General features: G+C 41.9%; 1 protein-coding gene across 1 annotated transcript; it reads left to right on the plus strand.

Moving 5' to 3' along the window:
- The first annotated feature begins 21076 nt into the window (after positions 1-21076).
- Positions 21077-53199, plus strand: MINDY4B (MINDY family member 4B). The gene is made up of 12 exons (XM_037136125.2): positions 21077-21189; positions 21424-21451; positions 23076-23246; positions 30230-30349; positions 31068-31159; positions 33312-33477; positions 34048-34113; positions 38167-38237; positions 39447-39519; positions 40277-40438; positions 51063-51243; positions 53033-53199. Exons 1-12 carry the CDS (start codon positions 21077-21079, stop codon positions 53173-53175), a joined length of 1386 nt encoding a protein of 461 aa, XP_036992020.2. The 3' UTR covers positions 53176-53199.
- The last annotated feature ends 18890 nt before the right edge of the window (positions 53200-72089 follow it).

The raw sequence follows: 72089 nt of genomic DNA on the forward strand, positions 1-72089 counted from the left end.
AATAAGCTGCCATTGCCTGGTGCTCTCTTGGTTGCAAGCCTCATGGGGATCCTTAGAGTTTAGGAGATAAAAGTAAAGATGCACACCTGAGAGGAAAGAAAGGCATGGGGGTGCTCCAGAGAGAACCCAAGCTGGCGTCCTTTAATTAAGGGTTTTGTTTTCTCTTCTTTGGTGGGGATCTTAGGGAAGGTTTTAGGGGAGGGTTTCAGCAAATATTCATCAGCTTTCCAGGTGTGTTCTTTATAATGTTTTTTTCCTTAAAATGAGCTTATATGAGAGTTTGGGATCATTCCTGATCAGCTTCACTGCTTTACTTTTATCTTGGATCTACCTGGCTCTAGTCAGGTTTTTGTTATTTGTTCATCCATCCTTGGGTTTGGCGGACACAAATGGCATTAATTTGGTTTCTGTCCTCTATCTCCCCTAGCAGTGTGATTTAGGCTATGTACCCTCTGGTTAGAGAGAAAAGGTATAAAACATCTGCTCTCAAGTGTCCTTTGTTAGAAAGATAAGGTCTTGTGATTCACTAGCTGACTCCAAATTACTCAAATTGTTTGGTCTTGTTTAAGTAATTTGGCTCGGTTTCTCCATTCTACTTGCCAAGGAATTTTCATAGTTTCGTACTATCCTGCCTCACTATCAAAATACCCATGGTGTATTTCACAGAATTAGAACAAACATTCCAAGAAATTTATATTAAACTACAAAGAGCCTGAATAGCCACAGCAATCTTGAGAAAGAAGAATGAAGTTGGAGGAATCATGCTACCTGATATCAAAATATACTACAGGACCATAATAATCAAAACAGCATGGTACTTGCATAAAAACAGACACACAGATCAATGAAACAAAATAGACAGCCCAAAAATAAACCCACTCTAGAGGTAAGAACATACAATGGGGTAAAGACAGTTTATTTAATATATGGTGTTGGGTAAATTGGACAGATGCAAAAATTGAAACTAGACCACCTCCCTATACCATACACAAGAATAAACTCAAAATGGTTTAAAAGCTTAAGGTAACACTTGAAACCAGAAAAATCCTAGGAGAAAATATATGCAGTAAAATCAGGGATTTTTCTCTTAGTAATATTTTTTCTGACATATCTCCTTGGGCAAGGGAAACAAACAAAAAATAAACTAATGCTACAACTTCAAACTAAAATGTTTTTGCACAGCAAAGGAAAGCATCAACAAAATGAAAAGACAACCCACTGAATGGGAGAACATGCTCTCCAATGATGCATTTGATAAGGGGTTAATACCCAAAATTATCAAGAACTTAAAAAACTCAACACCAAAAAAACAAACAATCCTTGAATTTGATCTTATCTGAGAAGCACTTTATCTGCCCTTCCATTCTAAATGAAAGCTTTTCTCAGATAAGATCAAATTCAAGGAGTTCATCATCATTAAGCCCTTATTATATGAAATGTTAAAGGGACTTACCTAAGAAAAAGAAGATAAAAAAGATGAACAGTGAAAGGACAGCAAACTCACAGTTATTAAGAACCACACCTAAAATAAAAGCAAACTAAGGAGACAGCTATATCAGGAGCAGAACCATAGAAATGAAGATCACATGGAGGGTTAGCAACAGAGGAGTAGGAGAAGGAGAAGGGGGGAGAAGGTACAGAAAATAAGTAGCATAGACGGTAGATAGAAAATAGGGGGAGGGCAAGAATAGTAGGGAAAATATAGAATCTAAAAAACTTGAGACACGTGGTCATAAACTAAAGGGGGGAATGATGGGGGAGGGGGTATGCAGAGTGGAGGAGAATGAAGGGGGGAATAAAACAACTGTAATGGCATAATTAATAAAATATATTTTTTAAAAAGGAAAAAAAATCCAATTAAAAATGGGGAAAAGACCAGAATAGACACTTCTCAAAAGAGGACATACAGATGGTCAATAGACATATGAAAAGATACTCAATATCTCTAATTATTAGAGAGATGCAAATTAAAACCATGAAATATTACCTCACCCCTGTCAGAATGGCTATCATCAATAAATCAACAAACAACAAGTGCTGGCAAGGATGTGGAGAAAAGGGAACTCTTATGTACTGTTGGCGGGAATGCAGATTAATGCAACCACTGTGGAAAATAGTATGGAGGTTCCTAAAAAATTAAAAATGAACTGCCTTATGACCCATCAATCTCACTTCTGGGAATATATCATAAGAAAACTGAAACATTAATTTGAAAGAATATATGCACCCCTATGTTCATTGCAGTGCTATTTACAATCGCTGAGATCTGAAATAGCCCCAGTGCCCATCAGTAGATAAAAAAGCAGTGGTACCTTTATACAATGGAATATTAGCAGTAAAAAAAAAAAGAAAATCTTACCTTTTGCAACATCATGGATGGACTTGGAGAGCATTATGCTAAGTGAATAAGCCAGTCAGAGAAGAACAAGTACCATATGATTTCACTTGCATGTGGAACCTAATAAACAAAATAAACTAACAAACAAAATAAAAACAGACTCAAAAACACAGAGAACAGACTGACAGCTGTCAGAGGGGAGAAGGGTTCATGGGGTAGGTGAAAAAGTTGAAGGGATTAAACAAAAAACACAAACTCATAGACACAGACAACAGTATGACGATTACATGAGGGGAAGCAGGGTGGAGGGGTGGGACGAGCTAGACGAGGGTAAAGGAGGGATAAATGGTGCTGGAAATAGATTTGACTTGGGGTGGTGAACATGTTGCAGGAGATAGTGTAGGAAGAATCCTGAGCCTGTGCTGCTGTTGCTGGCCAGATATTAGTGTCCTTATTGTCAAGTAACACCTTTTAACACTTATGTAGCAACTAGGAATGGGTGGCCAGAAGGGACAAAAAGGCAGGGCCCTCACCATCGCAATCTAACATTGCAAAGAACTTAATACGGGAGGGTAAAAGCAAAGGAAGACAAGTCTCACCCATGACCTAGTAATCCTGAGCCTGGTCTGATAAGTCTGCCAGGCACCCCGAACAAGTGAAATTATGGTAGTATAGGAGGGGGAAGCCTTGAAAGTCTGTGTGTATCCTCTCCACTAGCTGGGAAAAGGAAAACCTTGAGACTGTGTATTCATCTCAAAGCCTAGAAGGGAGAAAGGGAGGGGGACTACAATGCCCAAAATAAAAAGCCCATAAGCAGCTTTGGTTAACTACTTGCCTCCTGTCACGTACAAAATGAGCAAACAGTGTCTGAAGCAAATAGGGATTTGGACTAACAGACCCTCATCCATAGCTATGTTTAGGCAGTCATGCCTCCACAGAAGACTGGTGCCACCTTTACCCACCAATCAAAATATAAATTCTTCACCTCAGCCCCACCAACTGTGTAAGTCCTCAGAACGAAGGACTGTTTCTTTTGGCCTCTTCTCTTTGCTCACGGCTCTCTTGCCATAGGGAGGGGATGGGAGGGGCCACTCACCACTAGGCCCCTGGCCACCTCTTTTTGGCTACCCAGCCTCTAGCCACCCTTGCTTTTGCTCTCCCATTCACTAATAAAATTTGCTTGCAAGCGAATAGGCTCACTTACTGACCTGTAATTCTTCACTGCATTGGCAAGAAGAACCAGGGTTTCTCCAGTAACAAACACACAATACAATATACAGATGATATGTTATATATAGAACTCTATACCTGAAACCTATATAATTTTATTAACCAATGTTACCCCAGTAAAATTCATTTTAAAAAAAAGATATACTTGTAAAGCTATCCAAGAAAGTAACAATATAATGAAATTGCAGTGTAAGTTTTTCTGGAAACCAAAATAATAATAATAATAATAATAATAATAATAATAATAAAGTATATGTCATCAACTAAAATCGTTAAATGCTTAGAATTTAAACACACGTATTCCTCTTCAAGAAAGTTTTTTTCACATAAGGATACTTTTTTCCTGATATTTTTATAAATCCAGCTACGGTAACTTTAATTATATACTTCTGGCTCTTGTGTGAGATTTTTTTATAGATCAAATTTCTTGAAAATACAAAATTTTAAATCACTACTTATAAACATTAAATATTTTAAACTTTTTATTATGAAAACATTCAAATATATACATGATCAGAGAAAATAATGAACCCCCTACATACCACATCTTTAACTACCAATTTCTAACCTGTTTTATCTATATGGTCTCATCTACTCCCAATTCTCCCCAAGTGGATTATTTTGAGGCATATCCAAGACATCATATCACTACTTCATCATAAATATTTTATATATATCTCAGGATAGGAACTCTTTTAAAAACATTATTATAATATCATTATCACACCTAAAAATTAATAATTATTATCAGACATACGGTGTTTAAATCTCCTCAATTATCTCAATTTTTTTGCAGGACACAAATAATTATATACCTTGCAATCAGTTGCTATGTCTCCTTTAATGCACAGGTTACCTGAACTTTTACAAGAAAGACCAGTGAGATTCTGGCTTACTTAAGCCACTGTTACTTGGAGTCTCTGTGAAATCCTAACACCTCAGCTCTCCACTAGACCTGCAGGGGGCTCAGGTCAGAATCACTGCAGGCCCCTGTTTTCAGGGCCAACCCAGAGCAAAGACAGGGCCAGAGTCCAGTGCCCACTCCTGTCCTGGGCCAGGACATTTTTAATCCTCTCAGGCCCCCTAACAACCAGGACAGCAATCAGGACTCATCGGAAGTACCAGATTTCCACCCCGAGTAGCCCAGGCCTGGTTCCCTTACAACCTGGAATTTCTTTCCCAGGTTGAGAAGGAGCTGTGCTGAGAATTAAGGAATTTGTAAAATGGTGTTTCAGAGACTTAAGAGATCACCTAGGACAGTGGTCAGCCTACTTTTTCTGTAAAGGGCAGGACCATAATTATTTCGGGCTTGGCAGGCCATATGGCCTCTGTTGCAACTATTCAGTTCTGCTGTTGAGTGTGAAAGCAATCATAGACAGAATGTAAACAAAAGAGTGTAACAGCATTTCAGTAAAACTTTATTTATGAAAACAAACTTGAATGTCATAATTTTAATGAAATATAATATATAGTAATATATATTACTACATAGTATATCTTATAATTATATATTGTTATTCTATGAAGTAGTATACTATTTTTATTATAAAATATTATTATTCTAATTTTTTTCAACCATTAAAAATGTAAAAACCATCCTTAGCTTGTTGATCATACATAAACAGATGGCAGAGCAGATTCGCTGGCCTGTGGGCTAAAATTTGCCAATCCTGATCTAGCCCAACCTCATTTTTTTTACATTTTTCACTTCATTTTTAAAAATATACTTTATTGATTATGCCATTACAGTTGTCCCATTTTCCCCCTTCATTCCCCTCCACCCTGCACACCCTCTCCTACCCACATTCTCCCCCTTTAGTTCATGTCCATGAGTCAGAAGTTCTTTAGCTTCTACTGTTCCCATACTATTTTTTACCTTCCCCCTATTTGCTACCTACCATCTATGATACTTATTCTCTGTACCTTTTCTCCCTCTCTCCTCCTCCCACTCCCCTATTGCTAACCCTCCATGTGATCTCCATTTTTGTGGTTCTGTTCCTGTTCTAGATATTTCCTTAGCTTGCTTTCGTTTTTGTTTTAGGTGTGGTTCTTAATAACTGTGAGTTTGCTGTCATTTTACCGTACATGTTTTTTATCTTCTTTTTCTTAGATAAGTCCCTTTAACATTTCGTATAATAAGGGCTTGGTGATGATGATCTCCTTGAACTTGACCTTATCTGAGAAGCACTTTATCTGCCCTTTCATTCTAAATGATAGCTTTGCTGTATAAAGCAATCTTGGATGTAGGTGCTTGCCTTTTATGACTTGGAATACTTCTTTCCAGCCCCTTTTTGCCTATGAGGTCTCTTTTGAGAAATCAGCTGACAGTCTGATGGGAACTCCTTAGCAGGTGACTGTCCCCTTATTTCTTGCTGCTTCTAGGATTCTCTCCTTTATTTTAGTCTTGGGTGACTTAATGATGATGTGCCTTGGTGTGTTCCTCCTTGGGTCCACCTTCTTTGGGACTCTCTGAGCTTCCTGGACTTCCTGGAAGTCTATTTCCTTTGCCAGATTGGGGAAGTTCTCCTTTATGATTTGTTCAAATAAGTTTTCCACTTGTTGTTCTTCCTCTTCCCCTCTGGTACCCCTATAATTCGGATGTTGGAATGTTTAAAGATGTGCTGGAGGTTCCTAAGCCTCTTCTCATTTTTCTGAATTCTTGTTTCTTCATTCTTTTCTGGTTGATTGTTTCTTTCTTCCTTCTGGTCCAGTCCATTGATTTGAGTCCCAGTTTTCTTCCCATCACTACTGGTTCTCTGTGCATTTTCATTCATTTTACTTAGTGTAGCCTTCATTTTTTCATGTAATTTGTGATCAAAATCAAGCAATTCTGTAAGCATCCTGATCACCAGTGCTTTGAATTGTGCATCTCATAGGTTGCCTATCTCCTGGTTGCTTAGCTATATTGCCTCTGGGGCTTTGATCTGTTCTTCTGTTTGAGCCATGGGGGGGGGGTAATCTGGTTGCAACTGTTATGTAGTGAGGGGCAGAGCCTTAGGTGTTCATCAGGGTGGGGCAACCCAGTCTCTGGGTTGTGATGCTGTATGTGGGGGCAGGGTCCGAGAGGGAACAATGGTGCTTGCTCTGCTCTCTCTTGGATTTCAGTCCCTTCTGCCACTTCCCACAAGCAAATTGGACCCTTTCGGTACTGGTTCCAGGGTGGGTGGGCTTGTGTATGTTCTAGGACCCTGTGGGTCTCCCCAACAAACTCTCCTGTGAGTCTGGGAGTCTCTCCCAGCACCTCAACCCCCCCAAGTGTTTTCAATTGGTGCTTTTAGGTTTTATTTCCCAGTACTGGGGCCTTGGGTTATATGGTCTGTTTCAATCCCCAATTTCACCTGGTTTATCTGCATGTGAATGTGAGAACACCTGTTCAGCCAGCCACCTTTCACACAGCGCCTCACTTCACAATCGCCACCTGGCTGGGTCTGCTCATTGCCACCCCACACCCGGGGTCTGCCAGCCGCTGCCTGCGCGCCCAGGATCTGCCTGCTGCTGCCTTGCGTGTCTTGTGCCACCACTTTTTTTGCAGCAACCCCTCTCCACCCGGCCACTCTACTCTGCCTCTCCTACCAGTCTGGAGGAATGTGTGCAGAGGAGTTAAAATAACTCCTTGGTTTTCAGACTTCCAGACAGTTCAATTTTCTATCATTTCTGGTTGTTATTTTGTTTCTAAATTGTTGTTCTTATTTTGGTTGTGCGAGGAGGCACAGTATGTCTACCTACGCCTCCATCTTGGCCAGAAGTATCCCAAACTCATTTCTTTTACTGAGAATTAAACTGAGGACCAGAGAGGTGAATTAATTCACCCAAAGTCACACAGCAAATTGATGAGAGAGGCCAAATGAGAGCCTGAGTCTTTGTCCCTTAAAATGCACAGAAGAGCCACTAGGCAAAAACATTATACTCCAGAACCACTTGAAAGGCCAAAGACAGAAAACCAGAACTTATCCCGAATGCCATATGGATACATAATGACAACAGAGCCTGACTGCAGTGCCCGTTTCCTAGTAACCACAGCCTCTCTGATGAAAGATTGCTCCAACTCGTTATTTATAACTTATTTCCCAATAGGGAGGGTGAACGATTGGTTTATATTTAGTTACAAGAGCCAGGGAAATCCTGATCTACCATCTTAGGATAGAGGTACACCTTATAGCCGCAGCTGCCAGGAGATGGGAGAGAGCGAGGCGAGCTGCAATGTTCCATGTTGTCCCTGTCACCAACAACAAAGGTCACATATAGCAATTACTGACTGTGTGACATAAATAGCAGATGGTATGAGGGGAGACGGGAGGGAAGGAAGCGTTCCTATTTATGCTCCACAGAGGCAGTCTTTATGAAAACCTTTCTGCACCTTGTTCATTACTGGGAGCATCTGTTAATTTCGCCTGCCTTTTGACTTTGTTAGCATTACTTTGCTTCTGGTTCCTAGAATTATGTTCCTGGGAATGAATTATTCTGTCTCTGAAGGGCTTTCGTGGTTTCGTTGAAAATTGGTGATCCGAAGTCCAAGGAGAGAGCACAAAATATTATACAAAACCACAAACAGCCTATAAATAGAAGAAGGTTCCTGGGCCTGAGCTAGAGATTTCATGTAGAGTTAGGCAGAGTTGACAAATTAGGCCACAACCAGAAAGGGCAAACACTAAAGGGATTATCTGAAGGGTGATGTCCAACTCCCCCTCCTTTTTTTTAAACCACCAGACTTCAGAGAGGGTAAGTGATTTCCATAAGATCACACAGCAGATTTGATAAGCCCATTATTTGCTGCCCCATGACCTTTCAGTTGCCTGGACAGCCTCAAAAACAAGGCAGACCTGGCCGGTGTAGCTCAGTGCATTGAATACTGACCTGCGAACCAAACAGTCATGGTTCAATTTCTGGTCAGGGCACATGCCTGGGTTGCAGGCCAGTTCCCAGCAGGGGACACATGAGAGGCAACCATACATTGATATTTCTCTCCCTCTCTCCTTCCCTTCCCCTCTAAAGATAAATAAATAAAATATTTTAAAAAACACAGGAAAAAAAGGCAGAAAATATCTCAAAGTAAGCGAAGGGGAAGCACCAACATGATGAATCAATGCCGAGCTTTCACTTCCCTCCACCCACAAATGCAACAGACAACTATGTGTCATTGCACAATCACAGGACAGTGGTTGAAAAGTGACATTTGTTGAAAGAATAAGGGAGACAAGCTCTAAAGCAATAACCACTTCATTCATGTGGTGCTTTTCAATTAACGGAGACCTCGCATCCCCCTGAGTTTTGTAATAACTCTAAGAGGGCAACCAGGCAGGAGCTGTTACCCCTGCTTTGAAGAGAAACAGCTAAAAGTCATACACACTGCTGCTATGTGCCAATGATCTAAATGCTTCTGAGGTATTAATTAATGAATTCTCCTAATGACCTAATAAGGTGGTTACAATTAATATCCTCATTCTACAAGAGTAGAAACTGAGGCACAGAGCCCTGAAATGATTAGCCCAAGAACACTGCCAGTACATTGATATGGTGGATACACACTGGGGTCCAGCACAAGTCATGCTTCCGTGTAACTCTCTCCCCTTGCATGCTGGAGGGGAATGTACTAGACTTGCTTCTTATTGGCAGAATATGGGATCAAAAAGGGCATTAGCTAATGATAAAGGAGTTAATTCTCCAAGAAAACGTAATTTTTACTGTGTATGCACCTAATAACAGAGTCTCATATCTTATAAGGCAAAAACTGATAGAACTGCAAGGAAAAATAGATGAATCTACTCACATAGATGGAGACTTCAACACCCTTCTCTCAGAAATGGCCAGATCCAGCAGGCAGGAAATCAGTAAGAACATAGCTGAACTTAACAAAACCATCAACAAACAGGACATAATTGACCCCTATAGACTGTTTCATCCAACAACCGCAGAATACACATTTTTCTCAAGCTCACATGGAATACTCATTAAGCTAGACCCCATCTGGGGCTATAACACACATCTAACATACTATAAAGAGGTTGTAGCCCACACTTTGGGCCAAAAAACAAATCTACCTGTTGACCGGTTGACCCCTTAGAATTGTTACAAACTTAACAAATTTAAAAGAATAGCAATGATACAATGTCTCCTTTTAGCTCCAATGAAATTAAGCTGGAAATCAATAAAAGGAAGACGACTGGAAAAATCTCAAAATATGTGGAGATTAAAAAAACATGCTTCTAAAGAACACATGGATCAAAGCAAAAATCTCAAGATAAATTTCAAAATACTTTGAACTAAATGAAAATGAAACTCAACTTACCATAGTTGGTGGAGTGCAACAAAAGCAGTGCTTGGAGGGAATTTTACAGCATTGAATGCATAATTAATAAATTAGTACTAGTAAAGAAGAAAGATCTGTAATTAATAATCCATGTGTCCACCTTAGGGAACCAGGGAACTAAAAAACAAGAGCAAATTAAACCCAAAGTAAGGTTAAAAAATAGATAAATAATAAAAAATTAAAGGAGTAATTAATGAAATTAAGAATATGCAATAGAGAAAAATTAATAAAGCCAAAAGGTAGTTCTTTGAAAAGACTGATAAATCAATCAGGGTATAGCCAGGCTAACCAAGAAAGGAAAAGAGAGGGGGTATGAGTGACTAACATCAGAAATGAAAGAGGGGACATCACTACAGATCCCATGGGCATTAAAAGGGTAATAAAGGAATACTAGGTATAACTCCATGCTTATAAATTTGATAACCTAAATGAAATTGGCCTTGATAGACACAATCTGCCACCACACACGAGAAGACCATCTGAATATCCCCAACAGAAGAATAAGGCAAAGGTGATGGGATGTCACGCCCAGGAGTATGTTACCTTACAGGGCAAAGATGAAGAGTTTCGCAGTTGTAATTAAGACCCCTAATCAGGTTGACTTTTAGTTAATCAAAAGAGAGATTATCCCAGGCGAGGCTGACCTAACCAAGTGAGTTGTTTATAAGAGATCTTGGGTGAAGCATTAGAGACTACCTTTTTCCTGCTGTTATTGAAGAAACAAGTTTTACAATCACAAGAAAATGAACTCGGCACAACCATATGAGCTTAGCAGAGGAGCAGGGGACCCTGAGCCTATATAAGAACTCAAGGCCTGGCCAACACCTTGACTGCAGCCTCGAGAGACCCTAAGCAGAGGACTAGCTAAACCATGCCAAGACTCCTGACTCATGGAAACTGTGAAACAATAAATAAGTATTGTTTTAAGCTGCTAAACCTGTGCTAATTTGTTATGCAGCAGTAAATAACTAATATAGTAGAAGAGGGAAGATTCCTAACCAAACAATCTGACTGTAGAACACATGCTTTAAATACTGGTTCTCTGGTTCTTTCCAATCCCCAAATGAGAGGGTTTCCCCACCCCCCACACCAAACAAGTTTCTAATTCTCCAACACCAACTATATGCCCTACAATTAAATTAAATTCTTAACTACCTGGAGTTAGACTCCACAGGTATAAGGGCTCAGCCCCATAAGACCACTCTAACTTCGGCAGCAACTATCAAGTTGTGTGTACTTCTGATCACCAGCTATAAATTAGCGGTTCCCACAACCCCCTCCTTGAATTCAGTAACTTGCTAGAATGGCTTATAGGACTCAGTAACAATTTATGATAAAGTATACAAATGAACAACCAGGTGCACAGGGATATAGGGAGCATGAGGTCCAGAAGGGTCCTGAGCACATGAGCCCATGGCCCCAGTGGAGTTGGGGTGTGCCATCCCCCGGCACATGAATGTGTTCACCAACTTGGAAGCTTCCCAGATCCATTGTTCAGGGGTTTCTTGTAGGTTTCATTACACAGGCATGATTGATCAAATCACTGGCCAGCAGTGATTAACTCAATTGCTAGCCAGTCTCCTCTTCCTAGAGGTTGAGGTCTGGGGCTAAAAATTTCAGGCTTCTCGTCAAGGCTTGGTCCTTCTGGTCACCAGCCTTTGTTCTGGTGATCGGGCCATCAAGGGGCCCAGCCACGCCTCATTACAAAAGACAGTCTTATCACCCTTGTTACTCAGGAAATTCTAAAAGTTCAAGAGTTCTATACAGTGCACTGGGGACAATGAGCAAATATGTATTTTTCCCTTATACCACACTGGTCTTTAAGCCCTTCAGATGATGGCTAGGACTCACACTAGTGACTAAGTGACCAAAGGCTACATGGCCAATGACTATGGGATTGAATCAGGACTAGTGCCACAGTCCTCTTAATTTGGGACTTTTGGATTCTAACTCTAACCCTGGTCCAGGTTGCTATCCCTAACATACATAATAAAGGCAGGAAAAAAATAAAACTTTTAAAGGAAAATTTTTAATGTATATGAGGCAGGAAAACTTTGGTTATGGGTTAGGAATTTTTACATAAGTCATGTTCATTATGATTCTGTGGGTTAAGTCAAAGGAGATATGACGAGTAAAGTTCAGAGAGGCTAAATAACTTCTCCAAGGTTACATAGTCACAGCAGGCCCTGGGATTTGACCCTGGGCCTAACACCATCTTTCTCCTCCACGCCAAACAACAAAAGGAGAATGTATCAGCCATCTTCCACTTTCCAGTGGACTGGCAGAATTCTTTTAGGAGGGAATATAATCAGGAAATTTTCATCTCCACAGAAAGCAGAACTAAAGAAAATGAATGATAATTAAAACATAAAGGATTTAGCTTAATCCCAAGGAAGAGCTTTCCAGGGGTAAGGTTAATTAAATACTAACGAGATTTTGTTTAAAAAAAAAATCAAAGGCTCTAAAATTCTGCTTCTGGATTCCTGTTTATAAAGCATCCTACGAAAAAAAAAAAGCAGGAAAAAAAAGGTTGAGGATAATTTTGCAATCTAGTCAAGATGCTTGCAACCAAAAGGTTTTCCATTTCAGTTTAAGACTAAATTGAGTAAATAATTTCAAAGATAAGCCATAGCCACTGAGAAACTACAATAACTGTTCATAACATTAAATTTTACATACTAATTTCCAAGTTTGGAATTAATAGTAGTATTTCTCATGAAATCAGTGATACTACTTTTCAAAATTATCAACAAAGAGAGCAAAGGGATTCAGGTACAGATTCGTTCACTCTCATAGTTCATTTCCTTTCTATGGGAGCGATCCCCACCATCCTCCCACCCCACTACTGCTTAGCTGAAAAATTCTCCTCCTCTCCCCTGCCCCTGCTTTATACTTCTTTTTGCTGTTGCCACCTGGGACCCCATATTCACCCCAAACCTTCGATGTGCCAGGAGAAGTCCTGGGACAGAAGTTTTAGGTGACTTCATATGCCATAGGAGAGGCAAGGGCATTAAAAATATTTTGAAGGAAAATTCCAGATTCTACATATTTCTGTACCCTCCTTTGCCCTGTTCCTCCAGATCCAGCCCAGGATTCCCAACACCATCTTTTCTTTCCACTCCACATCTTGCAGCCAGAACTCTTAGTCTAAGTCTTCCGACAGAATGATTTGAGAGAATCATGTGCTAACTCATGGTGTATTCCGCAGACCAGCCCTTCCTTCTATAGAACACTGACCGATGTCTAACTAAAAGGAGAGAGAAAGGTAGGGAAGTAAAAACAGCATTTTTCTTTAGAGAAAAAAGTGGAACTATGAATTCTAATTCAGGAATAAAAGGAGTAAGAGGGGGTGGGCAATGGATGCTCAAGAACAATGATGAAATTTGACGGTATGCAGCAAAAGTCTTTAAAGTGATATTATTTTAAGTGATATTAAAGTCATATTATTTTATTCAGGCATTCCACTTCTGGGGATTAAACAATAGAAAGGTAACTAAGGTTTAAATAAGTGACATACCATTTTCATAGACTAGCAGGAGTTTCAATATGGTAAAAGGATGAAGTTATCCCCATTTTATAGATGAATAAACTGAGGTGTAAAGGGGCTAAATAACTTATCCAAAGCCATAAAGCTAGTATGAGGTGAAACTGTGATTCAGAACTAAGGGGTTTGGACCCAGAAGCCATGCTCTCTGCCACTCTGCTCTCGTCCTGTCCCCTGTGCCCCCTGAGCCACTCTTGCCCAGCATTTCCCCTGTGCGTGTCCGGGTCCCTCCACCGGAAGGGCATGATCACACAGTGTTCACCTTGGCATCTCCAAGTGTCTCTCACACAAGAAATACTCAAAATATGTTTACTGAACCCAAAAACTAGTTTTTAAACCAAGGGAAGGTTTAGCAGTAAGCTGCCTGATCACTGAGATTTACCTACCTCCACAGAATTCTCTTTAAATTAGCACACAGATATAGCCCAAAATACAAACTGTTTATCTTACCTACTCCCCTTTCTTGGTTTTGGGTTGTTAAAGGTATTTGGGCTGTCTGGGTGTTTAAATGGCAGGCCCAGAATTTATTTTTATTTTGTTTTGGTTTTAAAAATTAATCTTCATCTAAGGATATGTTTAGTAATTTTTAGAGAGATTTGAAAAACATCAGTTGCTTGCCTGCCATACATACCCCAGCTGGGCATCAAACCTAAAACCTAGACATGTGCCCAGATCAGGGATCAAACCTTTCTGGTGTTTGGGACAGCGCTCCAACCAACTTAGCCACCCGGCCAGAGCCAAAATTTATTTTTTAATATGACTTTCTAAACTATATCATTTGAGAACAAGAATCAAATAATGGCTTACTTTTTTCATGCTAGCGGTGCCCAATAAATATTAAATACTGCTACAATACTACCATTAAAACTATACATTTATAAAGAGGAAAACAAAAAAGCTGTTTTTATTTAAAGAGGGAAAAATATGATTAAAGGAGAGAACTTAGAAGGACTTTTTTATTTTTATTTTTTAAATTATGTTTTATTGATTATGGTATTGAAGTTGTCCTGCTTTTGTGCCCCCAGCCTCCTCTACCCAGCACCACCCACTCCCTCAGGCAGTTCTCCCCACCATTGCTCACGTCCATGGGTCATGTGTATAAGTTCTTTGGCTACTCCATTTCCTATGCTGTACTTTACATCCCCATGGCTATTCTGTGACTACCTATTTCTACTTCTTATCCCCTCACCTCTTCACCCATTCCCCCAACCCCTCTCATCTGACAACCATCAAAACACTCTCCATATCCATGATTCCATCTCTGTTTTTGTTTGCTTAGTTTGTTTTTTAGATTCAATTGTTGATTGATTTTTTTGCCATTTTATTGTTCATAGTTTTGATCTTCTTTTTCTTAAATAAGTCCCTATAACATTTCATATAATACTGATTTGAATTCATATAGTACTCCTTTAAATTTTTCTTGTCTGGGAAGCTCTTGATCTGCACTTTAATTCTAAATGATAGCTTTGTTGGGTAGAGCAATCTTGGCCGTAGGTCCCTGCTTTTCACAACTTTGAATATTTCTTGTCCATCTCTTCTAGCCTGAAAAGTTTCTTTTGAGAAATCAGCTGACAGTCTTATGGGAACTCCCTTGTAGGTAAGTGACTTCTTTTCTCTTGCTGCTTTTAGATTCTCTCTTTATCTTTAAACTCTAGCATTTAATTATGATGTATCTTGGAGGGGACCTCTTTGCATTCATCTCATTTGGGACTCTCTGTGCTTGCTGGACTTGCATATATATTTCCTTCACCAACTTAGGGAAGTTTTCTTTCATATTTTTTCAAATGGATTTCTAAGTTGCTCCTCTTTTTCTTCTCTTTCTGGCACTTCTATGATTTGAATATTGGACTTCTTGAAGTTGTCCCAGAGGCTGAGTATACTGTCCTCATTGTTTTGTGTTCTTTTGTCTTCTTGTTGCTCTGTTTGGTTGTTTTATTGCTTCCTTATGTTCCATATTATTGATTTGATTCTTGGCTTCATCTATTCTACTTTGTTTCCCTGTAAATTATTGTATATTTCAATTAGTGTATCCTTCATTTCTGACTGGATACTTTTTATGCTGCTGAGGACCTCACTAAGTTCCTTAATCACCTTTATAACCAATGTTTTAAAATCTGCATCTGACAGATTGCTTATCTCCATTTTGTTAAGATCTTTTTCTAGAGGTTTGATCTGTTCTTTCAGCTGCACCACATTTCCTTGTCTCCTCATTTTGGCAGCCTCCTTGTGTTTGTTTCTATGTATTAGTTATAGCTGCTTTACCTGGCTGGTGTAGCTCAGTGGATTGAGCACAGGCCGGCGAACCAGAGGATCGCGGTTCGATTCCCAGTCGGCATATTCCTGGGTTGCAGACCGGTTCCCTGCAGGCCAGTCCCCAGCAGGGGATGCATGAAATGCAACCATACATTGATGTTTCTCTCCCTCTCTCCTTCTCCTCTAAAGATAAATAAATAAATAAAATCTTAAAAAAAAAAAAAAGCTGCTTTGACTTCCTGTCTTGGTCACGTGGTCTAATGGGTGTCCCTGTAGGGTCCAGTGGCGCAACCTCCCCTATCATCCAAGCTCAGTACTCAAGGTGCACCCTTTCGTGTGGGCTGAGTACACCTTTCTCTTATAGTTGAGCCTTGGTTGCTATTGGCAGATCAATGGGAGGGATTTACCCAGGCCTGCCAACTGCAAGTATTGGCTGTGACCACTTACCATAAACCTCCACCTTCTGTGGAGGATCAGCTGTGCAGGGACAGGGTGGAAGTGCTCTTATGTGGTCTATAGCTGTCCACTGGATGCACTGTGTCTCCCAAGTGGCACAGGCCAAGGTTAGCCCCAACCCGTGTTTTGCCTGGGGCCACCCCACCTGAGCTATAAAGCAATCTGAGATGGCTGCTACTTGTGCTGAGCTTGGAGATTTCCAGGGGATGCCAAGCTGTGAATCCAGGCTGGCTGCTACTAGTGCTGAGCCTGAGGCTCACTGAGGCCAACTATTGCTTATTTCAGAGAATGTAGGAAGTTGTAAAGCATTAGCCAAGACCAGCCATTCATATGGAAAAACAGCTTGGATGGGTCCATAAGTTGGGCAGGGTGGAATCTCTAGAAATCTTAAGGTGGGTTAAACAGTGTTAGCCAGGTTGATGGACTTTCAGATATGGCATCAGCTTGCTGGCTCTGTGGGGGAGAGTTTAGAAAAGGGACAATGGGCTCTGCTCTCCTAGATGCCAGACACTTTAGTTTCTTCCAGTATGCCACTGGTGCTTTTCAAGCTGCTACCCCAGTGCTGAAGCTCAGAGGGAGTGATTCTGAGTAAGGTCCGTCCATGTGTGGGTTCTTATTTTTTTAAGATTTTATATATTTGTCTTTAGAGTGAGGGAAAGGGAGGGAGAAAGAGAAGGAAAGAAACATCAATGTGCGAGAGATACATCAATCAGTTGTCTCTTCCACTCCCCCGAACTTGGGACCTAGCTAACAACCCAGGCATGTCCCCTGACTGTGAACCAGTGACCTTTTGGTTCACAGGCAATTACTCAACCCATTGAGCCACACCAGCCAGGGCCATGTGTGTTCTTTATGAGAAACTGCTTGGGGTTCCAGAAGTTTCTTCCACTGACTTAATCCCCACTGGTCTTTGCAGCCAGAATTTGTGGGGACTTATCTTCCTGGCACTGGAATCCTGGGCTGTAGGGCCTGGTGTGGGGCTGGGACTCATCACTCCCAAGATATCTCTCCTGAATTTTAATCCACCACACGTGCATGAGGGACCAGCTTGTTCCACATCTGCACCCTTCTACCAGTCTGGATGGATGTGGTTCCTTTAATTCCTTAGTTGTCAGATTTCCATTCAACTTGATTTCTGACAGTTCTGAGTGATGGTTGTTCTATATTTTAGTTGTAATTTTAATGTGGTTGTGTGAAGAGGCAAGCCATGTCTGCCTATGCCTCCATCTTGAACAGAAGTCTAGAAAGAATTTTTTAATGCCCTTTGTGTTTACAATAAAAATACTAAATCTAGTCCTGGCCAGTGTGGCTCAGTTAGTTGAGGGTTCAATTCCTGATCATGACCACTCTAGTCATAATAACTCCAAAGAGCCTCTTTGCTTTGACCTGTTAACATTCTCAGGATTTTACAAAACTCATAATCAGAAATGTTTATAGAGAAAATGACCTCCTGCTGAAGAGTTTTAATTTCAGCATTCAACAAAAACAATAGATATGAACACTGACTGTAAGCAGCTTGTTTTTGATAACACCATTGTATTACTCAGGGTTCTCCATAGAAACAGATCCAATAAAATAGGGGAGAGAGACACAGAGAGAGAATTTATTTTAAGAAATCAGCTCACATGATGGTGGGGCCGGCAATTCTGAAATGTACAGGACAGGCTGGCTGGCAGGCTGGAGACCCAGGGAAGCGTGGGGGTTGCAATTTAAGTCTGAAGGCTGTTTGGATGCAGACTTCCTTCTTCCTTCAGAGACCCCAGTCTTTTCTCTTAAGACCTTCAACTAATTGGATGAAGCTTCCCCACACTATGCATTTAAATGAAATAATCCTTTCATTCAAATTTACTATTTAAATGTTAAAACATGTAAAAAATACATTCACAGCAACAGCTAGACTAGTGTTTGACAAAAAACTGAGTACCATAGCCTAGCAAGTTAACACATAAAATTAACTATCACAACAACCAATATTCTTTTTTTAAGATTGTATTTTTATTTATTTTGAGAGAGGTTAGAAAAGAAGGAGAATGAGAGGAAGGGAAACATCAATGAGCAGCAGAAACATCATTTGGTTGCCTCTCACACACCCCCAACTGAGGACATGGCCCACCATCCAGGCATGTGCCCTGACCAGGAATTGAATGGGAGGTCTTTTATCGTTTAAGCATATTTTATGGATTATGCTATTACAGTTGTCCCATTTTTTCTCCACTTTATTCCCCTCCTCCCTGCATTGCCCCCTCATCCTCCAGCATTCCCATCCCCACAGTCCATGTCCATGGATTGTACATAAAAGTTATTTGGCTTCTCCATTTCCTACACTATTCTTAACCTCCCCCTGTCTATTTTGTACCTATCTATTCTATTTCTTATTCCATGTACCTTTTCCCCCATTCTTCCACTCCTCCTCTCAGCCTATAACCCTCAATGTGATCTCCATTTCTGTGATTCTGTTCCTATTCTAGTTGTTTGCTTAGTTTTGTGGTGGGGGGGGGGGTTAGGTTCATTTGTTGATAGTTGTGAATTTGTTTCCATTTTACTGTTCATAGTTTTTTATCTTCTATTTCTTAGATAACTCCTTTTAACATTTCGTATAAGAGCTTGATGGTAATGAACTCCTTTAATTTTCCCTTATCTTGGAAGCACTTTATCTGCCCTTCCATTCTAAATGATAACTTGGCTAGATAGCATGATCTTGGATGCAGGTCCTTGCCTTTCATGATTTTGAATACTTCTTTCCAAATTCTTTTTGCCTGTAAGGTCTCTTTTGAGAAATCAGCTGATAGCCTTATGGGAACTCCTTTGTAGTTAACTGTCTCCTTTTCTCTTCCTGTTTTGAAGATTCTCTACTTATATTTGAACTTGGGTAATTTAATGATGATGTGCCTTGGTGTGTGTTCTTTGGATCTAACTTCTTTGGGACTCTGAGCTTCCTGGACTTCCTAGAAGTCTATTTCCTTTGCCAGATTGAGGAAGTTCTCCTTTATTATTTGTTCAAATAAGTTTTCAATTTCTTGCTCTTCTCTTCTTCTGGCACTCCCATGATTCAGATGTTGAAGCACTTAAAGTTGTCCCAGAAGTTCCTAAGCCTCTCCTCTTTTTTTTTTTTTTTTTTTTTTTTTTTGCATTCTTGTTTCTTCATTCTGTTCAAATTAGATGCTTATTTATTCCTTTTGTTCCAAATCATTGATTTGAGTCCTGGCTGCCTTCCCTTCACTGTTGGTTCCCTATATATTTTCCTTTATTTCACTTTGTATAGCTTTCATTTCTTCCTTCATTTTGTGACTAAGCTCAATCAATTCTGTGAGCATCCTGATTAACAGTATTTTGAACTCTGCATCAGACAGGTTGTCTATCTCCACATTGCTTGTTCTCTTTCTGGAGTTTTGATCTATTCTTTTATTTGGGCCATATTTCTTTGTCTCAGTGCACCTGTTATATGTAAGGGGCAGAGGCTTAGGTATTTGCTAAAGTAGGCAACCTTTTTTTTCATGTCCATGGTTCATGCATATAATTTTTTTGGCTACTCCATTTCTTATACTGTTCTTTTTAAAAAACTTTATTTACACATTTTATTTTTTGTTTATTTTTTATTATTGTTCAAGCACAATTGTCTCCACTTTCCCTCCACCACCCTCCCCTACCTCACCCCCCCATCTCCCACCCTATCTCCCACCCTAAATTCTACCCACCTTTGGCTTTGTTTATAGGTCCTTTATACTTTTTTCTTGATGACTCTTTCCTTTCTTTTCCCCATCATTCCCCTTCCTCCCTCCCCCTGCCCCCTGGTTACTGTCAGTTTGTTCCTTATTTCATTGTCTCTGGTTATATTTTGCTTGCTTGTTGGTTATATTTTGCTTGCTTGTTTGTTGTGTTCATTATGTTCCACTAATAGGTGAGATCATATGTATTTGTCTTTCACCACCTGGCTTATTTTTCTTAACATCCCCCTGCCTACTCTGTACCTACCAGTTTGTACTTCTAAATCCTGCACTTTTCCCCCTATTTTTCTTCCTTCTCCCAACTGGTAACCATCTAAATGAGTTCCATATCTATGATTCTGTTTCTGTTCTCCTTGTTTGCTTAGTTGGTTTTTAGATTGAATTGTTGATAGTTGTGAATGTATTGCAATTTTAAAGTTCATAGTTTTGACCTTCTTCTTTTTCTTATATTAGTCCCTTTAACGATTCATATAATAATGGCTTGGTAATGATAAACTTTTTTAACTTAACCTTGTCTGGGAAGCACTTTATCTGCCCTTCCATTCTAAATGATAGCTTTGCTGGATAGAGTAATCTAGGTTGTAGGTCCTTGCTTTTTACCACTTTGAATACTTCTTGCCAGTACCTTCTAGCCTGCAAAGTTTCTTTTCAGAGATCAGCTGACAGTCTTGTGGGAACTCCTTTGTAGTTAACTATCTGCTTTTCTCTTACTGCTTTAAGATTCTCTCTTCATCTTTAACCTTTGACATTTTAATTAGGATATGTTGATAGAGTTTTGTTTTATTTTTTTATATCAACTGGATGGCTTTTATCCCCTTTGGCTACATATTTTTTGTTAACAAACACTTCCTAGACACACCACAGCATTAGGCGCTATCACCTTCTACCAGCATGTGTCTCTTATCAATTAAACTATCCCAGTTGCTGTATACAGATAATTGCAAACCTTTTGTTTATAAATCTGTGCCTTGTATTAAACATTCATGGCATCTATACAGCGAACAAAAATACACAAAGTATTCCATCTCTAATGAAAGTTTAATCATGATCTGATAGCAGGGGCTTACAGAGGGCAGTGACCATGTGGCATGATCTCCTTGATGGCCAAAAGTAGGGGTAGCACTCTTACCTGGCCATCTGTGCCAGCCACTGCTTCTTTGCTGCCAGACCTCTCTCTCATCTTGACAACTTCCTTCTTCCAATTATTTACATCATATAATTAAATGGCTATGGAGATCTCAGACCAGAAACAACTTCCCCAAGAGCTGGATTTGGAGGAGATAACTAAGAAAATTTCATTTCTTGACAAATGGAGGGAAATCTTTAGTTACAACAGGTAAGATGTTCATATTTTCTTATTTTTCTAGAACCAGAGGGATTTTAAGTGTTTAAATAATCAGCTTTTTTGCTTGCTACATGAGAAGCCTCCATTATAGATTTACATTAAAAACACTGCAGTTCTAATGATTTTCAGAAAAAGACTTCCCCAGCAAGGTTAGCGTTGAGGTTTGTGAATATGATGGTTGAATAGAGTGAGTAATTTTCTTGATGTTTTCTTTTTCATTTTTAGATTGGGAACCAATAATACAACTTCTCAGGTAATTACTTTTCTCAAAGACAATGTGTTTCCCTCTAGTCGTTTCTTCAAACAACCATGTTAACAGCAAAATCTGTACTTATTCTATGACACATAATGTCATTCAGGCACCTGGCATTTAAGCTGTGAAAACACAAAACTAGAAAGCCTCTTGAAGATCTTTTATTGTGCTTCCTTTTTTCTTAAAAATACGTTCCTAGTTTTCATCATTAAGAGCACCATATAGTTATTACTTTAGAAAAAGGTAATAGTAGAATCTAGAGTCCCTACACTTGTGAAATAATGCTATGTTCTGACAACAAAGTGCTTCAGTGTCCCTGAAGAGAAATGGTTTTGAAAATACTTATCTTTATTCAGCTTCTGAGGAATCTTTTTCCTTCACCATTTTCAAAGGAGAGAAAGATGACTGTGTTTGGATGTTGAAAAGGCATTTTAAAATATGTTATACAATATAAGGTGGAAAATGTTTGTAACTCATGCACCTGAAAAGGTTAGAAGGTAATAGACTGTATTTCCGATTCTTATTTAATCATTGAACAAACATAGCACAAAATATTAAGGTGATTTTCAGAAGTGTATGATATGACCAAACAATTGAATTATTAATATTTTAACCATAACACTAAAGCATCTTGTCCCAGTAACCTGTGATCAAAAGCCTTATTTGTGCCACTCTTTTAACATAGTCTAAATTAGAATCAGGGAGACAGTGATTCTAGTTTAGTCCTGGAAGTACTAATTGGAGATAGCTAACATTTGAGGGAATAGAATAGTCAAATGATAAAACAATCTTTAAATAAATAAATAAATGCCAAGTTATGCCTCACACAGGTGGGGGAAACCCCCTGGCACAAAGGGAAAGATTTTCCACGTGATTTATAAAAATGTATCTTATCACATCAGTAGTCTGTGACTTGGATGCTGTGTTGCTGAGATAAGAAAGCATCTTCCCCTCTAGGAAGCCAGAAACACTAAACAGGCAGTTTCGTTCATGCTTCAGCTACCAATAGGGCAGGTTTGTTTCGTGACATCACTGTAGAAGTGAAGGAAATTGGAAGAAGAGTTGATGCTAAATTATATTTAAATGCCATAAAATCAGTCAAGGAAAATAAAAATAGATGTTTTTCCTTAAAGATGGGGGCAAATTTTTTTAACTCACTTATTGGGGAATGGGAATCTGAGAGAATTAAAAGAAGTTAACCTGACTTCATTTATTGTCCAGTTAACGACATAATGAAAAATACCTCATATAGACCAAAAAAATTCAGTCATTGTTTATAAAATGCTGTCTTCTCAAAACAAGACACAGTGACATTTATACTCTCCTCTAAACATAATTTCAAGTGAAGGTCTTGATAGCATTAATTATGCTTGCATAATTAATAAAAATCAAGAGGTTACATTTAACCTCTTCAAGTCACCTAAAACTATGAGGAACATTTTGACACAGACACTGGGATTTTTCTGCCCCCTTTATTGCTACTTATCACAATTTTTAGATATCTTGAAAAGGGAGACAACATTTTCTGGAAAAAAAAAACATTTCAGAGAGAAAGAAAGAAAAGGTGGGAGAAAGGTTGTCACAGCTCTGCTTATTTTGTTTTTGGTGATGGCATTTTACACAGAATCACAAAGGCAACAGTGTGTCTGCTGATGAAAGTGAAGATGGTCCAGGAATACCTCAGCCCAAAGGACACGGACTCTTGACATCAAGTAGCCTTTGTTCTTTGCCCACCCCCTCCTCTGTCATCTCCTCAAAATCAGGCGGCATTCCTATCTCACCAGCAATGGCTATGGTGAGTACAGCTTGTCAATTAAACATGAAACGAAACATAATCTTCCCCAAACAACAGGGCTGGATAATCTTATCTGCTGTCATGTGAGAGTATTATTGAAGATAAGAATACGGCCAGTTGTTATTGGTAAAAGGAGAATATAATTAAAATGACTTATTTATAGTATTTTTCAAGGACACCAGTGATGTTACAATCTTCTCTTCTCAAACTCCAAGTCTCTCTTTATTCACTTCCTCCATTTGACAGTTAAATTTGAGGGAGTATGAGAGTTCAAGTCAAATAATTCACTTTATAAGGTAGGGTAGATCAGCCAGTGAGCACTACAAATGTGTAAGATAACGTCGATGGCTGAGACAGGACCCGGCCCAAGTGCAGGCAGGAGGGAGGGAGGTGGGGACTATGCCAGACCCAGTCCTGGGGCAAGAGCTAATCTCAGGAAAGAGATGTTTTCTGGGGCTGCCAACTGATACACACATTTGAAAAGAACTGAACATTTGAGGATCCAGGTGGATCTGGATGCTTCTGGTCCTAAGGACCATTTGCTCAATTCAAAATTTTGCCAGGGATGGGTGAAGTGCTGAGACGGGGACCCAGCTAGGAAGTAAAACTAGCAGCATCTCATTGGATCAACAGGCCAGGGCTGAATGCAAAGCCGTGGCAAACATCCCAAGGACCGGCTGTCATGGTCAAAGAGGAATGCTGGGAATTGGGGAAGCTTAGCCAGGGGTGGAACCAGGAAAACAGCCCCAGCTCCAGTAAGAGATCCCTCCAATTGCACAGCTCTCCAAAGTAACCCTGACATTCACCTCATCCCCCAACTTCACATTACATTCTAGAGCCTAAGGCAGAGACCTCTCTCAGGGGCCCTAAGAACAAAAGGAAGGAGCAGCACTTCCTTCTTGAGCACAGGCTGCCCTCCACCTGGGCATGGGTACAGAAACCTCCCTGGACCAGCCTGGTCATCTGAGCAAAAACCAGCAACACTTGCCCTGTCATACCCACTGTGTGCTTACAGCTCCACGGTCCCTGTGCTGTACACATGGCACCTGCTGAGGGGGTTCGGGGGCCTGGAACCCCTTCTGGGGAAACTACCCAGTGTCCATCTGCTTTTTGAGCAGAGGCTGAGCTGGCCTGGACTGCAGTATTCCCAACTCTCAATATAGCTTTTCTTTACGTTCCCCAGGTGAAACAGCATCAGCTACAGGGACTCCAGCCCCCCAATTGTATTCCATCGTGTGTAACCTCACAGGCTTCAAAGAGCCGCTCTCCACTGTCACATTTGCTCTTTCTCGTCAAAAACCTTTCCACCTCAATTCACCTTCCCTCTTCTGCTCAAATGCCAGATGCCACAGGAGGCTAAGTCAGCAGGGCTCTCAGAAGATACTAATTATTGGCCTCCCTGCCCCTGGGTGGTGCCTTAACCTGTGTTTTAGGTACCTCATAAATCCTCTCCTTGTGGGTAATAAAGACGGGTGATGCGCCACCCTTTTGTGCCCGGCCTCAGTGGTCAGGCTACCACACTGTGCCAGAACACTAAGGTTCGAGCAACTGCCTCCATTTTATTGGACAAGATATAGTTTTTAATGAATGATCGCTAATAAAAATGTATATTTATAGAAAAATAGGCTGCTTTCTGTGTGAATAAGAGAGAAAACTATGGTTCTATATTGGAGTTTGCCTGCACATACATTCAGGAGTTCCAGAAGACTTCGTAATGTGTGACTGCGGGGAGAAGAACGGGAACAGGGGACATGGGTGAGAGGGAGTCTTCCCGGCTGCCTTTTTGTACTCTGGACTTTGAATCATGTGAAAGTACAATCTACTTTTAAAAACACATGTACAAATTTTAAAAATAGAAAAAAGCCTTCACAGATGCTTCCAATGTCTTCTAGTCTCTCTGTGTGTCTCTGTCTGTATTTCAGAGACAGGAGAATCTGGGCCTGAATGCTCTCACTTCTCTCTAAACACAAATGTGACTCAACTGAGGACCTCCCCAATGACTTTTCCAAGGTAATTCTCTACCTTTGGAAAAGGCAGGGAGACAAAAAGAATTGGACTACTGTAGCCTGAAATGGAATTGGTGGAGTATTAAGAAAGTCCCAGAAGTAGAGATAATTGATTTTTCCTTTTAAAAAAAGGGGGACTTATTCCCATTATGTGGGCCAAATGATAGTGTGTCCTTTAAAGAGTGGTAGCATTGATTAAACACACCCTGGGACTCTGGATGCATGTGCTCCAGGCAGCAGTTTGGAAGCTTGACCAATTCTAATCGACCTTTCAGCAGTCGATGCAGCTGCCTGGCCAATTATCAGAGCTACTGACTTCTAATACCCACTTACAAATGCATTTTGTTGTCATTCTGCTGTTTCTTTCCGCCTTCTGTTTGAAGTAGAGATGTGTGGGATTTCCTGACATCAGCACACAGAGTTTGCTGGGAATCTGCTGAGAAAGTAGGTGTAGGTGAAGCACGCTATGCACGCTTGCTTTCCCTGGCTCTCCTGTTTCTCACCTTTTTGTCGTCCTAGTTCCAATCTCACAGCCTTCTTCATCTCCCCAGCCTCACGTCTCATGGTGTGTGTGCTTCAGTGAACTCTGGTCAAGACAGCTGGCCCAGGTGAGCCTGGGGCCGAGGGGAGCGCCTGCCTCCAGGCTCTTCCACCAGACTCACTCCACTGCCTGCCTTCCCCCCAGTGGCAATTTTTCATCCTCCTGCACAACCAGGCTCTTCTCCAGGACCCAGCCCGTAACACACTCCTGTAGCCTCTTTTATCAGCAGCCAATAATCAAACCCCTGGTGCATTTGCACCACCACCCAGCAGGATCATACTAAAAATGTCATACTGGAAGAGCAAATATTTGGGGGGAGACCCAAATGAAGCTGTAATAGAGGATAACAGACAATGAGGTGACTTTTAGGAAACAGGAAGCACAGCCTGGTGGCCCCAGCATAAGGTCTGGCCAATAGATGGGCCTCAGGACGTATTCACTCAATTCCATAATTCACTGCTCTGGACAGTCCTCTAGAGAGACACCTGAGTGTGGGCTGGTGGGTGTCATTCCTGTGCCACTTCAGGTGCACTCTCTACCCTTCCCTTCCTTCTCCAACCTGCTCCCTGCCCAGGAGACTGACTGTAGGGACTCCGTCAACAGTGCTGCCTTGTCCCCTTGCTTCCTATTGAGTTTGACCAATGAGAGCTGTGTACAGCCTTGATGCCAGGTTGTATACAGCTGGCCAGATCCTCCATGTCCTGCCGCCCCCACTCCCCCCGATGCAGTCTTCTCAGCACTCTCCTTCCCAGTTTAGGTAACCACGTTTGCCCTCTGCTCTTTAAGTCTAGGGGAGACAACCACTTCTGAGTGTTTCTGGCCCTGGGACCCTGCATTAGCTATTGTGGTTTCCCCATATGTAGTCCACAGCTTTGTAAGTAGTTGCTATATTAAACTTTCCTCAGGTAATTATCCTGAGTTGAGAGTCCTGCTGGGACCCTGACTGGTACAAGTTGAAAGGCTTGCATTTGGGTCTTGGCACTGCCACTGTACTAAGTATGTGACCTTGGGCATTCCACTCAACTACTCTGGACCTCAAGTCCTTTAACTATGAAATGAAAGGGTTGAATTGGATTTTTAAAAAATTATTTCATGAGTGCTTATTGTGAGCTACTCTGTACCAGGCACTATTCTAGATCTGACAAATCCATGATGAACAGTCAAGCCAAGAGCCTAGTACTGTATTTGATGGGCTAGGAGAGAAAGGTCTTCTCAGGACTCACTAGTTCTAGAATCTCTGATTCCTTGATGGTCCAGTAATTTTTCAGGCAAAAAAAAAAAAAAAAGATTTGGGGACAGAGCCTCAAAGAGAATGAGTCTATTTCATGTTAGGTGGTGGGGATGGGGTTGAAGATGGACCAGGTGAGGTTGTCACAGGGAAACTCTAAGCCCAGGGACAAGGGACAAGCAGCAGGGGTAAGTAAATTAAGCCTGTTGGGAAGAATGATCCAGGACCTCTGCCTTTATGTGTGTGTGTGTGTTAATGATCATCATCGTTATTATCATCATCACTGCAACCAGGAGAGAGGTATTCATTACAAATCCTAGAAAAGAAACAGACTAAAAAGAGAAAAACTGTAAACTGTGCTTGATTGTGTCAAATAACAATGATCACTGCAGTCATTTGTTAGGACTGTTTACCATTTGGGTCTAGTTACTAGGCAGCACAACAACATATGTAGATCACTGAATATGCATCTGCTTAATCTTGTTGTAAATTATATTTGATATGAAAGTAAATAGGTGAGACTGATCACCTTTGTTGTTATGCTAACCAGCGGGGTTTGGTCTGAGAGACCTGCAGCCCGCTCTGTTCTTGGCCTCCCCCGGGTGCTTCTAGATGGTGATGCTGTTTAAGGTGGAGGTGACAGCTGACAACAGAAACAAGAGAGAGGGTGGTTCGGCTTGCAGAATTTTTCTAACTGAGTATGTGTTGTAAGCCTTCTCAGTCTCAAGCGTCGTGATCTTTCACGTTTGTGCGCTGCTTCTCCTCCCTGATTCCATCCAGTCTCTGGTCTTTTTCCGTCTGTGCTAGGACTTTCTTCCTACAGTATGAGTTGTTCCAGAGCAGACAGGCTGTGTTTTCACACAGGTAAGAACACTCCAGATTTACTCAGCACTTCTGGGTCCCAAAGCCCTTTTCGGTACGTCTTCTCTTTCAAGGATAGCCAACATGTGGACCTAGCAGGGGTTCTCAGCATTTGGGGATAAGCAAATAAAGTCTTACAGAGGTTGGGCACTCGGTCCAAGTTCACATGGTCAGCAGAGAACATAACTGGGCTTCTCCGCACTGGTCAGCTACATAGCCTTGATGCCAAGGGAGCACTTTCCATGATTTCAATCCTCTGCTGGGGAAATCCTGGGTCGGTGGCCCTCTTTGGCTGTGATACGCGCTGAGTCTGTGTCTTCTAAGAGCAGCCTCTGTGCCCATCTGCTTCCTCTCCTTGGTTTGCTGTTGCTCTGAGACACAGATGGGTCATTTTTCCATAAGTGCCGCTCTAGGCCCTTGCTCACACTGAAATGCACCTGCCTCTAGTTCTCTGAAGAGACAATCGTCTCTTTCAAGGGCAGGAGCAGAGATGTACAGGAATGAAACTCTGGCCATGGAACCAGAACATGGTCTGACACAGGCAAGACCATTCCAGATGCCTGCTTCTCCTGCATCTGTCCCTCTTATAGACCTGAGGGCTGGCTCCCTCCGCAGCTGGGAAGAGGTGCCACAGCTCTCTCTGGTCCTGTTGGGCTCCAGGTTCTTTGGCTAAGACCCTGGATGCCAGCATGAGCTCCAAAGTACTTTCCAGTCTCAATTTTCACTAACTTCCCACCCGAAGGCCGTGAAACACAAGTGTTCCGGTCCCACTGCACTATTCCCGGCCTTGACACCCTAAATACTGGGTGTGTGTTTGCAGCTCTTTCTCTCTGTCTGACCTCTCCTCACTACAGGCAGTGGGCCCTCCATGGCCTGTCCCAGACGGTGGGATGGGTGCCCCCGCTGAAGCATGGGGTGTGTCATTAAGCACTATATTAAACAACCTGAATTATTTCATCTGCTGGGGAAATTAGCCCCTGCTTCACTCTGGCAGGCCAGAGCAGCATACGTTCACACATCTTCAATGATTCTTCCTTCCTTTTTTAAACCAAAACAAGAGCAAGCTCTGATTGAGCTTTCACAGGCAACAGCTTCTAGCCATCATTCAACAACACTGTTTTATTTCCACTGTATTTTTTATCATGCATGGCAAGTGATTTTGATTTTCATTTAGGGAGGTAATACAGAGTATCCCTGTTAGTTATAACTTTCTAAGTGATAGAGAATGGCCCAAACTAATGAAGGAGTTTAATTAAATAATGACTTATACACAGAAGCGACAGCAGTCATAGGCCGGCACACACAGGGTTGAAGCTGGGCAGGCAAAGCAGTGGGTAAGAATGGGCACAAATCCCAGCTCTTTGTCCATTGGCTGGGTGATCTCTGGCAAATACTTCTCTGTAAAAAGGGGATTATAATGCACCTACCTCAAAGGATTATATTAACGTAGTGAATGTAAAGCACTTAGCTCAGTGCCTGGTGCATAGATGATGCTCAATAAATGCTAGATGTCATTTGCCAGCCTAGTAGAAAGGTTGCCTCTTCCAGGAAGTCTTCCTGGATACCTTCATCAGCATTTCTCTCTCCTTCCTTTGTTCTTTCATGGAAGAACTTTGCACTAGACTTATGGAACTTCATACTTTCTGTCTTGTACATACTTGTGTGATATTAGACTTTTTACATGTCTGTATCCCACACAGGACCTGGGACATGCTATTAATATACCTCTGATTATGAATGGATTCCCTTTTTGGCATGTGTAGGCTTTACACAGGCTTGTTTCCTTTTATTTTTGGGGGGGAAGCTTTAAAGATGGCTTCCAATCTTCACATCATATAGAGCATCATGGAAAACCTTAAAGATTCTGGGGCAAGAGAACAGAGAATACTGGTTTAATATCATTTAAACCACTGTGATACTCAGGCTGCAAACACAGAGTCTGTGATACTCAGGCAGCAAACATAGAGTCCCATCTGTTCCTTTTTCGTGTGGAGCAGGCACAAGGACCGAGCCGCAGCCTGGTGTGTGCTACAAGGGTGTGAAGGACAGACAGCTAGCCACGAAAGGGGAGACACACGCAAGGGACACAGATCAAACAGGGACAACAAGGAGAGTGGCTGACACACTGAGCCTTTGAGACGACATGCCCTAAGTGAACCTGATGTGGACTTCTGTGGAGGACTTTACAACTACAATAGAGGAAGGGAGTAATACGTAAGCCTGAATGTAAGAAGGGGACAGGTGCATCTCCGTGGTCTCACAGTTTCACTTAAGACGGAACGATGGGGAACGTGTCTCAGAAGGATTGCCTTCATTTGAGTGAACCGTTTCTCTCCCCTCTTCTCAGAGGCTGCGGCACAACCTCTTTGGGAACACAGTCCACACCTTCGGCCGTGACTGGCAAGAGGCCTGTTTCCGGTTCCACAAGCCTTTTTCTGACCTGGCTTTTGCTTTGGAAGCAGGAAAGGTAAGAGCAGGCGACAGTTTTTAGAAGTCCCAATTCCATGTTCCTTATCTATGATTCCTTTCATTCTCACCCACATGAATGCAAGCTTTCATTACAATCACCTGTAGAAACATACTGAGAATTTAAAATTCAAGCCTAAATGATAACACAGTTTAAAATTTACTGTCTGGGTTATAACAAAGACTCAAACTCCTTTTTCTCCTCCCTCCCACCTTCTAAATTCTACCTTTCCTGGCTTTTTTCTCTAAGTCCTAAGCATCCCCAAGGCCACAGAGGCAGGAGGAGATCTAGCAACTTCTTTCTGGCTTTTTAAAAACCTCAATAATTCATGTCATTGATCAGCAGTCACACAGAATTTCAAGAGCCAGCCATCTATTTCCTTACCTCCTACACACCTAAAAGCTCGATATAAGCTGGGGCATTGTGGTGTCGGAGGGAGGACCCATACCCCAGGTACCAGTCTACGGGGCTCCACAAGAGGCTGGTCACTGCAGGCTCTAGCCCGCTGGGAGCCCATGGGGAGGGATGACACAGTGTGGCACAGTGTCCCTTGCTAAGTCTAGTGGATGCTATATGCCAGGAGGGAAAAAGGCTGCACAAAAAAACAGATCATGACATCCATTTTCCAGAGTTCTCTTTTGTACTGCTAGCACTGAGAGTCTCCGTTACAATCGTGAAGCCCTGCTCCCACCCTCACTATTCATCTTCGCCTTCCCAGGGAGGTGCCCGGAGCATTCAGATGGCTGTACAAGGATCCATCACCAAATACTTGTTGTTTACAAGGAAAGGGAAAGACTGTAACTTCCACAGGTAAGAGGACCCTGAGAAGTATTTGGAAAATTACTCATTTCCTGAGAATCTTTATATGCTAAATAATAGCAGAAAATCCCCTGAGTCTTCACAGGAAGGGGACTTGCTCCAAAGACAGAAATGGGGCTGATTTTCCCAGAGGGGCTGCATTTCATAACCATTTCATAAAGGAGGGTTTTCCTGGAGTCACTCTCAAAGTTCAGTTGCAGAACACTGCTGACAGTTTTTATGCTCTGCTGCAGACCACCCTGTCAGGTGAAAGGAGCACCAGGTCTCAGGTGGCCTCACTTGACAATATTTGATGAGAAGCTTCAACCTAGCAATTCCAGAAAGGAACAAAAAGGGCAATGAAAAACCTGATAAATGAAGGATTAATCCTCCTATTTAACCAGCCTATCAAAGTACAGTGTTTGGTCATTGCCTATTTTAAAAATCCATTCAAACTACTTTATTCTTAGAAGTTAACAAGCCCCTATCACTTGCAAAGCTCTATGCTTGATATTATAGAAACTGTAAACAAGTAAAAGGCATCTATCTGCTCTTAAGCAAGATAAGATATCACCGGAAACTGGAACTAAATGTGTAACGTATCCTAAGACGGTGCATTGCCAGGTTCCCGAGAAGCAGAGCTAAAGCTGGGAAATCTTTATACAAAGGGTGTCTGCAGGGAGCGCCCCCAGGAGAAACTGTGAGAGACTGTGGGAGGAGCCCAACATAAAAGGAGAAGCTGGGGAAGAACATGGTTTCCAGGGCATCTTGGGGGTGTCGCTGTCCCAACTTCAGCTAAGGGAGCCCTGGCTATGGGCCACCCTGCAGGCGGGGGCATAACTCCTGTCACCTCTGGGCCAGGTGGCTCCAGTTCTTCAGAGACAGTTGAAAGCAGGAGCCAGCAGCAACAGTACCGGAAGCAGCTAAAATAAAAGGGACTCCAGGGAATCTAGATAGAACACACACAATATCTGCTGCACAAATAGAAAGGATTTAACACAGGCCTGGCATGTGGCAACTACTAAGTACACAGTAATGAGTAACTGCTCTGGTAGACCTGCTGCATGGAGCCTCCCTGAACCTTCCCAGCCCCAAGTTTCCCCTCCTTCTGTACTTTCATGGCGCTTTCTTTAATTCTCGTCTGCCTTCAGAGAGGGTTTTGGAATGTGAGATTCCTCATTACTCATTTCTGCATTGCCACAGAACTAGATGGATTCTATAAATTATCGCTGAATTCATTAATAAAACTCTATCGTATGTTTCTTCCTAGGGACAACAGTTGTCAATGTAAAATGCTGAGGAATCAAGCAGGGTAAAGGTCTACTACATAAGGATGGGCTCCCCTTTCCTGGGAGCTTTGACAGCCTGGGATTATTACCCAGTGGAGAGTAATGGTTAAGACTAGGACGTCAGGAGCCAGACTGCCCATTCAAACCACTGCTCTGCCACTTTAAAGATGAATGACCAGGGGCAAATCATTCAACCTCTCTGTCTTACTTTCCACACCTCTAAGGTGGGAGTAGTAATAGTATCTACCTCTCAGGTTGTTGTGAGGATCCAATGAGGAGATCTGTGTGAGGTGCTCAGACAGTGCGGGACACAGTGAGTGCCCACTGAGTGAGAGCCCCAGGCTGGTGAGGACAACCTCCGGTGGGGCCCCCAGGGATGCACAGGATGTCATCGGGCGGAAAAGACAGGTGTGGCGGGCAGAGTAAAGGCAGACAAGGGCATGAGCAAACATGGGAAATATGTTCGGGGGACTAGTCCATCTGGGGCAGCGGGTTTATGAGATAGAAATCTGGGAGATAAAACAGAAAGAATTGTCCGGGCTGTGCTCGGAAAGGCCTGTGTCATTAGATTGAAGAGCTAGGAACAGTCCCTGCTGGAGTTCAAGAAAGAGGACAGCAGAGGGAGTCAGTGGGGGCAATAGCACACAAGGTAGGACTGGCTGAGGTCACCAGGAGAAATAGCATGTGCTGTGGGGACGCCAGTTCCAGTTGCAGCAGAGAGGACAAGGCTCTCCAGGACATTCTTACAGTGTAGGTTGATGGAGGAGCCAAATAGACCCACCCCGTATTCAGAAGAGTTCACAAAAGTGGAGGCCCTGGCACTCAGCTAGGTGACAGTCCACTCCAAGGTTTTCCCACCCCACCCCTTCCTGTAGTTTATGTGCAGTGAGCAAGCAGGAGCAGAAGCAAGCCCTGGCTTTGGCCCTCGCTGATATCCTGTGGGCAGCAGGAGAAGCTCAGAAGGCCACCCTCTGTCTTGTCACTGAAGACATTTATGTTGTCTCGACTCCTGAATACTCTGCGGACAACTTCACTGAGCGGGTGAGTGCATTCCTGCCTGTGCTGCCAGAGACAGGGCCGATGGAGCCTGAGTGGGTACTAGACTCACCGTGGAAATGGGGGTGGAGCCCCATGGATGCTCCTATAAGTGTCTGATGTGGCCAAAGGCACCATCCAAAGAGGCAAGGGCATAAAAGGTCCAAAGTTGTAAGAGATCCAAGCATCCAAAATAGAGAATCTGGCTACAGATTTCTCCTTCTGGAATTCACCATGGTCAAGAATGTCCCATACCTGAAATCATCATGAATGGCATTTCCATGTCCACTGTCTTAAACATACGTAAAATTCTATCTATTAGGGAAAAAAATCTGTTTAAGGTTTTATTGCTCAAGATATTATATTGATTTAAAACTGAGGGAGGTAAAAGTGAGGCCAGTGGCCACCCGATCTACCTTGTGCATTTTACATGGCCTTGTGCAAGACGGCACATCAGTTTTTAGCAATGTGATTTCGCAATGAAACAGAAATCTTCCTTGAGGTAATAACAGTGGCACCTTATGGATGTGGCTTTCATCTTCCTTTTCATTTTTATCTTCTATTCCTGATTTACAGCTCCAGCTGTTTGAAGTTTTAGACAAAGAAGCCACTGAGAAATTCATCTATGATCATTTACAATGTGTAAGTGTTTAAGCACTGAGATAATGCTTTCATGTTGAACTGATCTTACAAGAATCTTCTCTCTTTTACAAAGTGTATTTTTAATGATGCTTGTTAAGAAACCCAGATCATCTTGAGGGCTAAGGAAGGGCAGAACGAGAGAAAGGAAGCCCGCCTCTCCGTCCCCGCAACCTGGAAAGAGGCAGATCACACACAGGCCACTCAAAAATGCTTCTGTCTCCTTGGCTAATCAAACCCAGAAAACAATACTATAGAGGGCATATGCCAAATTTTTTTTTGTGGGAAGAGAAAATGTTAAATCAGTCTTGCCTCATCTAATGTATAAAACACAAAAGTGGGAGCCAACTAAGGCTCTAGCCTGAATGGCCAAAATGATCCTTCACACTGACTCCAATGAGATTACTTTGGTCTGAAAAAGGTGGCCCTGTTTCACCTTTTCTCTCAGCATCTTCCACGCGATGTTTCCCCCAGGGTAGGGAGGGGACAAAGTAAAGGACAGAAGTGGTTGAAAATGGAAGGGTTTTTTGTTTGTTTGTTTCAGATTCCTCTACAGAGCAGGGAATAAAGGTTGATTTTCTGAAGAGTCGGGATTCTACTGTATAAATGCAGGAGACAATGAAAGGAGCAGGGTGGCCAGGAGGCCACACAACTGTGGACTGTATAGAAGGAGGAACAGTGATCCATGAAGCTCACTGCTCCATGCCCTTCAAAGGCCTCAGAGGTGGAACACTCTGGCATGAGTTCTCGGCCATGCTAACTACCCGGGATCATGGTTACACTGGTTTCCCTGGGCCTGCCTCTCCCACCATCTCACAGGCCTGCACCATGGGCAGAACAATGCCGTCCCCCTCATAGATGTCCACACCCTGGCCCCCAGACCTGTGAATGTTCCATTGCATGGCAAAGGGGAATTAAGGTTGCTAATCGGCTGACTTTAAAATAAGAACAGCCTGGGTTACCCAGGTGGGCCCAACGTAATCACAGGATCCTTAAATGTAGGGGAGGAAGGCAAAAGAGAGGGGAAGAGCGATGTGCAATGAGAAGAGTGTCACCACTGTGGCTGGCTTCGAAGCTGGAAGGTGGGGACCATGAACCAAGGACTGTAGAGAGGGCCCCACTGGAAGATGGAAAGGGCAGGAAACAGATTCTCCCCCAGAGCCTCCGGGAGGAACGCAGCCCTGCAGACATCTTCATTCTCACCCAGTGAGACACCCACATCAGACTTCTGACATCTAGAACCGTGAAATTTGTATTATTTAAGCTACTAAATTTGTTATAGCAGCAATATGAAATAATAAAAACTGTGTGATGGATTTTAAATATCTGACAGGAAATGTTAAGCTGGAAACCTGCTTAGAGACCCCTTCCTGTGGGCCAGAGATGTTTAATGGGGTTACACAGATAGAGAGGAGCCGTGTAAGAAATAAATGATTCTTGCAGTTACAAGAGGCAAACGCTTCCCTCTCTGTCTTCCATCCTGGGAGAGTCTGATTCAATAGGAAGGACCCCCTTCCCTTCCGTCCATTTGCAAGCGATTCTTCCAGCATTGAGAATCAGAAGATCAGAGCTGAAGCTGCTCATGGGCTTCCCCCATCAAAGACAAAGACTGGAGCTGGAATACATGATACAAGCTCTAAACAGAAGCAGACTGTCCAGCACAGGTGGGCTTCACACAAGAGGTGCCTGTGTCCAGCCATCACAAGCTGACCATTCCCACAGCCATGCTGTGGAAGGCTGGGCACCATTTCTTGAACAAGGTGCAAACCATGACCAGGGGCTGCTCATTGTGATCAGCCCCCTATTCAGACCTTTTTACCAAACGTCATTCACTATCACAATGCACCTGGGTACACAGATCTCAAGCTAAATGACTAAGGGCTACAAGTGAGCAGTAAGCCTATTGTTACGGGTTGAACTGCATTCTCCCAGAAAGATATGTTTAAATCCTAACTCCTAGTACCTGTGAATGTGCTCTGATTTGGAAATAGGGTCTTTGCCGATGTGATCAAGTTAAGATAATGTCACGCTGGATTCAGGCGGGCCCTAATCCAATGACTGGATTAGGAAGGAAACTTGAACATAGACCCAGACACACAGAGAGAACACCACGTGATAATGGAGTCAGAGACTGGCGTGATGCAGCCCCCAAGCCAAGGGACACCAGGGGCTGCCAGCAGCCACCAGAAGCTGGGAAGATCAAGGAAGGGTCCTCCCCCAAGCCTGCAGAGAAAGCAGGGCCCTGCTCTGACACCTCGATTTAAGACTTCGGCCTTCAGAAGTATGAGATAATACATTCCTATTGTTTAAAGTCACTCAAATTTATGATAATTTGTTATAGAAACCCTAGGAAAGCAATATACCTACATCTGCAGCATTAATCCACATGGTGCCATATTTTTTAAAGTTTCAGTCAATTATAGTCAAAACAATCAGAAAAATCCCACATGTAAACCTGGATTTTAGCTTTTCTTCCCAAATTATAAAATCTGGCTGCCCTCGACTTATAACTTGGCATGTCCTCAATTAACTGACAGCAACTCCCACTAGACAAGTTGAGATAGATTGAATGATGTTACCTCACTGGTGGAAAGGACTCCGTGGTGTGATTAAGTTTAAGATTTTGAGATGGGAAGATTATCCTGGCTTATCCCAGTGGGCTTGATGAATCAGCAAGGTTCCTTAAGAAAATGGGAAAGTAGAAGAGGAAGAGAAAGAGAAGTGATGCCAAAGCAGATGAAGAAGAGGCTATGTGATGTGGGATCATGGGCCAAGGAACAAGGACAGCTTCTAGAAACTGGAAAAGGGAAGGAAAGGGAGTCTCCCATAAAGCCTCCAGGTGGGACACAGGCTTGCCAGTTGTTTGAGTTGAGTTCAGTGACCCCCAGGTGGGGCTTCTAACCTCCAGAACTGTAAGATGATAAATTGGTGTTGTTTGAAGCCCCCCAAGTTTGTGGCAATTTGTCATGGCAGCAATGGAAAACTAATGCACACATGTTCTCCAGGTTGCCTCAGGCCCCGGCCCTCCCCATTTCTCTCACTCACAGCCTGCAGTATATCCACTGGCTTTCCTGTCTGGTTCCTATGGCACAGGAATTTGTCCTCTTCCCAGGTCACAGATAGCAAAGGGAAAAATGAATCCATAAAAGGAAGAGCACAGGCGTTTTAACTGAAGCCTTCCTGATACAATGCCTCTGAGGGAGAGGCATCAGCCCTGTGCACCTCAAACACCAGCCAACGAGTTTCTTTTCAGCAAGTAGAGTATTGACAAAAAAATGAAGATAAGGCCAACTAATGAGAGGCCCTGCATGTTGGTTGGTCAATTTGGATTTGACCCTGGGGATCACAGGGCATCTTCAGAAAGTTCTGAGCAGAAAAGCAACCTGACCAAGAAAAGAGAGAGAGGAGAAGGGCCTTAGGGAAGAACAGACACTGGATCTAGCAAGTTTGAAGAAGCAAGGTAGGAATCATGCTTTATGCCATTTCACTTTTGCAAGAAATCTAGAAAAAAGATATTCTTATCTACAATTGCAGATGAGGAGATTGCAACTCAAGGAAATTAAATAACTAGGGGTTAGTAAGTGGTAGGACTGATTCTGAACCCTGGTTTGAGTAACTCTGAGCTATTTTCACAAAGCCTTTCTGCTCCCCAGAGTTTAATGGGAACCAGGAGGGCTGCACTGACCGAGAAGAAGCTGGGAAATGGCACCAGCCAAGAGAGGGCCAGGGACCTGGCCTAGGATGGACAGTGGGAAAATGGAGAGGAAAGATATGCTACATCTTAGCTATGATTTGAAGAGACTCACAAGACAGAAGTGGAGGGAATAAAAGATAGGTTGAAAACCAAAAGAACGAAGGTGCCATTGGTAGGCATGAGACAAGGAAGGAGAATGCGTGTGAGTGAAGCTAGATCTGGGAAGCAGGGAGAGCTCCAGCTGTCCTTTAAGCCCCTGGAAAATAAAACTCTCCAGCTGTAAATCCTTGAGCCCACGCCCACAGACAGACATAGCTGCATTGCCTGTAGGTGAACGTGCCTTTCTTTTGTTTTCCAAACAGTTCAATGGAGAAGGGAGCCGTGGGGTCATCCTGTTTCTTTACAGCCTGGTCTTCTCCAGAACTTTCGAAAGGTAAAGTCTACAAATATTTGCACGGTTATTTCCTATAGCTCCAGGATCACATAAGCTGTGTACTCTTGTGTTGGAAAATATTTGTATGCCCTACTGGAAACACAAGTGCAATTTTTTCTGGTGGATACTGTTCTGTTGATACATCCTTTTCTGTAGTCAGTTTGGGTAAGCGGATGTTATCGAGAAAGTTTGAATCTGCTTTTCTGGTGAAGTAATAGGTTTCTTCTTTATGTGGTTATAAATATTGGCCACCAACAAAAATTATTTATACCGTGTTCCTGAAACTCCTCTTTCATATACCACCATCACATTTTTGTGGTCTATATTATTAGTTACTTAAGTTTTATTTAAATCAATACACATTTGAATATCAACTTCTTTCTAAATGTCATTATCCTTGAAATCATGTATTTTCTGTATTAAAGAAAATATGTGTTAAACACATCACTCTAAAAATTTTTAAATGTTCATATTTATACCATCCAAAATCATACCATACTTTGGAAAACACTACCCTGAATTATGCCTGATGCCTCCAAAGCACTCACCATGCTTGACCCAAGTCTTTAGGTCTTATGTACAAAAAGGCTTGATCTGTAGTTCTGTAAATAGTGTTTCAAGAACACATATAGCTCCCATACCAGCACTTAGCACCTCCCTCTGGGTGGCAACAGGAGCCATGTGGCACCTTGACTTTAACATTGGCCAGGGTAGAAACCTGACCCCTGCTCTCTGATGAAACAATAGAGGCTGCCCTTCTGTACCCAAGAAATGGACTTAAAGCCCAAGCTGGTGTTTTCCATTTGAAGAGTCTGTTCAATTCTGCCTTGTGCCAGCACTCTCTGGAGTAATCCTGTGTCTCTACCCTAAGCAAAGCATCCCTGGTCCCTGAGCAATTTCTCTACTGAGCCCAGCATCAGAATACACACACAAGCTTTCCAACATGTGAGGTCTGTAGCCTCTCCCTTCACCCTCACTGCTTACCACTGGCTTCTCCCACCTGCACCCATGGCTTTCCCTATGCAGCCTCAGTCTAAGAAGCTTTCCCTGTGAGAGATGGAAATGGGTGAGGAACACAGGGTTGGGGGCAGTGAGTAGGCGAACCTCCAGGACTGCTGCTCTGGGCTGGGAGTAGAGGGAGGAGCGGCTGCAGGTTCTCAGTGGCGTCATCCCCTCTGACCAAATGCTGATGGTTCCACCATCCTGTAGGCTTCAGAAGGACCTAGACGTCTCCACCACTCACCTGTTACAACCAAATGCTGGAGGCTTCCTATGCAGGCAGGTAGGTTGAAAAACTTTGGCTTTCTGTGGTCTGAATTAGGCTTTTTTCCCCCAATAAAGCATATTCTCTCTTAAGTGAAGAGATATCAAGTTGTCTTTGAAAAACTAAAATGCTACTCTGAGTTCATTGTCAGATTCTACCTTCCAATTTCCCTTACAGTCCTTTCTGGTTTATCTCTGAGACCCCTCACCCCTGAGACTCTAGAAACATTAGAAAACACCTTGCCATGACCCACCAGAAACCCCTAATAACGGAAAGAAAATGACTATTAAAAACACCATAAATTCATGCTCCTTCAGTCGTAACTATGAAAACCAAAGTTCCAAAGAAATGTAAGGGGAGGGCGAGTGACAGCGTCCAAGCGCGGTAATGGGAAGTTAGGGGTGTGGCACAGGGGAAAAGTCAGTAAACTATTGCTTTCACCCTAGCAACTATTTATGAAGTACATTTTTCTAGAATTATAGGTTGTATTATTTCATTCTTTTCAGTAAAATGATAATTAGAAAAAGAAATTATGTCCTTCAGTCATTGCTACCTAAGATATAAATATTTGTAAAATATCAAGGTGGGAAGGGATAATAGAGGGGGAAAGTGGAAGGGTCTTCAGGAACATCTATAAAGGACACATGGACAAAACCAAGGAGCGTGGGATCAGGGGTGGAAGGTGGGGATGGCTGGGGTGGGGGGAAAATGCAGAGAACTGTCTTGAACAATTAAAAAAAAGTAAAAAAATATATCTGTAAAATATGTCATCTAGGCAGTTCTGAACTTGATTTTAACTGGAAGAGCAAGTCCACACGTCTTTAATGGCTGTCAAAGTGGAAAGTCTCAAGAAATATTACATGGAGTCCTGTCCCGCAGTGACGTCGGCTACTTGCGATGGGGCAAGGACACCTCGGAGGATGATAGGCTTTCCCAGGTGGGTGTGTCCTGACACCTAAGCACACAACCAGACATTCTTTGTCTCTATATTAAGGCAGTTCAAATCGGAGCTTACCTTTAGTACTTTCCTGCACACGCACACACACACACACACACGCGCGCGCGCGTGCACACACACACAGAGACTTTCAGGGGCTAAACAAATATCCAACTCTATTTGCTTCATATTTTATGTATTATATGGATATATAGTATAGGTAATATAAGTAATATGCAAATAACTAAAAGCAAACCTCAAATATACAGATAAAAGGGAAGTCCCCTTGCATTCCCACCTGGGCACAGCCCCTTCTCAGAAGTCAGTACTGCTTTTAGCTAATGGATAGCTTCCCAGTCCTTCATTTATGCAGATGAACTCATATATTCTATCTATTGCTCAAAGCCTTAAAAATATCACTGGGCTTCAAAAGGGGGGGCCACTTGATTTTTTAATTTTATTTTTCAGTTACATTTGACATTCAGTGTTATTTCATATTAGTTTCAGGGGAACAGCCCAGTGAAAGGGGCCCACTTGTGAAACTCCCCTCCAAAGCTTCCCAGCTCAGGCAATTTACAACCTCTGACAATCAGAAAATAGAATGTGCTGTTGAAAAGCACAACCAGAGAGCTCAGTAAGATGAGATTCCACAAAAACAAACAGGAGAGAGAGTGAAAAAGCAAATACATTTGCCCCAAACCACAAATCAAAGATACTTCTGTGCTATTTTCACAAAAATGTTTCTCCTAAAACCCAGAGAAGGCAAGGCAGATTCTGTGAAAAGCAACTAACTCTCTGGAGTGGCCTTGAAACTAGCTGGGTTGTAATCCAATACAATGGTGACACAAATCTCCAGGTCTCAGTCCCCACACTCTCCCAACCACTGCACAAAATGAGGTCCCTGATGCATGGTTGTCCTGTCCTTCTCACTCCCTGTCCCAGCTCAGAATCCCTTTGCTCTGTGCAGGCCTGCACACTTGACGAGGTCCTTCTATGTCCACGTCATCGTCCATCCTTCCCGCTCCTGCTGGCTCCAGCTGCGGGTTACATGAAATCAGCATCTCACCACACAGGCAAACCATGCAGCCCATTGCATCAGAACAGTAGTGTGCGACTACAGCAGAATTAGTATGTTTGTATACAAATGGGTTTTAAACATTTATTTATTATTTCTCAAGTTTGAAATCTGGGTCCATCATAGAAAAATAAGAAGTGACAGATAAGCTAAAAATAAAAAAGATGAGCCCAATCCCATAATTCAGGGGACAATCCTTTTAATAATTCCCCCCTTTCTTTTTCTTTCTAATATAAATATGTTCTATTCTACTCTTTGGAAACGTGCCTTTCTCATTTAACACAAGTATCTTTATATGGCAGTGAACGTATATCCTTCATATTTAATGGGTGCAAAGAGTTCCACTGTGTGAATGTGAAGGACTGTACTTTGAATGTATCCAGAACAGAGACTGGATTTGTAATTGATATCGTCACAAATTTCCTAATCACTTGTTCCAGATATTTGGGAATTTATCTTAGAATTTGTTACATACATAATAACTAGGAAAACTAGGCTAGAATAGAGGACTTATAGATTTCATTTTACATATCTTTCTTTTCTTTCAACTATGCATGGTCCCTCGATGTCCATGATCAAGCGATCTGTACCTATCCAAGCCCAGTACTATGCTGAGACTCAGTGTGGAGAAAAATGACAGGAAGCACTGAGGGCAAGTTTCAAGGAGGGACAGCACCAGCAGTAATAATTTTAGTGCATTGTCTAGTATTACAAAGCTCTTTTACAATATTATTTCCCTACATCCTCATTATAAACTACAAAGATTTAAAGCAGTGTTACTCATATTTCAGCCATATGAGTAGGTAATTCACACGCTTTGTCGTATTTCCACTGCTATTATTTGCTTAATATTTTTTAAATCAATTCACTCTTAAAATTGGAATCCAACCTTTTCTGTAGCACTAATACAAGTCACTAACTTCATGTGCTATTTTTCCATGACACATAGTTAAATAAACATGTTTTGTTTTAAAAGTTCACCCTTCGTGCCACTGACTTCATGCCCCATGCCACCAGTGAGCAGTTGCACCACTGGTGTAAACCTGGTATAAAAAGGAGGAAGCTCTTGTGGTGTGGCCCTGGCCTGGAAACCAGGAGACTCAGGAGGCCTTGCCCTGCCACTCCCAGGGGTGTGACCTGGGCCGGTCACCTCCTCTCTGAGCCCATTTCTTTATCTACCGACTAGTGTCCTAACACCCGTCCTGCAACCACAGGACTGATGTGAAGAGCAAATAAATCATTAAGCTGAAGCCTGTTGGAAAGCAGAAATGACCCATACACAGGTAAGACTTTATAATAGAAGACAAAGCATAAGAATACAGTGCTTTATTCAGCCACGTTCATTCAGTATCTACTAATTGCAGGCTCTGTGTCCGATACGGAGGTGAGTCACACATGGGCCACCATATACGCACACCGATTGCTACAGGAAGAACACAGGCAATCAATGGCACAGCCACTCTGGGAGGCTGCTTGGCAGTTTCTTAGGAAGCTAAACATATTCTTAACACACAATCCCACAATTGCCCTCCTTGGTATTTACCCGGAGGATCTGAAAACTTATATTCACACAAAAATCTGCATGTGGATGTTTATAGCAACTTTATTCATAATTGTCAAAACTTGGAAGCAACCAAGGTGTCTTTTGTAGGTGAATGGATAAATGAACTATGGCACATTAATGGGATGTTATTTATTCATTGGAATATTATTTACAGTATTTCAATGGAACATTATGCAGTGCTATAAAGAAATGAGCCCTTGCCCTGGCCAGTGTGGCTCACTTGGTTGAAGTGTCATCCCATAAACTGAAGGGCTGTGAGTTCAATTCCTGGTTGGGGTGCATGCCTGGGTTGTGGGTGTGCAACCCTGTGCAACCCAGTCAGGGTGCATACAGGAGGCACTGACAAATGTTTCTTTCTTGTAGTGGTGTTTCTCTCCCTCCCTTCCCTCCTCAAGCATGTTCTTGGGTGAGGATAAAAAAATAAAATGAAATTTAAAAAAATAAATGAGCTATCAAGCTGTGAAAACACATGGAGGAAACTTAAATGCGTATTACTAAGTGGAAGAAGCCCATCTGAAACGGCCACGTACCTTCCAGAGTGGCTGCCCCGTTAGCACTCCCACCAGCAGCAGATGAGACTTCCTGTTGCTCCACATCTTCACTAGCATCTGTTCATGTTTTGGATTTTTGTCATTCTAATAGGTGGGTACTAGTATTTCGTTGTTGTTTGATTTGCATTTCCCTGATGATATATGACATGGAGCATCTTTGCATATGGTCATTTGCATCAACATATCTTCTTTGGCGAGATGTCTATTAAAGTCCTGGGCCCATTTGAAGAGCCTTTTAAACTATCAACACAGGTCCTCCCCCAGGACAGTGTCACCACCTTCGTGTTTAGATCCGTGCAGCTGCAAAGGGCCGTGCACTCAGAAGGCCCAACACTGGGCTTAATGCTCCGCTGCCACTATCTTTAAATTCTTCATACGTTCTGAAGAAGACCCCCTGCATTTTCATGTTGCACTGCCTCCACAAATTGTGTGGCTGGTCCTACAGTGATGCTGTGTTATTTGGTCTGGGGAGAACCTTGGCATCTGAATTTTTTAAAGCCTACAGGTGACTTTAATGTACCACCAAGGTTAGAAACCTCTGTTCTAGAGTAGGGAGGCTCAACCTTGGCACGGTGATGATTTAAACCAGATGATTCCTTGTGGTGGGGACTGTCCTGTGCATTGTGGGATGTTTAGCAACACCCCTGGCCCCTGCACACTAGTTGCCAGGAGCAACACCCCCCACCCAGTGTGACATCTGAAAATGTCTCCAGACACTACCAAATGTCCCCTGGGGAACAAAATGGCCCCAGGTGAACCACTTCTCTAAAGAAAGAGGAAAAAGCCCGGTCTGCCTGGTGTGGCTCTGTGGGTTGGGCTTCCTCCCTCAAACCGAAAGTTCACCATTTTGATTCTTGGTCAGGACACATGGCTGGGTTGTGGGCCTGGTTCCCAGCTGGGGCTGTGTGAGAGGCGGCAGTCTGATGTTCCCCTCTCTCCACCTCCCTTCCTATCTCTCTCTCAAAATAAATCAATAAAATCCTTTTAAAAAAAGGAAGAAGAAAAATTCTTGTTAAGTTTAGATCATTAAATCTATGGCAAGTAGAACTGGAAAACTAGCTATTTCAACTGACATTACAGAAAAGAATATCTTCTTTTAATCAGTATCAGAAAGGTTGACAGCTTTCTGTTCCCCTTTAACATTCACAAGGCTCTGGGGACAAGTTTCAGACCTTATCTTAAATTAAAATTAAACAGGTGTTTGCTAAATAGCTGAGAGAAGTGGTTGTGCTAAGAACATGCCACCAAAGGGGAGGGAGGGAGGGAGGGAGGGAGGGAGGGAGGGAGGGAGGGAGGGAGGGAGGGAGGGAGGGAGAGAAAGAGAAAGAGAGAGATACTCAAAGAGTCAAGAATTTATAGGCATTCAGAGCTACCATTTTCTCAGGATCACATTCCTTTCTACACAAGTCAGCTCAGACCAATGGGGCCATTAAATCATACTCAAGCAAAAATTATCTCAGATCTTGAAATATTCTCCAGGACCTTAATATTTACCACAGCATTAAAGTCAGTGCAGAGGCTGAGGCATGAGGTGAAAAATAAGAGCTCTCCTGCTGGGAAGAGGGCAAAACATAGGAGACAACAGGGCCACCGTCACAAGCTTGCCCACAAATTTAAAGTGAACACGGATGGCAACTGCTCAGGTTAGCTTTGAAATCTACATAGAAATCAAATCTGCAACGCTTCCATCTTTCTGAAAAGTGACTAATGTGGCTTTTCATCCTTCCTCTCTGGACTCAGGGCTCTCTCCCCAGGGAGCTCCTACCCATCCTGGCCTCAGTGAAAATTGCCTGAAATCATACACTAATGGCTGGAAGCCTTGAGGATGCTGATTAAGTTGTCTCTGTCAGGCTGTCAAAGTTTGGTTTCAGAACAAATGTATTAAAGAGCAGATGCAGGCTGGCAGTTAGTTTTCTGACTTAAACTGCTGAGACATGAATCTGTTGGACATGTACTTGTATATGTATAAAGATTATTTTATCTGAAGGTGCTTTTTAATTCTTTGTAGATCAGCTCATTATTTTAATATAAAAGTAATACATAACTCATTTCTACGATTAAAATAACTATACATACACTAATTTTACATGTATAACAATTTTGTATTTTTTCACCATCCTTGAAAATGGTAATTAAAGAAAGTAAAGCAGGTCCTCCAAAGGTGGCATTTCACTCAGTGTGTTTAGTTACGGCATTGATGAGGTGCCACAGGAATTAAACTCTTGTTTATATCAACTAGTCAGCGCTAAAATTGGTTTCATCAGACATCATTTTGCTTCGAGTCTCAGAGCCCATCCACGGCACTGCATGCGGACTTACTTGTATATGAAACGTACTGACTCACTGCTGTGCTGGCACTCCCTGCGGCCTGCCGGACTCTCCCCAAGCCACTCAGAATGACACCTTAGTTCATTTAATCCTCACTTCCACCCAAAGTGGTAATCAGTTTAAGTCCGGTTGTCTGGTCATTCATTTACAGATGAGAAAACCCCAGACTGAGAAAGGTACAGGGACTCGCCCACGGCCACACTAAGTGAGGGTCAGAGCTACAGCTGTGAGCCCAGATCTGCTGAGATGCCCAAAGCCCACACCGTGCCCACGGTGCCACACCAACCGTCTTTATCGTCTTTACTCCTTTTCTGACAAAGCAGTAAACTCAAAATGCTCACTCTTGGAATGACACTCTGAGTGCTCTTATAATCTATCATATCTATATATTTAGACATAGATGTAGACTCACACTATGTAGCCATTAGTAATGTCCACTCCAGGTGCGTCGATGTTGGGCTGTGACCTTTGGGTGGTGATAAAATCATGGCTAGGTTTTAGAATGGATGCTGCTGGTGCTGAACAGGCTGGAACCTGATCCGCTGACTTCCAGGTTAAAGCACTGGTGCATCTATCTGGGTGACAGACCTGCAGGTTCTTGGGGTGCACGCTATTGAAGCAGGGGTGTCCAACACACAGCGTGCAAGCCACAGGTGGCCCAGGAAGGCTGTGAGTGTGGCTCAACACAAAATCGTAAATTTACTTAAAACATTTTTTTTGCTCATCAGTTTTTGTTAGTGTTTGTGTATGTAATGTGTGGCCCAAGACAACTCTTCTTCTTCCAGTGTGGCCCAGAGACACCACAAGGTTGGACACCCTAGGAGGTGTCTTGCCCCATTCGCCTGCTGGCGTGGCAGGCTGCACCTGTCAGCTGTGGGCCGGGAGGGCAAGCTCGGCGGCACTCAGCGGCGCACTGGCCTGAAGGCCATCTGACTGCAGTGTATCCAGGAGTCTAACATTTCGCAGCATTCAATTGTAGAACTGAAATACCTGCAGAGCAGAATTTCCCTCGGGAAAGAGCTGGACGTGACTCCAGAACAGTGCTCTAAGTATTACTGGATTGAAGACCCCACAACCACTCCCCTTCCTTTCTGCTTGGAGGCAGGCTGACCCCAGACTGAATCTGCCAGCTGGCCGTAGGAGTGTTTTACGGTTTTTAGGGGCTCCTGCTTAGGATGGGTGCTATAAATTTGAAAGAGTAAATGTACGCACTAATAATACAAACCTAATATAAGGAAGGTTTCTGAGTTCAAAAGAAAACCGACAGAATGCCTGACAGATTCTGCTGAGGTGCAACCATCTATAACGCCATGCCTGTCTCCCCGGAGTGGATCTCTTCTTTCTCTGTGATAAAATTGCAGAGACAGCAAAAACACACGGCTTTCAGCCCCAATGTCACAACCCAGTGGGTGAGGTTTCTTTTAAAAATGCAGTTCTCATTAGAAGACACGGCAAGCTCCCCAGAGCCCAGCAGACTGACGGTGCCCGCGGAACACAGCCAGCTACCCACAGGACGGGGCACTGTTTTGAAGCCTCCTGTCACTTCTCTATTTGAAGGTACAGGTTTGAGTGTGAGGTTCCAATACCTAAGTGAGAACATAAAGCAGTTTGAGCCTAACACCATCTGGAAAGCCTTAGGAGGTTCACATTATCTTCGCATCTGCCACTGAGAAGAAAAATCAACTCTGATTTTCAGAAGGGGCTGAAGCCATTTAGGTCGGCTGGGATGATGGCCCCAGCCGCCCTGGCAGAGCACAGTGCCCTCCCTGTGGTACTCTCTTTGCTCTTCACATTTTTCCTCTAAAGAGATGGATGATCCAACCATAAAAGTACCAAATGGAGCTGCACCCATGCACTCTGCCCCTGAGTCACTGAGGAAGCGTCCCACAAGCACAGCAACACACCTGCAAGCGTGCTCACAGAGGCTACATCAACTTGGTGCTCCAAGTGGCAGAGCTGAGAGCCAGACGAGTACCAGTTCTGCACACGGATCATCCCCAGGAATCAGCAAGGAAAGTGCAAGGTTTCCGACCCCTTTCTCCATTTCAGATTACCAGCCTGGGGCTCTGGATTTACAATATCAAGCTTGTTATGCAAAGGCACATTCTAGGTGGCATGGAAAAAGAGTTATGCGGACCTGGATTTCGTCCTCTCATGTTAGAATTTGCCCATCCCTTTTCCTGTCCTTATAGTTTGACACTGGTGTAAATGATCCATGTTATGAAAGGCTCTGTGGCTACATGGAACTCTGAACCTATCGGGCTTATTGCACAGTGAGTGAACTTAAGAAGAAAGGTATTTTATTTATAGTACCACTGTATCACAATTTAATTTCCTTTTTACCATAGCAACATGAGGCAGCATGCACAAATTCTGCATTGGTGGAATCTCACCAATAAAACATACTTAGAATTCTGCTTTGTGGGGGGAGGGGTGGCTGATAAACTACCTAAACACAATACAAATTCTTGACTGAAAATCCCAGCCAAACAGATTATGTGGTCTGCCAAGAAAGGAAGGGGGTGAAATATTTGGCTGGATTCAACTGGGCGTGCTCTGTTGCATTTTTGCAGGACTCACTCTAAGCCAGGTGTGTGCTCAGCTGCACTCGCAAAGCTCGCCTCTTCGAGTTAATGCCCAAAGTACCATGACAGTTACGAGTGACATTTTCTTTTTTACCAGAATATCCCAAGGCAAGCGAGGCTCTGCCCGCTCAGTGTGGTCACTCTGTGTGGTCCCTGTATGGTCACTCTGGGGGGTGGAGTTTGTTGTATTTATAATATACAGTTGGCCTTTGAACAACATGTGTCTGAACTCCACAGTTCACGTCTGCATGGATAATTTTCAATAAATATATGCACTATTTTTGATCTGCAGTTGGGATTCTGGATGTGGGAGGTTTATTGTCTGCATTGCTCTACACCATTTTGTTCAGGAGACTTAACATCAGCAAATTCTGGTACCCATGGGGGTCCTGGGACCCATCCCCTGCTGATATCAAGGGACAATTTAAGTTCTGTGGAAGTCAAAGGATTTTCAACTGCCTAGGGGATCAGCGCCTAACCTCCCACCCCATGCTGTTCCAGGGCCAACTATCCTTTATTTTCCTCCTTTTCTAATAAAATCCTAAGTAGCTCTGCATCCAGGAAAGAAAACTGTTGCTTTGTTACATAAAGTAACACTAGCATGGTGTCAGCACCTTGCAGAGTATGTTATCTGAGCGCCGGTTCAAGTTTGCCTACATTACAAAGATTCTGTGAAACAGTATAGTATGGGTCTATATTCTATTACATCAACCAGACATACTTTACAGGAACACTCACGGGCTTAAAGGCAGCAAGAATATCTATCTAAGGTTCAAAAGGAGTGACATCTTGTTATGAACAGTACGAACAGCCATCGATTTCCTAATTAATTTATCCAAGTTTACCAACCCATTAAGTCCAAGTCCTGTGGATCAGTTTGATAACATGTAACCACAGTACAGAAGGTGCCATGGCAAGAAGGCCTAAGAAGGAAAGTGCTAATGTTATAACTAATGAATAGCTGCAATCTTATTTGGAATGTGGAGGTGGATTCTGGGAGGTAAACACATACGGCCGCTTCAATGACACATCCTCAGTGTTTTATTTCCAGTGCAGCCAGTGGGCGACCTGCATCACCTTTGATATGCGAGATGCTCATGTCATGTGCAGCCCATAGGGGTCACCTGGAGTGTGAGTAGGTGTGCAAATCCTGCACCCGCTGGGAGCAAGTCCAGATTAGGGTGGGAGGCTTGCTCCCCCTTTAAAACTATCAACTAAAACTGGGGTCTCTCCTTTCAAATAGAATAACATAATTTTTCTGTGTTAGTGAAAAGTGAAACACTTAAAGGCGAAAGCATCTCTGATTCACCCACTCATCCATAACAGAAGGATTTAAAAAAAAAAAACAAAGAGGGTTGGATAGCATTCTTGAGAAATCAAATATCAGGTTATTATTCTTTAATGCTCAGGTTTACAAAGCACTTGACAATTATTCAAAGCTGGATTTTCCATAAACAGAGTTTGTTCCTGAACACGCAGCACATCTCTGAGGACTGAGGAGTAAAAGAGACAGAATCGGATCCTACCTTTACGGGAAGCCTCCTCACCAGGGCGGAGGGTCCAGTCGTGCTCCCTGGCATCACGGGGACATGATGGGTTTTTCATGAAGCTCATGTTACCTAAGTAGGAAAAAAAGTTTTAATGTTAATGAGTTTTAATAGCAATCTTTCAAAAAATATGTGCTTCCGCAAGTTTAAACAAAATGGTAGCGATCGTTCATAGAAATACGCCATCGCATCGGGACACCCTCGGGGCTTCAGCAACGTGCGCGCGGAGGGGCGCCTTTGTGAATCTGCTCCACCAGCTACGAGAATTCAAGGCCGAGTTGACCGTCGCCTGGTAAGAACAGGCAACAATCTGGTTAGAGCCATAAACTTACTACTTGTAATAGAAAACAAGCACATTCGGCTCTCAATACATTTTCGCTATTGATCTGTGTATTATCATACAGATATGTGTTTATATGTGTGAGCATGTTTGTGTGTGTTTTCACCTCATTTCCCGGAAGCTTTTTTCTATATTCAAAATACCCTATATTTCTATAACCTAAATGATCTTTCCCCCGTATTCTGAATGGTTAGCTGCTAGAAGTCTGGTCACCTGCTGAATGTATCCTGTCCTGTCTTGGGAACAGGAGCCTTTTATTGCTAGTCAATAACAAAGAAACTCAGAGTTCTCTTATTCCATCCCTCCATTTATATTTCAATTTATCTATGTGTCCTCTATCTCACTTCACATCCAAACTGAGCTGTTTCTACCTCCTCCACGAGGCTATCCTCAAAAACAATTTTTAAATAAAATCCATTACGAGAAAAACCACAGCATCACCACGAGAACACACCATTCATAAATGTAAATTCATTCACGAAGTTTCATTTCCAGCCTCCCTCCACACACAGGGCCGGGCAGAGCTGCACCGAGCTGTCTCAGAGCTGCTTTTGATCATGACAATGTATCGGCATCAGCCATAAAGTCGGCAGAATCTCTCTCTATTCACCTGCGTGTCCTTCTCCCCTTCCAGGTGGGCAGCATGCTGAAGACTCCCAAATTACCGATTTGGCTGTGCGACATCAGGGGAAATTGCGGTGTCCTTTTCAGCACAAATAGGCAGCTCTTATCAGACTGGAAAATGGAGCGGCTCTTTGATCTGCACTTTTACAGTGGGCAGCCCTCACAGAAAAAGCCTGCCCGTCTTACCGTAGGTGAGCCTTTCCACCTCTGCGTGCTGTGCGCTTTAATGTGCTCAAAGAGACATTTAACAGCTGTGTGGATATGCGTGCTAGGTCTGCGGGGAAATGCTCAGGTTTGATTTCTGAAATGAAACCCACCTGTGAGCCCTGTGGGCCCCAAGCCTAGCGCTATAACCTGGGGCTTCTAAGCCTGCTGTAAATAAGAGCAGGGGTTAGAAGTAGCTCAAGGAACAAATAACATACAGGTTAAAGAAAAAACAAAAGGTGCGGTCAAATTTCAAAAAAACCCTTCTCCAGGGTTTTTTATCTTTGAGCATGTGGTATTTAAAACCTGAGGAAAGAACCAGAAAAAAAACCACAAATGAATTGGGAAGGGTTCCAGCTGGCCAATTCTATCCCACAACCGAACATCAGAGGATCCTCCTGTGACATAAATAAGCGAACTGATGGTGCATTTCTGTTCAGATTAGTTCAAAAAGCCTTTAGAGGGGCCTACCAAGTGCCAGGCACTCTGCTGAACTCTAGGAAAGCCGACTAAACCCAGGCGTGGTCCCACAAATATTAGGAGGTTCTAGTCCAGCAGGACAGGCAGACAACCACACAGCTCATTTCATTCCATTCCAACCACAAATTTAAACTCGTGAGGAAGAGATCCTAACCCTAACATGTCTTAACACTGACCCTTCGGATGAGGGAGAAGCAGTGATGAGAGGAACAGTCTGTGCCCGGTAGCTCAGCCTCACATGGAGGCTGGCTGGTCTGATCTCTGGGTCCTCGTGTTGATATCATCGGCTTGTTCATTATCATGACCAAATCGAAAAAGTATCTTAGTGACTGATTTATCTGTAAAGATCCTAATTCTTTTTTTAATTATGAGAAATATATATTAGCCCTTTTAATTTAGTGGGACATTGGCAATGTGTTCGTTAAAACATATTATCATTTCTACTTTACTATCTTCTTTGAGAAAAGCATGATTTTCTTTTTATCCCCACCTGAGGACATGCTTATTGATTTTAAAGAGAGGGAGTGAGAGAGTGAGAGAAAAACATCAATTGGTTGCCTTTCATACATTCCAACCAGGGAGCTTGCCCACAACCTAGGCATGTGCCTTAACCAAGTATTGAACCTGCAGCCTTTTGGTTTACAGAACAATGCTCCTACCATCTGAGCCACACTGGTCAGGGTAGAGAAAAGCATCATTTTTTTTTTTATTAGCTCACATGCATCACAAGCATTCTGTCTTGGACACTGTGTTGAAAGCTTTGTATACATTATCTCATTAAATTCTCCCAATAGGTATATGAGGCGGACCCTATGATATATATATTTTTACATAGAGGAAACTGAGATCGCCAATAGTTACTAATTGAAGAAATGATGCTGAGAAATGTTTAACACCTTCTCAAATGTTGTGTGAAACAGATCTGCGCCTTGAACCCAGGTCGTAATTACCTTACTAGAATACCTTGCTCTTCACCTCATAATGCAAGTATACCCATAAAAACATTGAGAGGTGACAGCTCTCCCCTTTTCCTAACAACATCCAGTGACCTACATACCTGGCTGTGTGTGTTAGACCATGGTGTGGCCACGTGCATTGCCTGACTTACCAAAACTCATGTTCCAAAATACACAGCAACCCAGTGTTTCTATGTACCATCCCCCCTGCCTAACCAGTTCTAGGAACACACTTGCTGAGTCCAGCTCCTGCCCACCCATCCCGTTTGCCTTCCTTCCTGGCTTCCTCTGGAAGGGTGCACATGAGCTGAGGTCTAAATGCCAACTGTTCCTCCCTCAGATACTCACTCCCATCCCTGGGAAAGGGACCAAGGTGAGAATGAACATGGACCAGGAAGACGGTTTTCTCCAGTGGAGATGGCAGTCAGAACCAAGTGGAAAGAGGCCACCATCAGCTGGAAAGGAGCTGTTCCCTTCTTCTAAAGAGAAAGCCGCAATGTGCAGTGAAGTGTCAGAACTGCTGGATACAAAGATTAATTTAAGGGGACATCATTTCACATCTACATTACCCACAGAAAACGCTCATTAGCATTCTTTGGGAGGCGTCAGTGTTAGGTCCTCTGCAGTTGCTTTCAGAGTAGGAGGAGGAACAGTGTTCCTTACAGCAGGGTCTGCAAGCTGTACCCCCTACACCACAGGTGGCAAACACAAGGTTTTCAGGCCAGATCCGGCTCTCCACCTTGTTTTATCTAGCACTCCCTTTCTACCTGGTGGCAGCGCTGAGCTCTTTGCCCCTAGTTAAGGAGTAGTTACATTTTGTATAGCTACATTAGGACTGTAGTTACACAGTCCTAAAATTACATTCAGCCCTTTGAAGGTAACTGCGAGGCTGATGTGGCCCCCAGTGAAAATGAGTTTGACACTCCTGCTCTATACCCACATAGACCAGCTGTTTCATGCATTCAGATGAGAAAATGAAGCCTCTTTCTTGTATGTTATTTCTCAATTAGTCCTTTTTTGATGTAGTTCTCCCTGAGGACTACAGATGCAGGCAGCTAGCTTTCTTTTCAGATGAAGTCACTGGCAATGCATCATCAGATTTTTAGCTATGGCAAGAACTCAAGCCTTCTCAAAGACTTCCTGGTGTGGACAGCATTCCTTTCGAAGGTCACATTTCATGTGCCCACATTAGCAAGTTCTGTCATTAAAATAGTAAATGGGCTTCATGGGCTGGGTGCGGCGCTGTTCCCGGTGGGTTGGCCTCTGTGGCAGCTGCCTCGTGGGTTCGGGTCGTCATGGCAAACACACAGCAGGAGACATTCTTTCCATCGGAGCTGTTTGTTTCTTCTCTTTATACACTGGATAAAAATACACAGACAGACAAACTGAGAAAGAAGTCTGACTCCTAGATAGAACTAAATAATATATAAAAATAAAATCTCTTCTTATGTCATTTTTTGTCTCTTAAACCCTCCACAGTTGCTTTTTGTGTTGTAGGAGAAATCGTTCTTTTTAGAATATGACCTTTCCCTGTCCTGTTGAATGCCTATTTTTTTTTTTTTTGAAGAACTACACAGAGTAAGACATATATTCTTCCTGAAGGATTGCACAGGAACCACCCAGACCTTGTTCCCACCCACCCTATTGATCCACCAACTCACACACTTCAGGGCTTTGTATTCACAAGCCAAAGGTTAGTTTGTAAAGAACAACTTTTCTGCATGTACTTTCCAAGTTAATTTGTTAATGCATTTTCATTTGGCTCCAAAAACATGTTTTAACTTAAGGAGCATGCAAAAAATGAAACCTCAAGGTGAATAATAAATTACGTCAAAAGAGAAAGCCATTTTGGCTCAGATTGCTGAATACAGCATCTGTACCATGGGTATTTTCACTTGGGATTTTAAATACATCGGACAAATGAGTGAATCCCTACGGACCCTTGTCTCATTTGGTCTCAGTTTAGCAATATTGTGCTTTCCGTGGTGTGCAGCCCTGTTTTTGTTTTGGGGACCCTGAGTTATTCCTAAGTAAATATCCCCTTTGGAGTGGCCTGCTGGATAGCTTACTGCCAAGTGAGAAACCCTAGCAAGCACATTCGTGAGAAAGATCCCAGCCACAAATAAGAGATCTCACTGCAAGTGTCTCACACAAGGACATTTCCCTTCTAACAAGAATGGCCCAGCTACAGGTCCATGTCTCTCTCAGATCAGTCACGGTTCATCCTCTGGTACTGAGCACTGGGTGCCTGGTTCCTGGGGAAGGAGAGGGCGGGATGACTGTTGTGAAGGCAGCCAGCCGGCGGCGCTGCCCACTGCCGCTGTATTCATTCTTTAAAAAGATCTTTTTAATTGGCCTCACTTCTGAATTTACTTTTTGTCCCTACTCTATTTTTCCTTTGAGTTTTTAATTTATTTATAACGTATTATTTTGCCATATTTTATAGGTGTTGTAATCCATCTTAAATTATTGGTGGAACAAAGCTATAAATAAGTAAAATAATAGAGGAAAGATTAAGAATCCATGTTTTATGCATAAAGGTATAAAGTTTTGATATATATAGGTGTTAAAAACTTTGCACATCAATGTTCAGTGAAAATAAGTTTTTATTTTATCTTATAAACAGGGCACCCAGTTGTACTTGATTTTTTTAAGGTGAAAACATGTTATTTAAAGGTAGCTAGAAATGTCCTGGAACTATCAGTTCACCTTTGAACTTCCTGTGTTTTGAGAAGAATGATTTTAATTGTCCTTCCAGCTTCTCAAACACAGAGCAAGAGAGAACCATTTGTTTGAAATCTAAGGTAGTACTTTTTCTGAATAGTTGCCTAAACTGGCTATGTCTGTAGTGGGACTAACCCCTGAAAGAGATGGCAAATATGTTTTTTTTTTTCCTCTCAAGTCTCAATTTGGACTAGAATGTTCCTCAAAATAATTCTTTGTTCTGCAAGAAGATGCGTGTAACATTTCTGCAGGTGTATACTCACCGGTGTTAGAAGCTAGGGGGGACCGGGCCACGCACGGGGCAGGCAGGCCTGAGGCCCCCTCACCGCACACTGGTTGGGTCTGGTTTGTGCCATCCAGGTTACGCGCAACCTTTAGTCACACCTGGACCTGGTTTTACTATAAGTGAGTAACAAAAACTATGAACACTGATGACTATTGTACGGCCCTAGAGACACAATCATTCTTTCATTTATTCATTTGGGGAGCTTCTTAAACCTCTCCTATGTGTCAGGCTGGAGGCTGAAGAAACAGTGAGCAAAACCAGCCACGGCCCCGCTTCTCTCACGGAGCTTAGTTTCTTCTGAGGGGATGACAATAAAAAACAAAACACTTCAATGAATATGAAGTTGAAAACAGACAAGTGGAGGGAAGGGCTTTCTGATGAGTGATATCTTTTAATAAAACCTGAAAGTTTAGGAAATGGCATCTCAGGAAGAGACCATTAAGCCAAGGTTGGCAGGTTGCGTAAAGATTACTAGGACGGGGAAAGGGATGGAAGGTGCAGATCCCTGTGCTGAATGAGCCTGAAACAAAGAAGCCAGTAGGGCTGTAGTGAAGAGAGCGAGGTGGAGAATGGCTGAGAGCATCTGGAGGGGCAAATGAGGACCACCACAAGGCAGCGTAGATGAGGCAAGGCAATCTCAGGGGTTTCTAAGTGGTCTGGTAAGATTTGCATAAAAAAAAAAAGGCTTAGTGTGGAGAATGGGGTAGAGACAGCCCAGAGTTGATGCAAAGACTAGTTAGAAAGCTGTAGCAATGGTCTAGAAAAGACAGGACAGAATATAATGGAAGCAGTAAACATAGATCAAAGTGGTCCACTCAGGAAATTCCACTTGGGGGGTAAAATAGACAAGGGCAAGAGATTGGTTGCGGGGGGAGGGAGATGAAGGAGAAAGAAGACTCAGGAATGACTTTTATATTTCTGGTTTGAAAACCGGGTGGAAGGTTGTGCCTCCGTTGAACATGAAAACAACAGATTTTGAGGGGAGAAAGTCACAAGTTCTGTCTTGGACATGGCCATTCATGTGGAGGGGTAGAATATGGATTGGAATTAAGGATCTGGACTCAGAGGAGACGTTCTGGACCAAAGAAATACATGTGGGAGTCAGTGATGGTACGTAGCATGATGATCTGGAATAAAATTGTAAAAGGAGAGTATGAAGCAAGAAGAGAACTTGGCCTAAACTGAGCCCTGTGGAACTCCAGTGTCAGTAGTCAAGTGAGATACTTGACTAGCAATAGCCAGGAAAGGGGGCAGAGAAGACACAGCCAGATATAGGAGATGGCAGGTAGGTAATAGCTAAATAAAAGGTGTTTTCAAGCCCCTGATTATGTGAGGCCCAGAATTTTTGCAACTTGTGTGACTCTATATTGAGTGAATGAATGAACGAATGAAGCATTTTCAGTCAATGACTCTGTGTTAAAATCAACCAAAGAGGATTAAGTTTCTTTATTTATTCAATCCAACCAGTTATTTCCAGGATATTCAGTATAACTTTAATTCTGTTGAATGTATTCGTATCTCACCCCTTCCAAGAAGGATTCGGGGTGGCCGATAACTGGTAAACCTCCTGGAGAACTTTCTATGTTTCTAGGTGTTTTTGTTACTGTACCCAATTGAAAAAAAACAGAAAACAAGAAACAAAAAACTTCACTACAAGATGAAGTTTTAAAAACTCCACAAGATGGAGCTATTAGAGTGACTTTTTTCCTCTCATTATCCAACATAATTATCAACATATTTATGGGCAATTTTTCAACTTTTAAAATTATATTTTATTCTACATACTATTACAGTTGTCCCAAATTTCCACCCTTTATCCCCCTCCACTCAGCCCCCCACCACTCCCTCAACAATCCCCTCACCATCGTCCATGTCCAAGGGTTCTGCATATTTATATTCTTTGGCTACTCTATTTCCTATGGTGTATCTCACATCCTCATGACTTTTCTCTAACTACCAATTTGTACATCATAATCCCTTCACCTTTTTCACCCACCCCCCTAACCCTCCTCCCATTTGGCAATCGTCAAAATGTTCTCTGTATCTATAATTCTGCTTCTGTTCTGCTCGTGTTTATTTTGTTTTTTAGATCCAGTTATTGATAGATACATATTTATTGCCATTTTGTTTTTCATATTTTGATCTTCTTCTTCTTAAAGAAAACCCTTTAACATTTCATGCAATACTATTTTGGTGATGATGAACCTCTTTAGTTTTTTCCTTGTCTGGGAAGATATTTATCTGCCCTTCAATTTCAAATAAGCTTTGCTGGGTAGAGCAATTTTGGTTGTAGGTCATTTCTTTTCATTATTTTGAATATTCTGGGCAATCTCTTCTAGCCTGCAAAGTTTCTTTTGGGAAATCAGCTGACAGTCTTATGAGGGCTCCCTTGTACCTACAAGGGAGGTACCGTGTACCTAAGTAACTGCTTTTCTCTTGCTGCTTTTAAGATTCTGTCTCTGTATTTAACCTTTGCCATTGTAATTATGATGTGTCTTGGAGTGGGCTTCTTTGGGTCCATCTTGTTTGGGACTCTCTGTGCTTCCTGGACTTGTATGTCTATTTCCTTCACCAAGTTAGGGAAATTTGCTTTCATTGTTTTTTCCAATAGGTTTTCAATTTCTTCCTCTTTCTCTTCTCCTCTGTCACCCTTATAATTCGAATGTTGGTACACTTGAAGTCATCCCAGAGGCTTCTTGCGCTATCCTTATTTTCAGGATGTTTTTTTCTTCTTGCTCTTCTAATGAGCTATTTTTTTGCTTCCTTGTGTTCCAAATCACTGATTTGGATCTCAGCTTCACCCACTCTACTGTTGATTCCCTATAGATTGTTCTTTAGTTCAATTAGTGTGTCCTTCATTTCTGACTGAATCTTTTTTATGCCATTGAGGTCCTCACTAAATTCCTTAAGCATCCTCATAAACAGTGGTTTGAACTCTGCCTCTAGTAGCTTGCTTGTCTCCAATTTGTTTAGGTATTTATCTGGAGTTTTGGTCTGTTATTTTCATCTCGGCCATGTTTCTTTGTCTCCTCATTTTAGCAGTCTCCTTTTGTTTGTTTTTATGTATTAGGTAGAGCTACTATATCTCCCAGGCTCAGTAGAGTGGCCCAATGTAGTTAAGTGTCCTGTAGTGTCCAGTGGCACAGCCTCCCTTATCACCCAACCTGAGTACTCAAGGGGTGCCCACTGCATGGCTTGTGTACACCCTCCTCTTATAGTTAAGCCTTGATTGCTATTGGTGTGTCCAAGGTCAGCCACCACCTGTGTTCTGTCTGGGGTCACACAGCATTAGCTACAAAGTGATCTGCAGATGGCTACTACTTCTGCTGGGCTTGGCAGTGCCCAAGAGAGGCCAAGCTGTGAACCAAGATCAGCTGCTGCTAGCGGTGGGCTTGGGACAACTTAGTGAGAGGTACAGGGCTTGCTGTAACCAGATGCTACAAGCCAGATGCTTGTTTGAAAGAATTTAGGAAAATCTGAAGCATGGGCAAAGACAAGACATTCATATGGAAAAGCCACTGGAAACAGCTTGGGTGGGCCTAAAAGTTGGGTGGAGCAGTGTGTCAGGGGATCACCAGGGTGGACCAGACAGTGGAGTCTCAGATATGGTGCCTGCCTGCCAGCTCTGTTGGGAGAAGACTCTGAAAAGAAACAATGGACTCTGTCAGCACTTCTGTCTGGAAAAAAGCTGCTCCCCAGCTCTTGCCCTATACAGGGACATTCAGTTCCTCCCCACATGTCTCTGATGCCTTTCAATTTTTTGCCCCAGTGTTAAAACTCAGAGGGAGAGAGTCCACCAAGTCTGTGTGTGGGCCTTTTAAGAGGAACTGCCAGGGAGTCCAGCAGTTTCTGTCTTCCGCGGCCTTAATCCCCACTGGTTTTTATAGCTATGAATTATGACCACTTCTCCTCCTGGCACTGGGACCCTGGGTGGGGAGCTACTGTGGGCCTGGGACCCTTCACTCCTAAGCCCTTCCAATTTTTATCCACCATACATAGGTGTGGGACCAGCCTATTCCACATCTCTACCCCTTCTACCAGTCTCAGTATAATTTCTCCTTTAATTCCATAGTTGTAGGACTTCCATTCAACTAGATTTCTGATGGTTCTGAATGATGGTGTTCTGTAGTTTAGGTGTAATTTCGAGGTAGTTGTGAGAGGAGGTGAGCCTTGTTTACCTACACCTCCATCTTGACTGGAAGCCTTATGGGCAATTTAGTTACAACACACACCCACATACAAAGTGAATAACTATAAAATTTATGTAACAGATATTTAATCTTTGTGCTACTTAGAATTATTCAGTAAGCATGGTGAGTAGGATTGATGTAACCTAGGATTCTTCCTCTCCCACTTTAATGGGGACAGCAAGAACTATAAATACTAACCAAAATAGCTCCAAGTGTAGCACCCCTTCCTGATACAGGCATCAGTGTCTTTCACCTGGACTTTTAAAGTAGCCATCCAAGTGCTCTCCTCATCTTTTCTCTCGTCCTCTCCCAATCTTTTCTTAACAAAGCAATTGGTTCTTTTTAAAAATTTGAAACCATAGTATATTAATTTATAGTAGAGTCATTTTTATGTACTTTGAACAAAATTCCAAAATCTTAATATGATTTACGAGAGCTTGTAAAATATAGCTCCTTACTCATTTCACGCCATTCTCCTTCTCCTCTTGGTATTCCACCCAAGCCAGAGCATCCCCAATTCAGGGGCTTTGCACATGCCCAAAATAATCTCCCCTTTTTGTTCTTCAGATCTCTGCTTAAGAACCACTTCTTCAGACGGGCTTTCTCTGATGGCTTCCTGCATCTAATAGGTCTCCCAGGTTCTTTCTGAGCATCTTGTTCTTCTTTATATCACTCACCCTAGTTTCAATTATGTACTTATGGGTATGCATTTGTGTTAAATGCCTACTACTCACCAGACAATGATTCCCAAACTTTCTGACCTCAGCACCCATTTATGCTCTTAAAAATTACCAGTAACTCCAAAGAACTTTTCTTTATCTGGGTTATACTTGTTAATATTTATCCTATTAAAAATTTTAACTAAAAATGCTTAAATGTTTATATTTATTTAAAGTAACAATAATAAAACTATGATAGTATTATAGTAAAAAACTACAGCAATGTTTTTCAAAACAATTGGTGATGAGTGGCATTATTTTACATTTCTGTAAATTTGTTCAATGGCCAACTTAATATGAGACAGCTATAGTATACACTTTCATATCTGCCTCTGCATTCAATCTGCTGTGTTGTTTTTAGGTTGAAATACATAAAGAAGATCAGGCCTCACATAGATATTTAGCTGGTAAGGAAGAAAAAATTTAATAGCTTTGTGGCTACTCTTCTATGATACTATACCAAAACTCTATAAGTGGTGGTTTCTTTTTTTTTTTTAAGATTTTATTTATTTATCTTTAGAAGGGAAGGGAAGGAGAGGGGGAGAGAAATATCAATGTATGTTTGCCTCTCGTACATCCTCTGCTGGGAACTGGCCTGCAACCCAGGCATGTGCCCTGACTGGGAATCGAACTACGGTTGTTTGGTTTGCAGGCCTGCACTCAAGCCACTGAGCTACACCAGCCAGGGCTATAAGTGGTGGTTTCTTAAGGGTTCATTGCAATGTGGAATCTGAAACCATTGGTTTTAAAACTCTGTTACATCAAATTTCACTTTAAATGCTGTATCTTGCACTTTAAATTGATATTGCACTTTCAATGGATATTCCCATGCATTAATCATTTGAATATAGCTGATTTGTTGAATTATGAACATCATTAAATGTCATATTTTATGATGCAATTTAAAAATCACATTAGTTATTAATTAACTATTGCTACAGGAAACAACATGAATAGATCCACAAACATAATGTTGAAAGAAAGAGGCAAAACAGGAAACAGTACAGGTTATATAGTTCTATTTATAAATCATTCAAGAAAACACAAAACTAATCTGTGGTGATAAAGGTTGGAAGAACATTTCCCTTCAGGAGCAGTGTACAAAGGGAAGGGGACAAGGGCCGCTATGGGATAGTAGTGATGTCATATGTCTAAGTCTAGGTTCTAGCTACACAGTTGTGTTCACTTGCAAAAATTAATTAAAATTCTTTATTTCAATATATGTGATTTTCTATATACAATAGTTAATATAAAGATTTTTCTGAAATAGGACATTTGAGGATAGAAATATAGATCAATGGAATGAAAATGTGAGTTCAAACATGAATCCTGAATTTCACGGTCAATTAATTTTTGACAAAGAGACAATTTAATGGAGGAAAGGATAGTCTTTTCAATAAATGGTGGTGGGATGACTGTATAGACATAAGCAACAAATAAAGGTGGATCCTTACCTCACAAAATTTAACTCAAAATGGGTCACAGTTTTAAATATAAAAGCTAAAACTAAAACAGTCAGAAGACAATGTAAGAATAAATCTTTATGATTTTTGCATTAGGCCACGATATCTGAGATACAACACCTAAAATAGAAACACTGAAAGAGAAGACTGCTAAATTGAACTTCATCAAAATTCAAAACTTTTGCACTTCAAAGGACACCATCAAGAAAAGACAATGCAAAGGTCCAGACTGGGAGAAAACATTTGTGAATCATGTATCTGATAAGAAACTTACATCCAAAATATATAAAGAACTCATATCTCAATAATAAGACAACCCAGTTTTAAATGTGCAAGTGACTTGAGTAGACATTTATCCAAATGAGATCTACAAATGGCTGAATAAGCACACAAAAAGATCTTTAACATCATTAGTCATCAGGGAAAGGCAAGGCAACACCACATGAGATAGCACTTCACACCTACCAGGACGGCTATAAATCAAGAGACAAATGTCAATGAGGATGCAGAGAAATTGGAACCCCTGTACATTGCTGGAGGAAATGTTCATGGTGCAGCCACTTTGGAAAACAGTTTGTCAGTTCCTCAAAATGTTAAATATAAACTTACCACATCAGCCAGCAATTCCACTCCTATGTATACACCCTAAAGAAACAAAAATATACGTTCACAAAAAAACTCACACATAAATGTTAATATCAGCATTACAATAGTCAAAAAGTAGAAACAACCCAAAGGTCTATGAGCTGTTAAATGGATTTAGAAAATATCATATACCATATAGTGGCATATTATTCAGCCATAAAAGGAATGGCATACATAAGTAACTACACCCTGGTCAACTATAACATAGATGAACTCCAAAAAGTATGCTCGGTGAAGAAGTTAGTCATAAAAGAGAACATATTGTATGATCTCGTTTATATAAAATGATCAGAATAGGCAAATCTGCAGAGGCAGAAAAATTAGTGGGTGCCCAGGGATGGGGGAAGGAGAAGGTAGGTGTGAAGGGAGGATGGGGACTAGCCGCTAATGAGGACAAGTTTTCTGTTGGGGATGATGCAAACATTCTGAAATTAGATGGTGGTGATTCTTATATACTCTGGACATACACGAAAGAGCATTTGAATACGTAAACTTTATGGAATGTAAATTATATCTCAATAAAGTTAATAAAAATAGCTACTTCTAAGGAGTACTGGTACCATTCATTTGAAAGGAGTCATAGTGAAATTATAAGAATCTGACAGAATCGCAGAGACGATAGTCTCTTTATGACCAGAATGTTTTGAGAAGCCTGTGTATATCTGGGAGAGGGAGATGCAAATTTCATCACTACCTCCCCCTCCCCAGCACAAGCAACACAGTTCCTCAAAAACAAAGTGATATGTGGCCTGTTTCACACCCTGAAACCAGACCCTTCCCTACTTGATCAAGCTGCCCTCTCCTCTAATTAGCTTTTGTTTTGCATGAGATTAAACACCACAGGAGGGATGCACTAGCCCCTTCCTCTCCTGGATGACACCTGAATTCACTGCGTTCTTTCCCCTCCTCCCTGTGGTGCTCGTATGGCTGGCCACCCACAGATGTGCAGCGGGAAGTGCACAGGTTACCCCTCAGCAGCAGCCCAGGAAGCTACACTGTGCAAGAACTAATCAGACTTGATGGAGCAGACAGATGAGAAGCCTGACCGCTAAAACGAAAGTGGCAGGAAAGCAACCCACTTGACTGCTACTTAACAACAAGACAGATGCACTGAGTAAGCAATTTAAAGCCCAGGGTGGGTGGGTGCGGTGGGGAGGGTTGTGCATATGAGCTAAGTGAACTTAACTGTCACTGTAGAAAATAAAATCAACACTTGCTATTGGCTGGTTCTTAGGACAGTCTCAGAGCACACGAAGTGCCAGATTACAGATAAGGTGTGTATGAATGTGAGCATTATGAGTCATTTCCGAATTGTGAATCCACTTCAGAATAACATCAGATAGACTCCAGTGCCTGAATTTCTAGGTAATAAAAAGGCAGAAAGTTGTTTTGTGCACATGGCTGGAATCACTGCTTAAGTCATTTGTAGCTGCCCCAGCAATTTGAATGTAAAACAAAAAGCCAGTTTGGAGTCTCTTCCATATAATGAGATTTCCCATTTAGAAAAAGGAATGGTGCACTTCGGAAAATACTTTGCTCCTTGCAGTGATCTGGGTCACTGTGACCTGCATAACCAGCCTGAGGTTGCTAGTATAAGGGAAAGAATGAACTAATTATCCAAGATTTTCTTAGGTCCAAGGATGTCAGGCATGATGGCTCTCTTTGTTCTGCCCTCAACATGGTACCCCTTTCCACGAACAGCTTAAGAAATTTCTGTGAACAACTGCTGTGCCAACCTGCAGGCCACATCTGGGCTGGTTTTTTTCTAGCTTCTCCCTGGAAATCCTCAGAGAGATTTTTGATTGTTTTATTTACATGAAGTCTGCTACTAAATAAATAATTCAGTCCCATTTTTCCTTTGCTCTTGTCTTGTGAGTCATCTTTGGTCTGAGAAATAAATTTAATCAATCCTAAATGTATCTTTAGGGAGGGAGAGGGGGAAAGAGAAAAAGAGAGAGAGAAAGAAGAAATTCCAGAGTGTCTCACGACAGACTGGAAAAGGGCAAGCTGCACAAAGAGCTGGACTGAGATGAAAGAGAACAGTACAGCCTAGGAACCGTGTACACGTTTTATCATAAACTGTAACAGGTACCTGTTTAGTTAAAAAGCTGGCTTCTTGTAATGTCTGGCTTGTCATTTTTTATCAGAAGAAAAAGTATTCCCTCCCTGAGATTGTTCTCTTGTTTTTAAATAACTACAGCCCATATTCTATTTCCAAAAGTATTAGGACCACACAATACATTAAGCGGTTTAGGCTCCTTCCAACAACCATGAAACCATTATCACAGAAAAAAATGATTCAAACTTTAGTTGATGTTTGATAGTTAAACATTCGGTATATATTTTTTTATTGTTGTCCAGTAACAGTAGTCTCCCTTCCACCCCCACCCCCACCACCATTGCTCTCCACGCCCCATCCACCCCCCCACCCCACTCTCTCAGTCAATCAGCACCCCATTGTCCTTGTGTCCTTTATACATGTTCCTTATTTTGACCCTTCCCCTTCTTTCCCTCATCATCCCCTCTCCCCTGTCCCCTCTGGTCACTGTCAGTTTGCTCTTTATTTCCATTTCTCTAGTTCTATTCCGCTTGCTCGTTTGTTTTGTTGATTAGGTTCCACTTATAGGTGAAATCATATGGCATTTTTCCATCACCACCTGGCTTATTTCACTTAGCATAATGTTCTCCAGGTCCATCCATGCAGTCGCAAAGGGTAAGGGTTCCTTCTTTCTTTCAGCTGCATAGTATTCCATTGTGTAAATGTACCACACTTTTTTGATCCACTCATTAACTGATGAGCTCTTAGGCTGTTTCCAGCACTTAGCTATTGTAAATAACATTGCTATAAACATAGGGGTGCATATTGAATTGATGGTCCAGGATTCTTAGGTTATAATCCCAGCAGTGGAATCACTGAGTCAAAAGGCAGTTCCATTTTTAAGTTTTTGAGGAAATTTCATGTTGTTTTCTATAGTGGCTGCACCAGTCTGCATTCCCACCAACAGTGTACTAGGGTTCCCTTTTCTCCACAACCTCACCAGCATTTGTTGTTTGTTGATTTGTTAATAATGGCCATTCTGACTTGTGTGAAGTGGTATCTCATTGCGGTTTTAATTTGCATTTCTCTGATGGCTAATGATGGTAAGCATCCTTTCATATGACTCTGGGCCCTCTGTATGTCCTCCTTGGAGAAGTATCTGTTCAGGTCCTTTGCCTAGTTTTTAATTGGATTGTTTGTCTTCCTGAAGTGGAGTCATGTGACCCTTGTCCAAGGTGTCATTGGCAAATGTTTTCCTATACAGTTTGTACCCTTTTCATTTTGCTGATGTTGGCTTTAGCCATGCAGAAGCTTTTTAATTTGATGAAGTCTTATTTGTTTATTCTTTCCTTTAAATCCTTTTCCCTAGGGGACATATTTCTGAAAATATTGCTGTGAGGGATATCTGAAATTTTCCTGCCTACATTCTCCTCTAGGACTTTTATGGTGTTGCAACTTATACGTAAGTCTTTTATCCATTTGAGTTTATTTTTTGTGTATGGTGTAAATTGATGGTCAAGTTTCATTTTTTTGCATGTACCTGTCCAGATCTCCCAACACCATTTATTGAAGAGGCTCTTTTTACTCTATTTTATGCTTCTGCTTCCCTTTGTCAAATATTAATTGACCATAGAGACATGGTTTATTTCTGGGCTCTCTATTCTGTTCTGTTGATCTATACTTCTGTTCGTATAACAGTTCTAGGCTCTTTTGATTATATTAATGCTGTAATATAGTTTGATATCAGGTATTGTGATCCCTCCTCCTTGTTCTTCTTTCTCAAGATTACTGAGGCTATTCAGGGTCATTTATGGTTCCATATAAATTTTTGAAATAATTGTTCTGTATCTGTGAAATGTGTCATTGGTATTATAATAAGTATTGCATTGAATCTATCAATTGCTTTCAGTAGCATGAATATTTTAATGATATTAATTCTTCCAATTCATGAATATAGTATATGCTTCTATCTATTTGTGTCTTTCTCAATTTCTTTCTTCAGTGTTCTGTAGTTTTCTGATTACAGGTCTTTTACTACCTTGGTTAAGTTTACTCCTATGTACTTTATTTTTCTTGTTGCTATAGCAAATAGGACTTTTTTCTTGATTTCAGTTTATGATATTTCATTGTTGATGTACGAAAATGCATTTAATTTCTGAATATTTACTTTGTATCCCACTGTTTTACCAAATTCACTTATTAGTTTGAATAGTTTATTTGGTGGCGTCTATAGGGTTCTCTATGTACACTATGATGTCATCTGGAAAAAAATGACAGTTTTACTTCCTCCTTCCCAATTTAGATGCCTTTTATTTCTTTTTCTTGTGTGATTGCTATGACTAGAACTTCCAATACTACGTTGAATAGAAGTGGTGAAAGCAGACACCCCTGTCTTGTTCCTGATCTTAGGCAGAAAGTTTTTAGTTTTTGCACTTTGAGTATGATGTTGCTGCAGGATTCCCATATGTAGCCTTTATTATGTTGGGGTATGCTCCCTCTACTCCAACTTTGCTGAATGCTTTTATCATAAATGGGTGTTGTACTTTATCAAATACCTTTCAGCATCTATTGATATGATCATGTGATTTTTGTCTTTCATTTTGTTTATGTGGTGTATTACATTTATTGATTTGTGAATATCATGCCATCCTTGCACCCCTGGGATGAATCACACTTGGTCATGGTGTATGATCTTTTTCATGTATTGCTGGATGCGTTTTGCCAATATTTTGTTGAGTATATTAGCATCTAAGTTCATCAGTGATAGTGGCCTGTAGTTTTCTTTGTTTGTTGTGTCTTTATCTGGTTTTGGGATTAGGATGATACTGGCCTCATAAGAAAACTTTGGGGGTCTTCCCTCTGCTTGAATTTTTTGGAACAGTTTGAGCAGGATAGGGGTTAGCTCCTCCCTAAATGTTTGGTAAAATTCTCTTATGAAGCCATCCAGTCCAGGTTTTTTGTGTGCTGGGAGTGTTTTAATTACTGTTTCCATTTCACTAGCTGTTTTAGGTCTATTCAGTCTTTCTTCTTCTTGATTCAGTTTTGGGAGATTATATGTTTCTAGAAATTTGTTCGTTTTGCCCAGGTTATCAAATTTTTTGGCATATAGTTGTTCCTAATAATTTCTTACAATCCTTTGTATTTCTGTGGTATCGGTTGTAATATCTCCTTTTTTGTTTCTGATATTATTTATCTGGGTCCTCTCCCTTTTTTTCTTGATGAGTCTGGTTAAAGTTTTGTCGATTTTGTTTATCTTTTCAAAGAACCAGCTCCTGGATTTATTGAACCTTTGAAATGTTCTTTTAATCTCTACATCATTTAATTTTGCTCTGATATTAATTATTTCCTCCCTTCTACTCACTCTAGACTTTGTTTGCTGTTGTTCCTCCAGTTCTCGTACATGTTTGGTTAGTTTGTTTATTTGAAATATTTCTCTGTTTTAGGTAGTCCTGTATTGCTATGAAGTTCCCTCTTGGGACTGTCTTTGCTGTATCTATATGTTTTGAGCTGTTGTGTGTTTGTTTTCATTTATTTCCAGAAATATTTCGATTTCTTCCTTGATCTCATTGTTAACCCACTCATTGTTTAATAACATGTTATTCAGTCTCCATAAATTTGACTGTTTGGGGTTTTTTCCTTTAGGTTGGTTTCTAGTTTCAAGCCATTGTGATCTGAGAAAATGCTTGGTATGTTTTCAATTTTCTTGAATTTTCTGAGGCTTGTTTTGTGTTCTATCATGTGGTCTGTCTTTGAGACTATTCCATGTGTGTTTGTAAAGAATGTATATTTTGCTTTAACCGTATTCATCAGTTAAATCCATTTGACCTAGGGTGTTGTTCTGTGCCACAATATCCTTGTTTATTCTTTGTTTGCAAGATTTGTCCATTGTTGACAGTGGAATGTTAAAATCCCTAACTCTTAAGTGTGTTGCTGTCTATATCTTTCCTGAAGCCCTCAAAGATTTCCATATATATTTGGGTGCTCCTATGTTGAGTGCATATATATTTACAATATTTATGTCTTCTCGATGGATTCTACCCTTGAGTATTATGAAGTGTCCTTCTGTGTCTCTTTTGTTTTGAAATCTATTTTGTCTAATATAAGTATTGCTGCCCCAGCTTTTTTTTCCCTGTCCATTTGCTTGGAATATTTTTTTCCAACCCTTCACTTTCAGTCTGTGTAGGTGTCTTGTTCTGAGGTGGATGTCTCGTAGACAGCATGTATGCGGGTCATATTTTTTTAATCAATTCCGCTGTTCTATGTCTTTTGATTGGAGAATTTAATCCATTTACATTTAAGATTATTATTAATAGGTACTTATTCATCTCCATTTTTCACATTTGTACCTGTGTTCCTCTCTTTCCACTCTTTTTCTTCATCTTCTTAAAGCAGTCCCTTTAGCATGCCTTGCAATGCTTGTTTGTTAGTGGTTTATTCTTTTAACCTTCTTTTGTCTAGGACACTCCTTATTTCACCTTCCATTTTATTTATTTATTTTTAGAGAAAGGGGAAGGGAGGGAGATAAGGAGGGAAAGAAACATCAATGTGTGGTTGCCTCTCTCACGACCCCCACAGGGGACCTGGCCTGCAACCCAGGCATGTATCCTGACTGGGAATAAAACTGGTGACCCTTAGGTTTGCAGGCCAGTGCTCAGTCCACTGAGCCACACCAGGCAGGGCTTGCTTTCCATTTTAAATGAGAACCTTGGTGGGGAGCGTAGTCCTAGTTGAAGGTCTTTGCTTTTCATTACTTGGAATATTTCCTGACATTCCCTTTTGGCTTGCAGTATTTCTGTTGACAAAACAGTTTCTAGCTTTATCAGAGCTCCCTTGTATGTTACTTTGTTTCTCTCTTGCTGCCTTTAAGACTCTCTCCTTGTCTTTGAATTTTGCCATTTTAATTATAATGTGTCTTGGGTGGTTGGCATATGTTTTTAAACACAATGTGTCCACACACTTGAAAGATGCGGTATTGAAGAGTACAGATAATGGTTCCAAACATTGACTTGGGTCCATCTATTGCCAATTGCTCTCTCTCTTCTCCTTGCTCCTGAATCTCCAGCTTACCAAAGGGCTTTTGGCCAAGATGGAGGCATAGGTAGACACACTGTACCTCCTTGTACAACCAAAATAAGGACAACGACAATTTAGAAACAAAATAACAACCAGAACTGATAGAAAATTGAATCGTGTGAAAGTCTGACAACCAAGGAGTTATTTTAACTCCTCTGCACACATTCATCCAGACCAGTAGGAGAGGCAGAGTCCAGTGGCCAGGCAGAGAGGGGTTGCAGCAAAAAAAGCAGTGGTACGAGACACGCAAGGCAGCAGAGGGTGGACCCTGGGCGTGCAGTCAGCGGCTGGCAGACTCCAGGTGTGGGGCAGCAAGGAGCAGAACCAGCCAGGCGGCAATTGTGAAGCAGGGCACTGTGTGCAAGGCAGCTGGCTAACTGGGCGGTCCCACATTCGTGCGCAGATAAACCAGGCAAAATTGGGGAGTGAGACAGCACAACCTAGGGCCCCAGCGCCAGGAAATAAAGCCTCAAAACACCAACTGAAAACACTTGTGGGGATTGAGGTGCTGGAAGAGAGACTCCCAGCCTCACAGAAGAGTTTGTTGGAGAGACCCACAGGGTCCTAGAAGGTACACAAGCCCACCTACCTGGTAATCCGCACAAGAAGAGCTCAGGCTGCTTGGGGGAAGCAGCGGAAGTGACTGAAATCCAGTAGCAGAGAGCGGAGCAAGTACCATTGTTCCCTCTCAGACCCCGCCCCCACATCACAACCCAACCACTGAGCTACCCACTGTGGTGAACACCTCAGGCTCTGCCCCTCATACGTAACAGGTGCATCAAGACAAAAAAAAAAAATGGTCCAAATGGAAGAACAGATCAAAGCTCCGGAAATAATACAACTAAGCAATGAAGGGATAACAAAGCTATCAGATGCACAGTTCAAAGCACTATGATCAGGATGCTCACAGAATTGGTTGAATTTGGTTGCAAATTAGATGAAAAACTGAAGACTACACTAAGTGAAATGAAGGAAAATGGACAGGGAACCAATAGTGATGGGAAGGAAACTGGGACTCAGATCAATGGTTTGGACCAGAAGGAAGAAATAAACAGCCATCCAGAACAGAATGAAGAAACAAGAACTCAACAAAATGAGGGGAGGCTTAGGAACCTCTGGAACATCTTTAAACATTCCAACATCCAAATTATAGGGGTACCAGAAGGGGAAGAGGAAGAGCAACAAGTGGAAAACTTATTTGAACAAATAATAAAGGAAAACTTCTCCCATCTGGCAAAAGAAATAGAATTCCAGGAAGTCCAGGAAGCTCAGAGAGTCCCAGAGAAGTTGGACCCAAGAAGGAACACACCAAGGCACATCATCATTAAGTTACCCAAGATTAAAATGAAGGAGAGAATCCTAGAAGCAGCAAGAGATAAGGAGATCGTAACCTACAAAGAAGTTTCCATCAGACTGTCAGCTGATTTCTCAAAAGAGACCTTGCAGGTAAGAAAGGGCTGGAAAGAAGTATTCCAAGTCGTGAAAGGCAAGGAAGGACCTATACCCAAGATTGCTCTATCCAGCAAAGCTTTCATTTAGAATGGAAGGGCAGATAAAGTGCTTCTCAGATGAGGTCAAGTTAAAAGAGTTCATCATCACCAAGCCCTTATTATATGAAATATTAAAGGGACTTATCTAATAAAAAGAAGATCAAAATATGTATACTAAAATGACAGCAAACTCACAATTATTAACAACCACACCTAAAACAAAAACAAAAACAAACTAAGCAAACAACTAGAACAGGAACAGAACCACAGAAATGGAGATCACACGGAGGGTTAGCAACAGGGGAGTGGGAAGAGGAGAGGGGGAAAAAGGTAAAGAAAATAAGCAGCACAGATGGTAGGTAGAAAATAGGGAGAAGGTAAGAATAGTATGGGGAATGTAGAAGCTAAAGAACTTATGACACATGGACACGAACTAAAGGGGGGAATGTGGGTGGGAGAGGGTGTGCAGGGTGGAGGGGAATGAAGGGGGCAAACGGAACAACTGTAATAGCATAATCAATAAAATATATTTTAAAAAGATTTATTACCAAATTTTATTTTTTTAATGTTTTAAAGGTTTTATTTATTTATCTCTAGAGAGATGGGAAGGGTGGGAGAGAGAGAAACATTCATCTGGAAGACAGACATCCATCGGTTGTCTCTGATATGTGCCCAGTATGAGGCCCACAACTCAGGCATGTGTCCTGACCAGGAATCAAACTGGTGACCTTTTGCTTTGTGAGACAAAGCACAGACAACTAAGCCACAC

This window comes from Artibeus jamaicensis, unplaced genomic scaffold (genome assembly GCF_021234435.1).
Source record: "Artibeus jamaicensis isolate MK-2021 breed Jamaican fruit bat unplaced genomic scaffold, CSHL_Jam_final contig_466, whole genome shotgun sequence".
Taxonomy (NCBI): Eukaryota; Metazoa; Chordata; class Mammalia; order Chiroptera; family Phyllostomidae; genus Artibeus; species Artibeus jamaicensis.

Excerpts from the sequence above, each read along its gene's own strand:
- MINDY4B (XM_037136125.2), top strand. The coding sequence starts at position 21,077 with ATGGCTATGGAGATCTCAGACCAGAAACAACTTCCCCAAGAGCTGGAT. Across the intron at positions 21,190-21,423 it reads GAAATCTTTAGTTACAACAG|ATTGGGAACCAATAATACAA; the intron begins GTAAGATGTTCA and ends TTTCATTTTTAG. Across the intron at positions 39,520-40,276 it reads GAGGCTTCCTATGCAGGCAG|GCAGTTCTGAACTTGATTTT; the intron begins GTAGGTTGAAAA and ends TATGTCATCTAG.